The sequence below is a fragment of the Chroicocephalus ridibundus genome, chromosome 5 (genome assembly GCF_963924245.1).
Source record: "Chroicocephalus ridibundus chromosome 5, bChrRid1.1, whole genome shotgun sequence".
NCBI lineage: Eukaryota > Metazoa > Chordata > Aves > Charadriiformes > Laridae > Chroicocephalus > Chroicocephalus ridibundus.
This window is the reverse complement of record NC_086288.1, coordinates 82,041,955-82,112,330: the sequence shown is the minus strand read 5'-3', so window position 1 is coordinate 82,112,330 and position 70,376 is coordinate 82,041,955. Positions and strand designations below refer to the sequence as shown.

General features: G+C 42.4%; 3 protein-coding genes across 10 annotated transcripts in view; 2 read left to right on the top strand and 1 right to left on the bottom strand.

Moving 5' to 3' along the window:
- LOC134515837 (uncharacterized) overlaps positions 1-3,768 on the top strand; it is a 7,368-nt gene extending 3,600 nt beyond the window's left edge. Inside the window, exons 2-4 of the mRNA XM_063335288.1 lie at positions 788-1,010; positions 1,993-2,106; positions 3,093-3,768. Of these exons, the coding sequence (XP_063191358.1) occupies positions 788-1,010; positions 1,993-2,106; positions 3,093-3,308 (553 nt within the window). The 3' untranslated portion in view covers positions 3,309-3,768. The remainder of the gene's footprint in view (positions 1-787; positions 1,011-1,992; positions 2,107-3,092) is intronic.
- An 18,141-nt stretch (positions 3,769-21,909) lies between these two features.
- On the bottom strand, positions 21,910-39,646 carry FBXO8 (F-box protein 8). 4 transcript variants are annotated; one of them, XM_063335475.1, is made up of 6 exons: positions 39,467-39,646; positions 34,550-34,889; positions 32,299-32,425; positions 24,974-25,092; positions 23,190-23,386; positions 21,910-22,415 (listed from the first exon to the last, which is right to left on the bottom strand). In XM_063335475.1, exons 2-6 carry the CDS (start codon positions 34,876-34,878, stop codon positions 22,228-22,230), a joined length of 960 nt encoding a protein of 319 aa, XP_063191545.1. In that variant the 5' UTR covers positions 34,879-34,889; positions 39,467-39,646; the 3' UTR covers positions 21,910-22,227. The 4 variants fall into 4 exon arrangements, with proteins under 4 accessions (XP_063191545.1, XP_063191543.1, XP_063191546.1 ...); XM_063335473.1 differs by having other exon boundaries at positions 34,550-34,886; XM_063335476.1 differs by lacking the exon at positions 39,467-39,646 and adding an exon at positions 39,044-39,413.
- A 39-nt stretch (positions 39,647-39,685) lies between these two features.
- On the top strand, positions 39,686-54,697 carry CEP44 (centrosomal protein 44). Of its 5 annotated transcripts, XM_063335468.1 has the most exons (12): positions 39,704-39,789; positions 40,362-40,459; positions 43,286-43,433; positions 44,035-44,182; positions 45,152-45,298; positions 46,221-46,328; positions 47,767-47,898; positions 48,281-48,490; positions 51,263-51,332; positions 53,344-53,468; positions 53,730-53,767; positions 54,537-54,697. In XM_063335468.1, the coding sequence occupies exons 3-12, from the start codon at positions 43,345-43,347 to the stop codon at positions 54,592-54,594; spliced, it is 1,125 nt and encodes a 374-aa protein (XP_063191538.1). In that variant the 5' UTR covers positions 39,704-39,789; positions 40,362-40,459; positions 43,286-43,344; the 3' UTR covers positions 54,595-54,697. The 5 variants fall into 5 exon arrangements, with proteins under 5 accessions (XP_063191541.1, XP_063191537.1, XP_063191542.1 ...); XM_063335471.1 differs by lacking the exon at positions 40,362-40,459 and having other exon boundaries at positions 39,686-39,789; positions 47,770-47,898; XM_063335467.1 differs by lacking the exon at positions 40,362-40,459 and having other exon boundaries at positions 39,687-39,789.
- Positions 54,698-70,376: the final 15,679 nt, after the last annotated feature.

The following is a 70,376-nucleotide window of genomic DNA, read 5'->3' as shown; positions in this document are numbered from 1 at the left end:
AATAATTATGCTGTCTTTGAAAGACCAGGCAATTTAAAAGTAGATTATCCAATGAGGCCGAAGTAGTAGTTGTCAAATTTTCAGGAAGTAATTAAACAAGCAGAGGGTCTCCCTTTTTTACTGCCCGTTTCTGGGTTACGTAGGGATTATGAAGAGAGACAAGAAAAATGACAGAGCCGGCGAAGCAGCACATCAAACTCCCCTGGAAGAAAACTCTTTTTTTTTTTTTTTTTATTCTTCATTCTTTATTCTTTAAGGTAGGTAACGCTGCGCGGGACTTTTGGGGCAGGTATCCGAGGAAACGTGCCCTTTGGAAAAGCAGCGGACAGCATGGAGGGCTTTGGGGTTTTTTTAAACGCCTGTCAATGAAATCTGTGTCGCCTTAAAAGACCAGTTCCCTGTTTAGGGTTTTGGCTTTTTCTTTTCTTTCTTTTATTTTTTTACTTCTTTTTGCTTCTTTTTTCCTGCCTTTTTTTTTTTTTTTTGCCTCTTCTGTTACTTCGTTTTCTTTTTTACTTATTTTTTTCTTTTTCCTTTTTCCTTTTTTTTTCTTTTTCCTTTTTCCTTTTTCTTTTTTCTTCTTCATTTTTCCTTATTTTTTCTTCTTTTTTCATTTTTCTTTATTTCTTCTCTTCTTTTTTCCTTCTTTTTCCCTTCTTTTGTTTTTTCTTGTTTTTTTCTCTTCTTTTTCTTCTTCTTTTCTTGTTTCTTTTTTCTCTTCTTTTTTTTTTGCTGCCTTTTTCTTTTTTGCTCTTTTTTTTTTCTCTCTTCCTTTTTTCTTTCCCAGGGCTTTTGTTTCGACCTCGGCTCATCTGGTCGGCTGCCATCTGGTGCTCTGCCTTCTCTCTCCCAAAGTAGGACCACGACAGTTTCTCCAGCCACTGTGGTGCTGCCGAACCTTCACCCAGCTCCTCACCGCTCCCTCCGCCCTCCTCCGGTGGAAGGAACCCCCAGGAATTTTCGATCCATGGAATAGCCGCCTCTGGGTCTCTCGGCAAGATGCTTTTCGGGTAAGGAGCGTCTCTCCGCTCGGGTCTTGGTGGGGCTGAGCCACGCGTGTGCCTGCGGGAGCCGGGCCGTGGGGTGGGATCCTGCGCCCACGTTCCCTGTGGGGGTGCAGCTCCAGGATCCCAAAGCACCCGCCGGCCAGCGGGGCCCCGGGGGGCAGGGCCGGGTCTTTAACCCCACCTATTTCCACTCGCCTCGCCTGGGGATGGACAAAACCACTCTGTTTTTTATGATTCATAAGCCAAATTACTCCACGGAGAGGCCAGGTAACTCTGTGGCTTCTACTCCGTATCTCAAATTTATTTTAAATACAGAAATTGTGGTTTCTCCTAAAGTTTTAAATTTTTATTCGTGCCTTCCCAGTTTTCAGAGGCACCGAGTCTCTCTCTCTCCCAGTCCCTGGGTCTCTGGCGACGACCGCAGGACCGTGCGTGGTCCTTCTGGGAGAAACCCAGTTGCAGTTGATGAGGGACTCAATCCAGCAGTGACCAGAAGATGTCTTTCGGATGAGGCACCTCGGGGAATTCCTGCAGAGAAATTGATACTTTCTCAGTCCCGGGTGGGCTCAGGGTTGAGTTGTGATTATTCAGAGTCAAATTTCAAGGTACACAGGAAACTTCAGAATCAAAAAAATACCCAGTTATGGAACTGAAGTAACACGGACCCAAATTGAAAGCAGAATCAAGCATCCGAGACCGGAACTGTGATTCATAAATCCTAAAACTTTTGTGCTTAGTCCATAGTTGTGGCTTTTAGTTTTTGTCCCCACAGACAGGTTTCAGTTGCCATAAACAAGTCACACAAAATTTAGTGGTTTTGTGAATTCTTATGTTACCCTCCTAGGAATCGCCCCGGAGTATCTGGGTAGTGAGCGTTGCACCAAATCAAGAGGGTTTCTGCCTTCGGGAAGATGAGGAAAAGGCTGATTTATCTGCGGCAGGTGTCCCGGAGCATCCCTAACGATACTCCCGTATCTCATCGCAGGGAAAGTCCGGCAGCTCTCTCCTCTCCTCGCTGCCACGCCACGGGGGAACTCTGGTGGCGAGGGACAAACAGACGGGTCAAGGTACCCCAGGAAAAAGAATGGCCAAGCTCAGGGTAGGTGGAATGTTTGGATACTTCGAACCGTGGCTGCGTTTCGGGGTGTCTGAGAGGGCAGAGAGCCCTGGACAGCAAGTCTGGCGCGGGGCCGGGCTTTGGCACCCAGACCCTGCTTTGGGAGGGGGGCTGGATCTCCTATCAGTCATTGTTAAGCGAAACAGAGCCGAAACCTGAGCCTCTCTGGGATATGGATTAATTTTAACGGTGTTCCCGACTTTGTAACAACGAAATATCTCATTTTTGGCGGTAGGGCAGTACTCAACGCTGCTTTTTCAAAAAAAAAATATCCCGCAACGTACACGCAAAAAGAAACCGAGCGCTTCAAAGCGTGGCCCCGTTTCAGCGGTGCCCTGTGTTGTCCCAATGCCGCCTCCCCCTCTGAGGGCTGTCCCTAAATCCGTGCGCACTGAGCCCATCGCCGGTGGCGGGGGGGAACCGAATAGAGCTCAGCAGCCAACTGCGCGGCTTTTAGGGGCGTTACCCCTTTCCCTGCTGTTCTCCGGAGGCGCACAGTCACTGTCGCAAAGCGGCGGTTCGCAAGACGGCCAAATTAATAAGCGTTGAATAAGAAGACGTGCTCCTTCCAGCCAGGGCTCCGGAGGCGTTTGGTGGGATCGTTGGCTTAGGCGAAGGGAGACTCGCGGCTGGTCTGGTGGGAGGTGTCTCTGCCCAGGGCAGGGGTTTGGAAGTGGGTGGCCTTTAAGGTCCCTTCCAACCCAAACCATTCTGTGATTCTGGCCGTCTGACTGCGCAGACCAGCTCCCATCCCCGCGCCGTCCTCCCAGCTCAGCGTGGGCTACCCCCAGGACGGTCCTTCAGCAGCTCATGCTCTCCTTTGGGTAAGAGCTCACCACCCAGCTCACGCCAAGGCCCACAGAATGTGTTTCCGAAGCATGTAAAAGCAGGAATGTCGGAATTCAATACGTGAAAATGGCTTTCATCCTTATTCTAAAATTTCCACCCCCTTTTTCTGCATATTCCAGCCGAGCAGACGCAAGAGGAGGAACCACAACGGTCCCACCCCAGGAGGTGAGGGAGCAGATCCCATCAGAAATGCCTCGGTAAAGGGCGATGGGCAGCAAAACACACTCCTGCCCTGCCAGAGCCTCGGGGAACCCCCCGGCGGGCCCAGATGTGCCCGTGCCCCGCTCCCAGCAGCAGCAGCCGGGGCCACCCGGGGGGAAGGAAGGTCCCTCTGACCGGACTCTTGGAAAAACAGAAGGCAACCTACGGATTTTGGAGAGCCAGACCAACACGGTAATCGCCTACACGTAGTGGGGGTCGGTCTCTTCTCCCAAGGAACAGGCGATGGGACAAGAGGAAACGGCCTCCAGTTGCGCCAGGGGAGGTTTAGGATGGATATTAGGAAAAAATTTACACGGAAAGGGCTGTCAAGCATTGGAAGAGGCTGCCCAGGGCAGTGGTTGAGGCACCACCCCTGGAGGTATTTAAGAGACGGGTAGACATAGCGCTTAGAGATATGGTTTAGTGATGGTTTTTGTCAGTGTTGGGTTGATGGTTGGACTCGATGATCTGCAAGGTCCCTTCCAACCTGGGCGATTCCATGATTCCATGATTCTATGAGGCATGACATTTCTCCTGTGAGCAAACTGCTGGCCCTGCCCGTTGCCCCAGGAGCTCCTTCTCCCCCCCGGCAGCCAGTGCACTAGGGCCAGCGGGGAACTTCCCATTCCGATGGCAGAGCCGGAAAAGGCTCCCTCCGCCTGCTTTGTCAGCCTCTCCTAGGACAGGCTCCCCCAGGATTCCTCCCTGAGCCGTCGGGATTTACAGCTGTTCGCCGTACCCGGTCCCTGCCCCGAACCGCAGGACCTGGGCTCGCGATTGATGCTGCTGAGGATGGAGCAGCAGCACCGGGATCCCGCCGGAGGCAGGGGGGCACCCACGACGTCTCCCGGGGCAAAATTCCGTTTCAGCGAGTCCGTGGCTGCCTGCACAGCAAGGAATCCCAGAGCGGTGCCGTAAGCAAACCTCCGTTCACTCACTGCACCAGAAGTGAACCTGTAAATGAAACGTGAACTTAATCCTTTCCTGTGGCACCTCTTGGGGCAAAATTCCCTTTTCCTGGGTCCATAGCTGCCGGAGCAGCAAACAATCCACTTGTTAAAAAATGGGAAATACACTTCCAGCCCGTGCCTACCAGGAATGGGGAATGGGGCTGGCAGAACAGACAGGTGTGGTAACTATTTTTAAATGGTGTCTTGCATTAGATTCTATCCAATACCATTTCCACGGGTAAACCTCAGAAGTGACCTTGGAAATGAAACGCACGCTTTCCTTTTAAAAACGGGAATTTGAGAACTTGAGTAAGAAGATTTTTATTTTTTTTTCTTTTTCGAAGCAATCACCTTAAACGCTTTCACTTGCACACCTCGCGAACGGTCGCATCTTTTTATAAAAATAAATTAGCTTCACACTTCTTTCCGACGAGCTTCGTATTTCCACACGAAAACCGCGTTCCCAAAACACGGTTCCCGGCAGTGGGGAAACGGAGAGGGGTGGGAAACGACGCCAGCGGGCGACGCTTACAGCCATTTTTCTTACCGCTCTGCGCAGCCCCGGCGGCGCTGGGCCGGAGGGAGGCGAGGGGGCATCGCTCTTCGGACACGGCGCCGTCTAATTAGGAGCGCGCAAACGACGCTGGGCAGTGGCGGTGACGTTAAACAGAGCCTCGGCGGCCTCTCCGGTCCTGGAAAACCCAGCCGTGCACCTGCATGCCAAGAATATTATACACCAGTTATAAGGATGCTTCTGACCGCGTCCACGATATACAGATGTTCACAGGGGAGGTATCAGAAAAATCACTAATATTTGCTAGAAATACACACACGTGCACGTTTAAGTCAGTTTTAGGACAGGTCTGTTAACAGCCCGATTTTTTACTTACCGAAACAACTGAATGGGACTGATTTCACCGCCCGCGGAGCCACCAGCCTGGGGGTTTGGGGGGGGGAGGCTGCTGTAACCCCTGTCCAGTTGCCAACTGGTTTGGGACTGGTGGGGAAAAGCTCCCCGTGGTGGCCGGGAGAGGGGAGCTTGGGCGGCCGCGTTGGAGAGAAGAAATGTTCGCGAGTTGTTCCGCGCGTGGTAGCAACACCGAAACCTGCAAACGGCAGCTCGGCGGCGGAGAGCGCTGGGAGAATACCATCGGCCGTTAAACCGGAGCTGTTAATTGCAGCTGTTACTCGTTACTGGGGGCGCGGGAGGGATGGCGGGAAGGGAAAGGAGGTGATTCGCGTTTGACTCTCAATGTGACCGACCGAACGCCCGCGGGGGCCCAGGGCGCCCCGTCGAGCGAGAGCCTGGTTCCGCGAATCAGCGCCAACCGCTCGATGGTGCCAGTGGAAGGGTTGGGTCGTGCGCGTCGTCCTCTGCGTCTGGGCAATTACTCGGGGGGGGGGATTATAAGGACAGGGAGAAAAAACGCGTGGGCGCAGGCGAGAGACACCAAACAGCCCTTTCCTGCGAGCCATTTTCAGCCCTTTGTCGCAGCGGCTCAGAATTCGGCAGCGGCGGAGTTTGCCCCAAATCGGGAAGAATTCTGGAGCCCCGTTTGACCCTTTGGCTTTTACGCAGAGAAACACGAGTGGGGACACGCTCGCCAAAGCCCCCAGTTTAAACCCAAACACACACACACACACACACACACACACACCCCCACCCCCCCCGCCGTGAGAGCGGGTCTGGCTGCCCCCGCTGCCGCCCATGGGAAAAATAAAAAACCAAAAACAAAAAGAAAAAAAGAAAGAAAAAAAAAACCAAAAAGAAAAAAAACCCTGATGCTTCCTTTCGTCAGCTTTTCACGGCAGGTTTCCCACCACCGAAGCCAGATCCGCCCCCCCCCCGCAGCCCTCCCCGCCCCCCCGCCACTCGGTTCCTCCGAATATTCCTGGTTTTCGCGTTCCGGGGGGGGCCGGGCTGGAGCCCCCGGGGCGGCAGATCCCCTCATCGCCCCCCCCCCCCCGGGGGCAGGGACACCCCCCCCCGGCCCGTCTGTGCCCGTATCTGTGGCTCTCTGCCCTTCCCCCCCCCGCGGATCCACCGTCTGCAGCCCCGGGCTTGGGCTGGGTTTCTGGGGGGGTTTGGGTTTCTTGGGGTGGGGTTGGTTTTTTTTTTTTTCTTTTCTTCTTTTTTTATTTTTAGTTGGTTTGGGGGTTCTTTTACTTTTTTTTTTTTTGGTTGTTTTTTTGGTTGCTTGTTTTTTGGTTTTGTGTTTGTTTTGTTTAGGGTTTTTTTGTGGTTGGTTGTTTTTTGGGTTTTCTTGGTTTTGTATTAGGGATTTTTTTTTAGTTGGATGGGTTTCGGTTTGTTCTTTTTTTCCTTTTTTTTTTTTTAAGTTGCTTTTTGGTTGGACTTTTTTGGTTTGGGGGTTTTTTAGTTTGAGCGGTTTTTGTTGCTTGTGGTTTTTTTCCTTTTTTTTAGTTGTTTTTTGGTTCTGTTTTTGTTTGTTTGTTTGTTTTGGGCTTTTTTGTTGATTGCTTTTTGTTCTGTGGGGTTTTTTTGGTTTTGGAGATTTTTTATTGGTTGCTTTTTGTTGTGTGGGGTTTTTTTTGTTTTGGAGATATTTTTTTCAGTTGGTTGGTTTTTGTTATTTGGGTTTTTTTGTGTTTTTTTTTTTTTGGTTGTTTTTTGTTTGGGTTTTGGTTTGGGTTTTTTTTGTTTTGGAGTTTTTTTGTTTGGGAGGTTTTATTTGGTTGGTTGTTTTTTGGGGTTTTTTTGGTTGGTTGGTTGGGGGATTTTTTTTTTACTTGATTGTTTTTTGGTTTGTGTTTTTTTTCCTTTGGGTTTTTTTGTTTGGGTTTTTTTTTGTGTTTTTTTTTTGTTTTGGGGTTTTTTTGGTTGGTTGCTTTTTGGGTTTTGGTGGGTTTTTTTCCTTTTTTTTTTTTTGTTTGGGAGGTTTTATTTGGTTGGTTGTTTTTTGGGGTTTTTTTGTTAGTTGGTTGGGGGATTTTTTTTTTTTTAGTTGATTGTTTTTTGGTTTGTGGTTCTTTTCCTTTGGGTTTTTTTGTTTGTGTTTTTTTGTTTGGTTTTTTTTTTGTTTTGTTTTGGGGTTTTTTTGGTTGGTTGCTTTTGCGGTTTTGGTGGGTTTTTTCCTTTTTTTTTTTTTGTTTGGGTTTTGCTTTTTTGGATTTTTGGTTTTGGTGCTGTTTTTTTAATATATATATTTGTTTTTATTATTTTTTTTTTCCCTGCTCCCGACGCAGTTAGTTATTTGCATTTCTCTCCTCGCCGGTGCCCGGCAGGAGCCGCGCCCCCCCCGCGCCCCCGGCCGCAGCCGCGGGGTTTAAGGACCCTTCGGGGCAGAGGAGGGTCCGACCCCCCCTCGGCGGGGCCGGGGCTGGGCCCGGGCACCCCCACTTGGGTGGGCGGCTTCTCGCCGGCACGGCGTGGGGGGAGACAGGCCACCCCCTCGGCACCCTCCGGGGTCCCGCTGGAGGAGGAGGGTGTCCCCTAAGGGGTGACGCGGGGAGGACGCTCGGCACCGGCGGGTCCCCCCGGGGGCTGTCGCGCAGGTGGCGGGGGGGACACGGGGAGGGCCCCGGGGAGCCTCTGCCGGTCCCTGGCGACGGCGTGACGGCGCGGTGACAGCGACAGCCCCGCGGGGAGCCCGCCCCGCCGGCAGGAGAGCGGCGGCACCAGAGGTACAGCCGGTCTGGGCAGTGTCGGGGGGGTCGGGGGGGCTGGTTTGGGGGGGGGTTGTTTGTTTGAGGGGTTTGGGGGGGTTTCCTTCTCTTTTCCCCTCCTCGCGGCGTTTTCTGAAGGGCAGGGACCTGCCGGGGGCGGCTCTGGCACCCCCGGGGAGCGCCGCTGTCCCCCGGCAGCTCCTGGCCGTCTGTCCGTCCGTTCCCCGGCAGCTCCTGTCTGTCTGTCCGTCCTTCCCCGGCAGCTCCTGTCTGTCTGTCTGTCGGTTCCTACCCCGCAGCTCTCCGTCCGTCCGTCCGTCCGTCCGTCCGTCCCACGGCGGCAGACGAACTCCCCCCCCACACCCCCCCCCCTCCGCGCAGCTCCGCGGCCCCGGAGCGCTTTTACCGTCCGTAAAGATCCAAAAGGGCGCGGACGGCGGATCCGGAACCCAGGCGGGCAAAAAGCCGTCGCAAAAAAAAAAAAAAAGCCCGTTTTCCCTGGTTTTACCGGCAATGGGACAGCGGCCCCTCCCGCGGGTGGCATGAGCGACCCCCGCGGACACCGGGAGCTGCGCGGGACAACGAGTGGTTGCTAAAGGCGCAAACGAGTGCCGGGATTTAGGCTGGGATTTGCCGGGATAAACGTTTCGGTGAGCAGGGAAGCAGGGCAGTGACTTTTTGTGAGAGGAAAGAAAAAACGTTTGAAGTCAGTGACTTCTCTCGCAGCCGAAAACTAACTCCTGACGCGAAGGGTTTTCCCTCCGCGTTGCATCGAAGGAACTTCCACCGCTGGAGTTTCACCCTGAGACATCCACCGTTCCCGAAGTACCAGCGCCCCGCAGGGCCCGTCTGCGGCTGCAGAAGAACCTTTCAAACCGAAGCGCAGCGTTGCCTGCGCGCAGAGCGGAGCAGACACCTTATTTTTGTCGGGATTTTCCCGTCTGCATGGGGGGGGAGGGGGGGGCGGGAAAGGTTTTTCCCCCCTGCGGATCCTGAACGTCTTCCTACAAGGTTTCCTTTTTTGATCCGCCCGTTGCCAAACGCTTCATTAGCAGAAGGCGTTACGCGCTCTGGCGCGGTGCCTCCCCGTCTCCGGCGGCGGTTCCTCCTCCTGCCCCGCCAGCGCCGGAGCCGCGGGGGGGAAACTGGGGTTTATTTCGGTGTTCCCGGGCTGTGCCGGGCGGGTTGTGTCGCCGTCTCTGCCCATGTGAAACGAACAGGCTGGTTCCAGGGACTTTGCCGGCAGCCTCCCGCTCTGCCCTGCCTGCCCTCCTCTGCCTGCCCTGCCTGCCCTGCCTGCCCTCCTCTGCCTGCCCTCCTCTGCCTGCCCTGCCTGCCCTCCTCTGCCTGCCCTCCTCTGCCTGCCCTGCCTGCCCTCCTCTGCCTGCCCTCCCCTGCCTGCCCTCCTCTGCCAGCCCCTCTCTCCTCTGCCAGCCCTGCCTGCCCTGCCTGCCCTCCTCTGCCTGCCCTCCTCTGCCTGCCCTGCCAGCCCTGCCTGCCCTCCCCTGCCTGCCCTGCCAGCTCTCCTCTGCCAGCCCCTCTCTCCTCTGCCAGCCCTGCCTGCTCTCCTCTGGCAGCCCTGCCTGTTTGCTCTTCTCTGCCTGCCCTGTTCTGCCTGCTCTCTGCCTGCTCTGCCCTGCCTGCCCTGCTCTTGCCTGCACTCCTCTGCCTGCCCTGCCTGCTCCTCTCTCCTCTGCCTGCCCTGCCTGCCCTGCCAGTACTGCTCTGCTCAGCTCTGCCTGCTCTCCTCTGCCTGCCCTGCCTGCTCTCCTCTGCCTGCCCTGCCTGCCCCCCTCCGCCCCCCGCGGCGGGGCCAGCGTGGGGTGAAGGAGCGCAGGTTGCGCTGGCTCCGGGCCGGCGGCCGCCTTCTGTCGCGGAGCCGCCACCGTGCGGATTTCACCGCGGGGGCTGGGTATCGATGTATAGTTAATGTCCGCGTCACCTAAAAAAAAAAAAAAAAAAAAAACAAAAAACAAAAGAGAGAAAGAGAGAGAAGGAAGGAAGGAAGGAAGGAAGGAAGGAAGGAAGGAAGGAAGGAAGGAAGGAAGGAAGGAAGGAAGGAAGGAAGGAAGGAAGGAAGGAAGGAAGGAAGGAAGGAAGGAAGGAAGGAAGGAAGGAAGGAAGGAAGGAAGGAAGGAAGGAAGGAAGGAAGGAAGGAAGGAAGGAAGGAAAGGAAAGAAAAGAACGCGGAGGTGCTCGCGACTAATTAACCTCTGAATTTTTACCTTTTTTCTAAGCTCTTAATTTTATCCGTGCAAAGGAAACCAGGAGAGACTGAGGTACGGATTCATAAAGATCCATAAATGACGGCGTAGCTGTAGCGTGTGCATGTATAGATATATGGAGACATATTTCTATATATACACACACACCAAAATGTTTTGTCACTTGTTCAGAGCACTTTCCTTGAAAAAGAAAAGAGACAGAAGAAATGCTCATCCCTTTATCAGATTTAAACCCGTCTGCTATTTTTAAATATTTAAATCCTTTCGGCAGGATTATGGCTTCATTCCAAATGATGAAATAAAGGGGTTTTGCTTGTCACAGGAAAAACCAAACAAAATAAAACAAAACAACGCAAACAAACCCACAGAACACTTTCTCCACCTTCTCACCTCCGAAATAGCAACAAAACCCCAGAGCACCCGAGCCTTTAGGTTTTTTTTTTTATTTTGCTCTCATTGTTCGACGCTGAGACTTAACAAACCATTACGGGTCGGAAAACACACTGGAAAACAGTCGCGTTCCGGCAAAGGTCTGGCCAGCGTTAATCTAGTGTCTGGAAAACAACTGACAGTTGCGGGGGTTCCCCCCCCCCCCCCCCCGCCTTTCCCTTTTCTTCCTTTCCTTTAAAAATAAACCCTTCAAAAAGCCCCCACAACCCCCGTCCCCGTTACTCCGGGGAGCGTCCCCTCGCCCTTCCCGCTTGGAACCAGCACGAAATTGAAAGCTCATTAAATTATTTTCATTCATTAATCGCTTTAATCCCCCTTACACTGGGAGCAAATGATGATAATGGGACCCCCGGGGGGTGGGGGGGGGTCGGGGCAGGGGGACCCCCATCCCCTGGGAGCCCGGCCGGGCTCGGCGTTGTTCCTTGTGGCCACCGCGGCCCCGGGACTCGCCCGGGAGCCCGCAGGGACGGAGCCAACGGGGCGCTTTGGGTTTTCTTGGGGTGTTTCCACATCTGCACAAATTCGGGACCTGCCGGGTTTTATAAACACCTTTCGGGGGCGATCAATCAATCACACTGGCGAGCAGCAGCCCAGCGGCACAGGCATAAATACAGACATATAAATATACACATATTTATATACATATATACATATAAACCCTGTCAACTTTGTCATATTTACACTTCTTTTCTTTCTTTCTTTCTTTCTTTCTTTCTTTCTTTCTTTCTTTCTTTCTTTCTTTCTTTCTTTCTTTCTTTCTTTCTTTCTTTCTTTCTTTCTTTCTTTCTTTCTTTCTTTCTTTCTTTCTTTCTTTCTTTCTTTCTTTCTTTCTTTCTTTCTTTCTTTCTTTCTTTCTTTCTTTCTTCCTATAAGCCTTTCTAAAAGCAACTGTACCTAGAAAGATCCCCACAAAGTCAGGAAATCCCAGGGAAAAAGTAGGAGGTTTTGTTAGGAAGACGCATTACGTTGCATGTTTTAATACCAGCAAGGGAAATGTTAAAAAAGAGAAAGAAAAAAAGTGTCTAAGCAAGTTGAAAACTTAAAAAAAAAAATAAAAATGCTATTATGCTTACAGTCAGGGGCACGCTTTCAAGAATGCACGGCTGAAAAACCTGAAACCTGCTCATTTTAAAATACAGTGCAAGAGAGAGATCTGGAAAAGACATGAGTTTCCCAGATTTTTCTAGTCAGCAGAGTCTTCTTTATGTTGCAGTCATTTCTAGTCTTACTTTAATTTGAAACATATTTGTAGCCAGGGATAGGTCCTTGCAAATGCACTGTATTTTTTTTTTTTTTTATGATGTTTTGATGCTGAGAGCTCTGCACAGCAGGGAGCTTGTGCCCCTCTCTGACACCAGCCTTTTGCTGGCGGGAGGACGCGTGTGAACCAGAGGAGCCGCAGAGAGAATAACGACGAGTCAAGGTAGGAGAAAACCCAGTTTCAGGAGAAAAAATCCAGTTTCGAGACTGGGAAGAGACGGGCAGCTTCTGAGGTGGTGGAAATCCGGAGTCTCCCTGAAGCAGAGAAGAGGCTGGTGGTGCGGGAAGGGTGGGGGGTGTTCGAATGTCGCCGCGACCCGGCACTGGGACCCTTCTTCTGGGCTCCAAGGAAAGCACTGGGCTGCTCTGGCTGGGGGGGGGGAGGATGCTCAGCGAGGGGGGAGGGTGGTCAGAGAGGTGAGAGGATGGTCAGAGAGGTGGGAGGATGCTCAGCAAGGTGAGGAGAATGCCCAGGGAGGGAGAAGATGCTCAGTGAGGGGGGAGGATGCTCAAAGGCGGGGAGGATGGTCAGAGATGGGGGGAGGATGCTCAGCGAGGGGGAAGGATGCTCGGGGCGGGAGGGGGGGTGGGGGCAGGATGCTCAGCAAGGAGGGGGGTGGCTGGTCAGAGGAGGGGAGAATGTTCAAAGGAGAGGGGGATGCTCAGAGAGGGGGGAGAATGCGCAGCGAGGGGGGAAAAGATGCCTGGCGCGGGGGGAGGATGCTCAGAGGCGGGGGGAGGATGCTTAAAGGCGGGGGGGGGATGCTCAGAGAGGGGGAGGATGCTCGACGAGGGGGAGGATGCTCGACGAGGGGGGGGATGCTCAGAGAGGGGGGGGATGCTCGACGAGGGGGAGGATGCTCGACGAGGGGGGGGATGCTCAGAGAGGGGGGGGATGCTCGACGAGGGGGAGGATGCTCGACGAGGGGGGGATGCTCAGAGAAGGGGAGGATGCTCGACGAGGGGGGGGGGATGCTCAGAGAGGGGGAGGATGCTCAGAGGCGGGGGGAAGGATGCTCAGAGAGGGGGAGGATGCTCGACGAGGGGGGGGATGCTCAGAGAGGGGGAGGATGCTCGACGAGGGGGGGGATGCTCAGAGAGGGGGGGATGCTCAGAGAGGGGGAGGATGCTCAGAGAGGGGGAGGATGCTCGACGAGGGGGGGGGATGCTCAGAGAGGGGGAGGATGCTCGGAGCAGGGGGGAAGGATGCTCAGGGAAGACCTCGTGGCTGCGCTGCCCCTCCGGAGCCGTTACCAAGCGTATTCTCCTTTTGGTGCAATTCCCGCGTTTGTTGCGCCAGTTTTCCTATCAGGAATAAACTTGGTATTAAACTGGCGCTCACCCCACGGTTGTCATCTGTCAAAGCGAACGACAGCAGGAGCCTGAGCCAAACCCTGCTCCCGGGGGGGGGCGGGGGTGGCTTTGGGGCCGCGCTGCCTGGGGCTGACAGACACAATTAGCGACGGCAGTTGGTGACAGACCCAATTAGCGAAGGCGGTTGGTTTCGTTGGCTTCTCAGGAACTTAAAAGCAGGCGTTTAAAGATGTTTATCGTCAGCAGAATAGGGACGGGGTTATTCGTCTGCTTACATCGCACTGTAAGGACTGGCGTTCAGAAGAGACCGCGTCACTTGCTCGCTTAAAGGTCATTTTAATTTTTATATAACGATTTACCCTTACCACCGTGTCGGGGAGAGCTCCATCACTCCCCGCTTTATTATTCTGAACCCGAAGTGTTACCGTCCCCGGAGACGCATCGCGGTGTCCTTTCGCAGAAACTCGCCTCGATCCACAGCGGGTAACGCTGACACAACGAGGGATAAAAGTATTAACTGTCAATTTCCAGTTAAAAGAGTGCATGAAAAAAAAAATCACAATAATTAAAATAGCAGGTAAAAATTCGGTAAATATTTTATAACTTTGATGTGGTATTTTTTTTAAGCACAGCGGCACCAATTCCAGTTCCAGCCTTCTGGGGCGGGTAGTTGTGAGTTTCTTCTGCTCTCGGATATCGATGGAGCAGTTTGGGCTCAGGTGAAGTTCACCATCTTTATTGGCCAAACCCCTTGGCAACCACAGGAATGGCATTTTAAAGTTACGGAAAAGCTGCGAGAGCTCATACATTTTTTTTTGTATTCTCAAAGATTCACAGTCTGTCTTTTTTTTTTTTTTTAATTTTTTTCCCCCAAGATAAATGATTGTGAAGAATGATAGAAGCAAGCTCTTTTTTTTTTTTTTTTTTGAAATGAAGAAAGTGAAAAAGGAGGAAAAGGGGGGGGAGAAGTACACAATACACAGAATACACAGACCTGACTTTAAAAACCCCACGCCGCCCCCCGGCCAACCTGGTCTTCTCCAGCCTTGGAGCAGAACTTCCAGTATTGATACGGCAGGTGACAAATCCCTCTGGAGCCGGAAGACGTTACTTCTGCAGGCAATGCCGCTGCCTCGCCAAAGGCTGCTGGCCACACGGGCTACCAGGGGGTGAAACCGAAAGGGCACTTGAGGAAATTCGGTTACAGATCACTAACACCAAGACACCTTTTCTTTCAGCCCAGTGCTCTGCCCTGCCCGTAGAGGCGGGACCCTGCGCTTCGTTGTACCCATCTCCTGTGCGCCAGGGGCATCGCACTTTGCTATTTCTCTTTTCTCCGAGGTTCGATGCTTTCTGCCGCAAGCGGCGCTCGGCTGGAGTGACTGCGCTACTTGCGGTAGGCACAAAGCCTCCGGAGAAACAACCCGCCTCCGTGTCTCTGCTTTTCCGGGAGCAGGTTGGCCAAAACCTGTTGGCCTCGAGAAGAGGGCAGTGTCGCAGGCGGTAACGCAGAGACATTTATCAGCTAAAACACAGCGCCGAGGCCACGGCTCTGTCAGAGGGGGAAGGCATTAAAGAGATTTCTAAGCTTTTACTCCCTCCAAACCGCAGCGACAGCCTGGCTCTGCTCCGGGAGTCACCCCCGTGCCGCTGAGAGCGGTGGGGCCAAGTTTTTGCTGGCGTGAGTCTTGTTGGGTGCGTTGTACGGATAACGCAGCCCAGCCTCCCCGGAGTTATTTCCTATCCTGTGTAAAATCCTCCTGAAAGTGGCTGAAGATCATTAATCAACATTCACGGAATTAATTTGAGGACGGTTTTGGAACAATTATGAGATTGAAGCTACTGACACAAAGCCGTAGGACTGGCCACGGGGGCTCCCGTTTCTCTTCCTTTTGTGCAATTGAACAACTGTGCTTCAAAACCACGGGCTGTCCCTGAGAGCACACCTTAACTGCCCATCCCTGTCGCTCCTGTTACCTACTTCTGTTATTTCCTCTAAGGGAAACTGCAAGTCTCACCTCCTCAAAACTCCTGTCCCGACCCGCACGACAATTAACGCAGTTTTAGTTCTAACAAAACCTTTAATGGAAAGTCTTAACAAAGAAAAGGCCTCCCTTTGGCTTCCCCCCGCCTTTGCTAATTCGGGTCTTCAGACCTAGACCATACATCTTGATTTATGTTTAACAATTTAACTTAATATTACTGAGTATTACTCGTTTAAAAGAATTCTCAATACGTTTCAGGGTCTTTATTATTTCAAATAAAATCTACTTTATATAGGAAGTTGGCACGATGTCACTCTAGGTACTATTTAAGTCTTCAAATGAGGCCTTTAAGTGCTGTGATTTCCAGTGTATGTTATGCAGCACGATGCACGCTGGGAACACTTAATGTCAAGAAAAGGGAATAATAAATTAATACATTTATTTTGAAAAACCTGAAAAAAAAAGAAGAATGAAAGCTGATTACTAACCATGTGACTTCTATATTTCATTACATATCTAAACCTTATATATAAGGAAAAAGATTCAAGCGCCTGTTGCCGCATTCTTACTGTGATAGATGAACATTTTGCGGCTGCTGTAACTTTACTGCCAAGCCAGGGAAAAAACCCACCCAAACCCAAAGCCACCTTCTGCTGGCACAAGTCAGAAGGGGCTCTCACAGTCTCGACGGCTGCAACAGCAACAAGGACAATTACTGACATGCATTCCCAGCCGGAGCACAGAAATACCTTACGCCGAATGTGCATTTAACGTGAGGCTCCTGCTCGTCTCCCACACAGACGTGCTTCTCGAGCGCTTCTAAGCAGTGCCCTGCCTTCCTTGCTTGTTTTTGTCACGCAGGGGCTTGACGCTGCAGAAGGCGAGAAGCCCATTTAAGAAGTTCTCCAGTGACAGAAATATATCTCAATTGCGGTACGCGTAATTATGACCTTTAGTCTGAATTCCGGACGGGAAGACAGGGAAACTGCAGTTGTGACGGTACTTTTCCCACCACATAAGAAATAGCTCCTGCCAAGAACACCTGTGCCATCACGCCCCGCCAGGAGCTTAGGGGAGACCTTGTCACTACGTGCCCATTTCAAGGGTGGCTACAAAGAGGATGGAGACTCCCTTTTTGCATGGAGTCACACGGAAAGGACAAGGGGTGATGGGTTCAAGTTACTCCTAGGGAGATTCCAACTGGACACAAGAGCCATTGGAATAATCTCCCCAGGGAAGTGGTGGGTTCCCCATCGTTGGACGATTTCAAGGCTCAGCTGGGCAGGGTGCTGGTCCATCTCGGCTAGACCGTGTTTGTGACAAGAAAGGTTGGACCGGACGATGTGTCCCTGCCCACGCGGGAGGTGGAACGAGATGATCTTTAAGATCCCTTCCAACCCAAAGCATTCTGCGATTCGGTGATCCTTGAGGTCCCTTCCAACCTGGGATTCTGTCATTCTGTGCTAAGGAGGATGTTCTGCCTGGTGTAGCAGGGCAGTACTAAGCCTTTTTCACCATCTACATCTCTGTGAAGCCTTGTAGGATTTTTAAATCCTTTTTAGTGGCTAGAACTGATGCCTAACGGTGTGTTTTCTTGGGAGGGGAAGGCTGCTTTTGAAATGAAAGCCTTCTTTTCAGTTTGTGTGCATTTCATGTGTAAAGAGAACACAATGCTCCAGCTGTAGCCCAAGAGAACAAATTTCCACAAGGAAAGCGAAAAAGGCAAATCATTAATATTTTTCAATATCATAGAATCCTACAATGGTTTGGGCTGGAAGGGACCTTCAAAGTCCCCCCAGTGCCACCCACTGCCCTGGGCAGGGACACCTCCCACCAGCCCAGGTTGCTCCAAGCCCCGTCCAACCTGGCCTTGAACCCCTCCAGGGATGGGGCAGCCACAGCTTCTCTGGGCACCCTGGGCCAGGGGCTCACCGCCCTCACAGCCAAGAATTTCTGCCTCACATCTCATCTCAGTCTCCCCTCTGTCAGTGGAAAACCCTTCCCCCTCGTCCCACGGCTCCCCTCCCTGCTCCAGAGTCCCTCCCCAGCTTTCCTGGAGCCCCTTGAGGGACTGGAAGGTCTCCGCGGAGCCTTCTCTTCTCCAGGCTGAACCCCCCCAGCTCTCTCAGCCTGTCCTCCCAGCAGAGGGGCTCCAGCCCTCCCAGCATCTCTGGGGCCTCCTCTGGCCCCGCTCCAACAGCTCCACGTGACATTTTGAAAGAATTGCCCATTTTCCGATGTTACGGTTACACAGGAACAGGACTGCAAGCGTGGCCGCGTTTGGCCATTGGCACACGTGTCCCTGTCCCCAGTCCCACCGAGCAATACAGCCAAAACCCAGACGGGTGGCAGAGATGCTCTTTCTCTAGAAAAACTTACCCGAACCAGCTTTGACAGTTTTTTTTTTTTTTTCCCCATTTTAAAGAATTTCTGGTGTCCACGGACGATAGGATTTTCCACGAGGTTCCTAGTACAGGCTGTGCCTGCTCTGAAAACTGCAGCTGCCGCTGGTACCCACTGTCAAAGCAACCATTGAAATAACAAATGAGCTTCACTTCCTCAGAATGTGTAAATGTCCCGACTTCGAGTTAAGCTGTCAGCAGCTGAAAGACAATACCACTGACATGTACCTGGCACTAGTTACTCGGGTTTATTTTTTCCTGGAAAGCTGTTTTGGGCGACAGAGCGGCGTCCGGGTTTCCCAGGTTGTTGTGCTGACAAACTGCAGTGGCGGGGAAGGCAGGGAGCCTGACAAAATCTCATTAATCATTTTAAATTAAATCCAACATTCCTCTCCACCGCTGCCAAGAAGAAAGCTAACTTTTACAAACGAATACGCTCTCCGAAATGAGCTGGTACCCTGAGCACGTTGCTTTCGAGATAAATACGCTTGATTTCTGTCACGCGTGCAGTAAGTACTATTTTTCAGCTTAAAAAATAATGCGTTTGTTGGATTGCTAGAAATGTGAAAAGCCCCTTTTGCTTTGCTCTGCTCTGTAACAGCAGCTCTGAAAACGTGCACCTCTTCGGCCTTCCAATGAATTGCAGCTTTTTGCTTTGAATTTTAAAACAAATACAGACAGTTCATTTCTAACGGAAGAAAATTTCACAGAGGGACTGAAATTGTTCCGGGTTAATATTTTCTCATCCATCTCTTCTCCGAGTTTGCTCCTACGAATAAGAAAGGAAAACCGCAAATTTCCTAACATCTCCGGCAGCAAAAGCGGCGAAATGCCGAGGGAGCAGCGGGATCTCTTCAAAGCCTGTTCTCTGTAGACGTCCATTTCTGTACCTAATCCCAACTCGCCCGTTTTGATTTAATTACACCCATCGTATGGCGAGTCTTAACTTCTAACATCCGATAAATAATACCAGAAGATCACATAAAATTTCGTCTTGCTAAAATCACTGTCATAAGTAGATTATAAAAGTTTGTATACTATTTCTCTTTGAGGCAAAATGAAACCGTACCGTGCCTACGGGAGACACAGGAAATCCTTTAAGTCTGTCCTTTGTCCATTTGAACAGTGGTAGATTTTACAACGGCAGAGAACAAGTCATCAGCCCTAATGTTTATTAGTTTTGATGCCTCCGTGAAATATGTGAAAAGAAAAAAAAAAAAAAATCCCAACCCAATATAAGGCAACTAAATTTGACTTTTCTAAACACTTAATATTGTTATTTTGACATTTTAGCATGATCAAGTAGGTAGACCTCAGTTTTGCTTGGGCACTTAAAATAATTTAATACTTGTTTTCTAAAACCCGAACTATAAAAAGTATCGGATTGCACAACGACGCCCTTACACAGAGAACAAAAACTGGTACGGCTTCAAAACAGAGCAACTCCTGTTGGGAGAGTTGTTTACGCAAAGAACATTAAGGAACTGCACTACACTGAAGAGGAAGCAGCAACATTTATTTGCCCAGCTAGACAGTTTATTTTCCTAAATCTGTATTTTTAAACTGTTTATAATTTTTCTTTTTTCCACTGGGGGGGGTGGGAGGGAAACGATGACGAGAACGAATTGATTTTTTTTTTCCTGAATGAGAATTTCTTGCCCGTTTGAAAAATTGACAACCGTGTCTCTAACTTACAATTGTCTGGGTTTGTGTGTGTTGGAGCGGCTTTGATTTATTTGGAAAAGCCAACGCTGCACAAATCTGTTGTTTAGAGTCTGAATGGAAAGTATTCAAGGCAGAAATAGAGCTTTGAGAAAACAAAGAATATCGGACACCGACTGTAACTAAGCCACACGAATACGTAACATACACCACATTCCTCAAATAAACACAATGAGTCTCCGAACTGACACAGCCCCACGCGGGCTGGATGACGTGACGCTGTGTATGGACACGGGTACCGCCGTTACCCCCCGGTGACCAAAGAGCAGTTGACTTTGTCACATCTGTGTATACAAAAGTCAGTGACATTTCCGAAATGGCCATTTGGAACCAGCTTTAGTGTCTTTTAGGACCAGAATAAGGCTTGGGATCCTCTGTCCAAGACTTCCCAGGTGCCTGGTCAAGCCGCTATTTCCACACCACGCCCATGAGGGCCCTTGGTGACACTCGGGTCAATGAACTAGCTACCGCGATTGTCTTCTAAAACATACGTGGAGAGTGCATTGAAGAAGCCACTGCCCAAAACTTCGTTTTTAGAGGACTTTTGGAGGACGACTAGGAGAATTCAAACTTTATCCTTCTCGCTTTGTAAGAGTATTGTTACACCTGCTTAAAACCTGTTTTGTTTTTTTTTTTTTTTTTTAAAATGGAAAATTGCCTAAATTAATGTAAAGTCTAGATTCTTAAAATACAAAAAAAAAATGAATTGCTACTTCAAGAGAAAAAAGGCCAGAAGAAGTGTCTATTGGCCTTTTTTTGTTTCTCGGTTACATCCATGGGAACTCACCCTTGGCGTGCCGCGTTTGCTGCCGAGTCGGTAACACAACGTTGGGCATCATCCAACGCTCTGCAGAACCCTGGGCGAGGATCAGAGGCTGCCGTCTGCACGTGAGTTTGGGTTGGGTTGGGTTTGTTCTCTTCCCCTGGACTTGCATCTTACCGAAACCTTAACTGTATCACCCTGTTTCTAATTTATTGTCTTGGCTGTTACACCGGCCTTGAAGCTTTCTAAACTTTGTGATGTACTCATCTATTCCACAGAAACCACGTTGTGCCTGCCCGGAGGCTTTGTTCTGCATCTGTTTGAGGATGGGAACCGAGGGCAACTGGAAATGAAGAGAAACGCAGATTAACAACCCGTGCTTCCCGATCAGTGCAAAATCACGACCAGTATCCCTGATGTCCCCGCAAATACCAGTTAGAAGAGAATCAGGCCTCGCTCTGTGTTTGTGGTTTGTGAAGAAAACATTTCCTGATAAGATTAGGAGTAATTTCAAAATGCACTGGATTCTCCTATTTAAGTGTATACATTCTGAGGGGCATTTTCTAGAAAGCGATATCCTGCAGTCTTCCCGAAAAATCACTTTAAGGAGCACAGAGACACTCAGCCTTACTGTTAGTTTTACAATTTATGTTAAAATGTGTTCCAATTTGTAGTTTTTTTTTTTTTTAGGACCAGATACCCGCACCTTAACCAAAGCTCCCCAGCGTGCCATACGCTCTTTAGCCGTGTTTGGGATTAAGTGACCGCTGCGGAACGCGTCCTTGGGCTTTCTGAAATGTAAGAAATGACAGAGGGCGAAACGGTGAGAAGTCACCCTGGGAGAGGGCAGCGATAGCGCAAAACCTGTCTGGAAGATTCCTGGCTTTGGCTGTGGCTGCTACACAAATACAAAGGGCATTTACACTTGATTAAAGGTAATAAAGGTAATTAAAAGCAATAAAAAAAATACAACTTTTTCTAGGTGCATTTTTGCACGTAGACCAGAGCTACAATGTACTAAACAGCTGAAGTAGCAGCAGTAGCTAAATTTTTTTTCTCCCTGTCCTTTATGTAGCCCTTACGTGGACTGTCATTGCCATCGCTTTTCTATCTAAGATACATGTAACCCCCCCTCGGTGCCAAACAGAAAGCAGCAGCGCGGGCAAAGCACGTGCCTATGAGGGGTATGACCTGCATTCAATTCCTGGCTCTGCCATAAGCTTCCTACTTAAAAAAAAAATCAGATTAATCTGTAAAACAGAGCTAAGAATATCTTCCTGCCTCATCTCATGGTGTGTTAGAGAAAAAGGATAAATCTCCTCGTCACCGTGATGAATCCACACGATAGCAATAGCTGAATATTATGTAAACAAACATCACGAGGAACAGCTCCGATTTCAACGACACGATATGTCAGTTTAAGAAAAGCACTGCTCTATGAGTAACGCGAAAACCAGGCGAAGGCTCGCTCAACTCCTCCACACGCACAGCAGTTGCACCACTAACATTCTACCGCTTCAGAAAACAAAAGGCACAACCTGACCGCAACCATTTTTGTCCTCTTGTCCCCAGTAACCCGTGGCTGCAACATCGCTTCGCGCTCTCCACACGAGCTGCACCATTTCCTTAGGCTGTCCCTATGCGACATCGGGGTTCATCTAAAATAGAGGCTGTAATCTTCTTTACAGTTGAGTGAACAGCAGGTTGGCAATATGCTAATATAAGTTAGTCAATATAGTATTAATTATCAGCTTAGATATTTTCCAAGTGTTTTGTCACCTCCCAGAATGAACTTTATTGCAGTATTCAGACCAATGTTTCTCTAAATTACACACCTGAGGTAGTCAGCATTCTAAAAAAAAAAAAATAATGCAAAAGAAAGACTTACAACACTATTTTAAGAGATAAAAGGAGAAATTTTAGTTAAAATATTTTACAATAAAATAATTATGATTATAAATCTCTTTAGTTAAATATATACACATTACACGGTATTCTAAAAAGAATGAACTTATTAAAGTTTCAAGCGGGTCTAACGCACAGATTCACCACTTTGTCAGCTTAGACTGCAATGTCAGTTTAACATTCGTAAATGGCCGTGTCAGACTAATGGCATTGTTTTGTGCAAAACTAAAAAAATTATGAAAAACAAATCTCCAAATCCTTCCATTCCCACAGTAAATAGATAGAAAAGGTAGTTTACACATACACACACTTACACACACAAACTCTGATTGCATACAGAGGTTAGAATGACCAGCACTAAAATAACCCCCATCTCTACAAAATAATTAATTTCTTGAATTGATGTAGTTTTTGAAAATTACAAATTTTAAGTGCTAGCAAATTGTGCTTTTAGGCAGCCACGTGGCCGATAAGGTAGATGTTGTCGTAAAGGTGCCCTACAAAATCTTCACTAATATTCTGTGCAGCTCGTCGTGTATTTCGGATGAATTCCCTCTTTGACATTTTGTTCTTCACGTGAGGGCTTGTGAGATCAATGGAAAGGAGAATCAAAGAGTAACACAGTACGTAAACTGCATCTAGACAGGAGAGAATAAATAAAATTAAAAAAAAATTAAAAAGGAAACCGTGATCATTATTGTTCCCTGTCCAAGAACCTTTATGGTCTTCATCATCTGGGTTTATAATTTCATATATATATATATACACACACACACATATATAACAACTCAAAAGGGTATCCCAGTGAAATAAAATTTAATACTGCAACTTTCCAAGTAATAATGTCAGCACATTGCCAAATGAGTATTTACAAATCTCTTCATATTTCGATGTTATCCCAAAGTCACCCAGGGCTTTATGCGCATCATTTAAACAGATTTTAGAAGTTCTTGTAAACTAAGGCCAACGTCCTGCTGTGGCTTATCTTTAAGTATGTAAGCAGTCCCACTGCCGAAACCCGGCTCCCCCTCAATTAGAACTGCTCGTTAACTTGAGGGAGGCCCAACATCCCCTCTCTTTTCTGCAGGACTGTCCACAGGGTAAAACGTTAAGTGCCCAAGTCTTTGCAAGAGGGAACTTAGAGACACTACAGAGCTTAAGCACCGACAAAAGCGAAGGAAAGACAACACGAAAATAAACCCCGCTTATCAGCTAGGTCTAAGAAAAGAATCTGTATGTTACTTTTAGGTTTTTTTCAACCCGAGTGGGATGGTGCCTGGATCCTGAACCCTCCCAAGCCACGGCTGTTCTTTCAGAAATACGTGTTTAGGTGCTGATTTTAAAACGACCATGAACAGCAGCATCATCCAGAAAGAAACAATCCACTAAATCAAAGCTCTTTTTTTGCTTACCAGGGCTAAGGCCGAGCTCTCTCATCAGATCAGGGTTACACGCGCAGAATCGGTGGGAGAACTTTGTAATGAGAGTCTCCAGGTACTCCCCACGCTCCTCGGGAGCGTGAATGTGTCTGAAGAACTCTCGCAGTGCATTTGGCAAGAACTGGTTTCGGAAGTTGTGCAGCGTCACAAGGTCATCCAAAACATCTCGCCTGGTAGAATATAAAATCCCACACCGTTAGAGAAGTTTCTTTTAACCTTTTAAATATGAAAACGTAGGTTTTAAAAATAAAAAGGAAAGCTTTAGAATAGCTTATGAGCTTTGTTTTTGCTGCAAGACAAATAATGACTAATGGCACAAAGGTAATAGAAACACACGTTCTTCAGACACAATAGTAGCCAAAAACTATAAAAATATACATTAATCAGAATTCTAAGTTTCTTTATGTGTCTATTCAATTATAGTCTACACAGAAGCTTCGCTTCCTTTAAACTGCCTGACAAAGCCATTAAAAAGGACAGTAAAGGGAACAGATTCACGTGTGCCACACATTTTGGTGCCTAAGTAGAAGCTGTTACAGAAGCATCTTGTTAAGACCAGGCTCAGAAAAACGCTTTAAAGTCTAAGTCCCTCAGGGTGCGATGCTCTGCCACCAAACGCAGAAACATCTAAGGGATTCAGACTAGTCTACACGAACAGATGTGCAAGAGACATCTGAAGGACATTTGGAAGCAAATGTGAAGTGAACCAAAGAATGTTCTCGTGTGTTTACTCCTTCTATTAAACATTGCAGTACTAAAAGGGGAGTTTCAACATTTAGAACCCTCGTTTTTATTTTTTTAGTGCCTGATTACACTGTTTATGAAGGGAAGACAAATGGCAGTAGGGGTTGCTACTATTAACTTGTAATCTCATGCGTTAAATGGTTTTGTAATTTTTTCTATTGCCAAAAAAAAATGATAATCTGAAGTTCTACAGCCCAGGGCTGTCAGTGGTGATAGCACTACGGAACGACTCCTTTTATTCCTTTAGTGGTACAGGAGGATGGGATGCAGGAGAGGATTCCTGCTAGCAGCGCTGCTGTCCCTCTGCTCTTCCTATTTAGGTCGTTATTACTCTCCTCCTCTCTCAACTTGGCTTGACCGTGTTGGTGCTCCTCTCTCCTGACACTGCTCTACCCCAACCTGAAGGTATCCTGGAGGGCGAGAGAAAGCGTTGTGGAGGCAGAAGAGGATGCTCGAGCAGGGAGAAGGCTCCCTGCTGCAGCTCGTGCCATCTCCCATAGGATGCTCTACTGCACCCTAGGAGGTGGCTGCGACCTCCATTTGAGAAAGATCAACCAAGTGATGATTAGATGATTCAACATTAGTTAAAACGCTACAATCACTTGGTAAAGCGATAATTGCTTTTTCTGATTAACACCCATACAAGATAGGAAAAAAAAAGAAGCAGCAAAATATCTATGAAATCTGAATAACATATAGCACAAAGATTATCCCGAGCACTGTAACTTCACTGTAACTTCAAACCAATTTATGCCCAGAACAGCAAAAATGCAGAAAAAGCACAGATGTGAGACTGACTAGTTATAGGTGGTATTTTCAGGGGTTCTCATAAAGGGTGATAGTCACATAAATACTTGAACTGAGTACGTGCTCAGATTCAGCAGCAGCATTACTTAGTTGCATTTTCTTGCATTTTTACCTCTTCAAAATTACATCAATACAAGCAAAGTATTGTTGAACGGTGCTGTACATTGAAAACGAAGAGGAAATGTCTCAAGAGAAATTCAAATTACCTTTCATCAAGGTAGATTCTCAGCTTCTTCCAATTTAGCGTTCTTGTGCAAAAGATGAACTTCGCTATTTCTTTCGGCGAATCGTCTAGTATGCCCTTGGACATAAAGTAGTTGACTCCCTGAGATAAAATACACGTACGTATAAATATGTTTAATCTTCATGTGTTTAGGAACAAGTATCGTACTTGGCAACGTAGGAACATAATCCTACTAAATTAGTTGGTTTGTTTTTCAGAATAATTCCTCTTCCTCAAAACCACATTTCAACATGCACAATACACTCTAAAAGTATAAATCAAATGCAAAGAAACAGCTTATTGTTATGGTTGAGATTTTACATATACTCATAGGAGGAAATTTAAAATTATGAACCCCATCACAAGCATGATGGTTCTTTAATAATTTCTTTACAGTGTAGGCTAGTATTTTGGTTTTCATACTTTATAATAGTCTTTAAAATGCTGCGGGGACCATAACTTTCAATTTCGTAACTTTTGTAATTAAGAAAATCTTAGCCATAATGTGTTTAGTCTTTAATATCTTCCATTAAAACACTAATGCTCTCACATGGATACGATGTATCACATTCAAATAGATGCATTAAATGCATTTGTTTAAATGTGTAATAATGCAAATAAACACAAGCACGCTGATTTCAAAGCAGAGGTAAATATCAACATATATAAATATGCATACACATAAATAAAAACACTGTGTCTAACACACAAAAAAAAGTTTAAAAAGATAGGACAATTGTGTGTATTTTATATTCCTATTACAATTTCAAGAATTTTCCACACTTTGCCAAGCACAGATTTCTTACAGAATACAGAAGCCAAATTTCATTTTAAAATATTTCAGTGATATTCTGGATTCTTTCTGTTCACTGAAGCATCCCAAAGCATAAAACTATTTTCCTTGTGACCTCAGAAATCAAACCCAAGCTAATGGATTTTAAAAAAGTTCACGTTTTTCAACAACAAAAATCTAAACCTGAGAATAACTAAGCAACTAGTTTCAACTCAATCTGTCGGGGGCTGGGAGTGGCTCTGAGCTCTCGTTCCAGAGAAGTGTCAAAATACTTAAGTCCAGTAGCTCTTGGCTACACCATAACGTCCAAATACTGCAAAACGTGTAGGACAGTGCACTTCTGCATAGGATAATGTACCGAGGCCACAACCTAAATCACCTTTAAAATACTTCTGAAACAGTTTTTCATTAATCTCCTGCTACCAGACTTCACAATATTCTGCAAGTCTGCCCTTTGAGTTTACGTTACCTCTATAAAGATGTAGGGGCCACCTGTCATTCAGTGCATAAACTAACTTCCCAGTGCTCTTCAGTTTTGCTTAAAAAAGAAATAAAGGACTGAGTGCAGGTTCGGAGAGTGGTTTTATGAAGTGGATTGGTAAAGCAAAGTCTCCGTTAACACCCAGCAAAAAAAAATTAGAATATATGCTTACGATATCCATAACACGAGTGAAATGCCAACAAACATCTGTAACGTTATCTAGCTGGTTTTACCAGTCCATAATTTTTGCTTATATATTTATAGAAAATAGCAGTTAATCAGCATTTATTTTTTTGTTAAATTAATGTTTTATAAAACAAATAAAGTTACAAAGGTTTTATACAGGTAAGACAAAAAAAAAACCCCAACCCCCTGGCAATTTTAGGTCCTGTTTTTAAGAAGACTCTTTATTTAGGACCTTAATGAAACATGTATTGCACTATAAGCTGGCATTTAATTCCAAATTAGATCATATTTAAGTTTGTTCATAATATAGACGGACAACACAAGGTTAAGTACTTTATTGAATTAGAGCTAAACAGGAAACTAAAAACGGGAGACCAACATCAACTGCCCATTAATTCCTCAAGTATTCTGGCACCTGATAGAAGACCAGCAGCAGAGCCTCTCCTTTGCATATATCCTGACTTAATGAGATTTCTGCACTTGCTTCAGTGATTAGTATCTGCTTAAGGTAATACAAACTGACGCCTGGTGAGAAGTCTACATAGCATTCCTGCTGCAATTATGTAACAACACACCCAAAACCCACCTGGCAGGCCATAGATGCGGCAGCCTGAAAATAACCTTTTTTTGAGACAGACAATGGGCTGGTTTCTCTCTGACAGTAAATGCCGCAACTTCTTTCATGCGCTTGATTTCAACTCAAGGTAGGATCTTCACCTGACAGCCTACCAAGCCTTTGCAAAGCATTTTTATTCCCTGTCTCTAATTCCCTTTCTCTCTCCCCGCCCCCACGCCTAATGCTTGACAACCTCTTTCTCTGTGACTGCAGCCTCGTTACTCATTTTCCCCATCTTCTTCACAAATAAACAGGATATAAATAAAATATACTTCAGCACATGCCACCATTTTTAGTGGCTTTTTATTTCCCCCTAAGCAACCACAAATACTTTGCAGCAATAGAAACCTGATTTCTCTGTAAAATTCTTAAATTTTGGCTCACAGCAAATCAAATTTATTTATGGCATGTCATCGAATCTGCTTTTTCTAACACGGTAAACACTGCCTTGAATTCCTCTCGGAACCTGCACTTCAAATAAATCCCTTTTGGTAGCTGAAACGGTCGCCTGTGGCAGGTATACTAACTGCAATAAGTACTCCTACACGCTACTGAAGTCTAGGCTGAGATTATTTATCGGTCGTCTGGTGGTTCTCTTAGGAAAGATTTGTCTGAAGGCAGATCTTACCACTGAATTTCAGACAGCTCCGGATAAAATCTTAATGTATGAAAGTGTTGGTGTAAATTATATATGCAAATAACAATCATAACTATAGACTAATTATAACAACAAAAGCCACTCGTCGTATTTCAACATGCTATTTTTGACAAGTGTTCCTTTCTTCCCAGTCACAGGACGCTTGTTTTACCAACCTATTCTGTTACAGCCCTGACACTCCTCGCTCCATTTCCACCTGTTCCCAAGAGCTTTTCCATTCATTTAATCCACACGGGAGAGCCAAAACCGTAAAATTTTCTTTTTTAGTATTGGTTTCATTTCTGCATTGATTTCTTTCCCTTCTAAGAGTACTTTCAGAGCTTTTCAGTACCACAGTCAATATTAAACCTTTTGTAGTTGCCTCTGACATCTGTTTAGATATGCGTACAAATCAAACCCCACATATTCCAAGTTAATGGCACAGACATTTTAGAATCAGTATTTTTCTACATATATACGTGATTTCTCTTCTTAATATTTAAACGGAATTGTTTGCAAAGTCAGAGTTGGGAGACAATTAAGATTTTTACCTAATGCGCATTTAAAAGAAATGCAGGAAAATAAATGACAAATACACTTGTCAATAAAGACAAATTTCACTTAATATTTGCAATTTCGAATTTCACATAAATGGTTGTACACACACTCTATTTATTTACCTTAATAGTGTTAAAAGGTGACTAAGGAAATCACTAGTAGCATATTAACATTTTTAGGCGATTCATAATTCTACGAGTTACATGCTTTTACATTTTGGTAGGATTACATAGGTATCAACACAAAATGCTCATTTTTTTTCTAGCCTGTATTGTATTAAAAAAAGACCATTTTGATCATCAACCAAATTAAACCACTCTTAAACAAAAGCTGATGAAATACAGGAATTCAAGTTTAAATACTAGCTCAGTTATTGAGATAAATTCTTTGGGGGCAGCGACTGTCATTTTATTCTGTACATACAGTATCCGGCATAGTAGGGCCTCAATTTCTAATTGGGGCTTTTAGGTAACACTAACATTATCAGTAAATAATAATTAGACATGTATGGTACTACTATTCCCATTTTTCGAGGGAAATGCAGTATGTTAATATATTTCATGGTGCATCTTCTGGAACAAAATGAGCACTACTGATGTTTTTTCTAATTTTTTTCTAATATTTCTAACAGAAGTTTTTAAGATTCTTTTCCTAAGTTATTAATCAAGTCATTTGGTGACAAATGTGGACACGATACAAAACACATTTCAAACAGTGTCTCTTTCACTGTATGTCTTTAAGATACATTCTCAGTGATACACGCTTACGATGGCAGAAATCACAAGTAGAACATAGAAATATTTTCATGTTGCTTAGAATCCATAACTAATAATTTACAAGATTAAAGTTTTCTGGCTTTAATAGTGTTTTCAAAAGGTTTCAGCTGTCTGGTCCATTCCAACATTTTAGATAGATCACACAAAAGAACTTCCCTCTACAACATACACATACTTTTAATATCCTTAGGACAGATAAATCAATGCATCTCAAAATTGTCTTGCTTAGTATATCACTTTGAAATAGTTTGCTTAGAAATACACAGCATGGTAAATATTCCATCCTCTAAAGAGTATCTATAATTACAAGTCAGGTAAGGTAGCTTTATGCAAGTGGTTAACAATTAATTTATAATCAAGAGAAGGTCAGAAAACTGACCTCCCTGGCCAAAAGTATGGGCAGTTGGTAACGAATGAGACAATCAGAAGAGCGGAAAGTGCTTAGTATAAGCACTGTCTTACTGTACTTTATTGTTATTATGCTATGTAAAGGAAATCCTGACCTTTTTAAACTCTCAGAATTTCAGTCCAGTCCAGATTCCAATAGATCCATAAAAATAAATGCTATTAAACAGAATCAGTCAGAATCATTACCATAGGAATAAAACAACAGTTAGATCACTTTTCCTAACCAAAGGATTCTGTTTTTCACCTTAAGTTCCAATTTTAACTACATAGCATAGCTCCATGTAATAAACTTGACAAAATATTTTGTAGGAGTTAGAAACAGCATACAAAACAGTGGGAAATAACTTCTGGTTGCTTACAAATTCTGAGTCATAAGCGTATGAGATATGAAATGAGCACTGCAGGAGAAACGCTTCACATACACCATACGCTCTTTAGAATAAAATACAGCAGAGACCACGTAGGCAGATTAAACAACATAATATTCATATTCAAGTGTTAACACTAACACTAAATCACCCCCTTTCCCCAAAGGAACAAAAACGAAGTTCCAAAATCTTGGCTACAATGGTGCTGCCATAGGAAAAAAACAAAACAAACAAAAAAAGTAATGAGAAACCAAACATGCAGTGGCGTATTTTTTTTCTCAGATTACGTGTAATGTGATTAGGCACATCCTTTCAGCAGAATGTGAGCCCCTGCTATGAATTAGGCAAGCTCATGCACACAACCAATACATGAAGTTACGGCAGATATCACAACACCATGCACACAACAATGGCTAACCAGAGAATCCTACCACAAAGTGTGTAGATGCTCTTCCCTACCCCGTGAGCCACCGCTAGCTCTGGAGCTGTTGCTGTGGAGCCTGGTTACCCATTTTCATGACATGGGACGTGTCCTTTGGAGAATCTTGCTCCTGTGGCTGTAAGTATTCCTATTTTTACAGTAATTTGATCAGGTCTGTTATCAAATGTAAAGCAGAGTTTGGCAGGAAATTCGAGACGCAATTTGTAATAGTGGAATGTCATATCATAAATTCCAGTCACAGTGTCCTTATAAGAATAATTCTGCCAATATCACAGTGGTAAACAAGAAAAGCAATAGTATTTGTGAATTCTCCTGGAACTCAGGCCCTGAGTGATTCCTGCCAGGCTATGGTGCTCCACAGGGAGAGAGGAACAGAAGCCCTTAGGAGATACCCTGAGGTTCTCGTCTCTCACTAGGCCTGAAGCAGACGGTTTGTACTACTATTGTACAATATAACCATGATGAACCCAGAAGAAGTAAGTGTCGCACAATAAATTTAATATCTAATTTAGGTATACTGTAAAGTAGCTCTAATTTGCAGATCTTAAGTTCCTTTAAAAATAACAAAACTTTTATTCAGTGCCTTTTGTGATGGCTCCAAATGCTTTAAACCTACCAAGACTACTTTAAATTACGTTGGAATATAACAACATATTATTAACTAAGACAGTAAGTGAAGAACTACATTAAAACAAATTGGAAGACAAAGAAAAATCTGGGTGGACAAAGCTATTACCAATTAAAACCTAATATATTCTTGAAAACACATTTAAGTTACCTAAGTATTGTGTGTCATTTGAAAAGCTTTACATTTATTACTAAATTCACTAAAATCCTGCTGAAAATCCATGCTAATCACTCCAGAGGCAAGGTGCTGATGTTTCAGCACCGCATATCACAGTTCAAGTCAGAGCTCTACCAGAGAAATTACAAAATACTGTAATTTGTGACTAACAAAAGAAGTGGGTTTCTTTATCAAGCAGAATATGAGATAAAGCAAGAATTTAAACAAAAATCACATTATTGTAATGATTCACAAGACTGCTTTATTTATTTCACCCGTGGCCACGAGTTCATGTTTTCTGTATATCAGCAGAGTGAACTGTCGGCTCCTAGAACTGTATCTTTTCATGTCTCTCAATCCTTTTCCTACTTCGGATTTATTCAATTACCACTTCCTTGTGTATGTATAAATAACTCAGGAAGTTAATGCTACTTTTCGTTCAGTACCGTGTACCGTCTTTTGCTAGGAAACATGGAGCAGGAGGCTGGTTTTGTACACAAAAGACTCTCTCTTGGGCATTAACTGCATATCTCCCAGGCAAAAGCTGTCTACTCTCAAACTCTCTTCTTCTTTGAAAGGTGACAGAATGAAAGCAGAAACTGACTTTCCAGTTAGTTAAAATAATTAATAAATGGAAACCTTTTAGTTTGACATGGGGTATTTTTTGAAAATAAATATTTGTTGTTATATAGTATGAAGATGGATTATGCATAAAAACCATCCACAGAAACCAAATCATACTGATCATTAGGACAGTTCAGCAGTACATCTTTTTCATAATATTTCAAGATTTGCTCCTTGAGAGTGGACATATTTAAAAATCCCTTACAAGAAACCATAATTGTCATAGAATTAATTGGTGTTATTTTATACCTCATCCTGCTTTAACTGAAGTGGGATCAAACTCATACTCTGCAGAAGCATTTTAGCATTTTAATTTATGTGAGCGTATTATTGTCCTTTTTAAATTCACCATTGTCTCTTTGGTTAGGATCTCTGCCTCGTTCCTAAGTCAATACGTGGTTACGAATTTCTGGCATCCATAGGTCAGACCGCTGTACAAAGCAATTAAGAGGCAAGCCATGTAAATGATGTGCACAGGTACCATATGCAAAAAAAGATCAGGATAGGGCTGTAACTGGGTATTAACCATTCCTACAGTAAAACAAACACCTATTAAAACTTGGCTTTTAATATGGCTATAATTATAAAACGACAATCACAATTATTTTAACTGTTTATAACAACAGTTCACTTACCTCATCAGGGTTGGCATTAAAGGTGAGACTGCCCTCATCTAGCTGCATATACAATTTTCTAAAAGAAAATCCTAGAGGTGGATTCTTATTGTATATAGAACAGTGACCCCAAGTGGATTTGCACAACCTATGAAAACAGAATTAGTCTCTTATCAAAATTCTTTTCTGCATTTCATGTATTTTACATAAGCAAAATGCAATCAACAGTGTAAAGCCAAATACTCAAACTACAGGAAAAGTTAGATCCAGGTTGCTCGTAACACTTAGTTTATAAGCGTTTTGCATGTGCATTGCTAAAGTCTTCATTTATATGATTATCGTTTTCTTCTCATGCGGGTTTTGATGTATTTGAGTGCAATCTCGAAATATATCCCAGTAGGTGGCATTGTAACGACATCCACACAGCTGAGACCTCTGGCACTCCTGGCATCTGAACACTGGGTAACTGGGACAAGTTGTTCTCCTGCAGCAGTACGACAGGATAAAAAATTGTGTTTTTCTTGTGCCCCAGCAGTGCAGCGAGTGGGACACCACAACGGCACAAATGATGCCGTTAACTCACTGTTTTCCCTGTCTGTCCTCTTCCACCTGACTGTCCATTTTCCAGTCTTCACCAGTCGTAATTATTTGATCCAGCCCCATCCCTCTGTATCTCCCATCACTTCTCAGTTTCTTTCCCTTCTATCCCACCCTGATTCCCTATCTCAGTTCCATCAGTCTCCTTGATGACACCATCTGAAATTCCCTTGACCTTGCTCTTTCTAAGCACTCCGATTGTTACCTAGATTCCTTATAGAACTGGTAGCTCTGCTTCAACACATCTGTGTTGAAAATAATTAGGCCCAACGCTTAGGACCCAGCAGGCAGCCACTGAAGACATGGGAGAGACGTGGGTCCTACCCGGACTGAGTTCAGAACTGCAGCCACAGGACCTGCCAATGCCTAAACTCAAACACATCGGATACGTGTGGAATACTGAGAACTAAGATGTCTACAGAGATTATGCAATTTGGGATTTTTATTAATTTGCTAAATCAGGACACATTTTCACTATAAAAGTGTATACTTTGAACTGACTATTTGGGAAGATCTCACTGAAAATGACTGAGCTATTTCCCAAGATGAACTCTGAGGAAAATATGTTATTTTTTTCCCCCTGTATGTTAAGAATATATACTGAAAACAAGTAAGAAGCTCTAGTATTCAAGCTTTGGCCGAGGGAATTTATTTGTATTTACTGTGGTTTTTATACCCAGAACTGAGTACATTACAACGCATACTCAACTGCCAAGCTATCCGATATACATCAACTTAGCAGGATCTTCACTAGAATTCCTGTGTCCTGCCAAGGCAACCGTGCCCAACAGCAGAACAATTGTGACTAAGAAGTTACAACTGCACTATGCTATTGCTGAGTTCACGAAGCATAACAGGAAGGGAAGCTGCTTAATTCAAATGCAGAGAGGCAAAGAAATAGATGAGGAAGGAAGAGACGTAGAGCACAATGAAAGCAAAAGAAACAGGACCTGTACAACCACCCAACTATTACAGCAATACTGCTCGCTGTCTGCTAAGTTAAGGGGTAAAGAATATGTTGTGAAAGAAGATACAAGTTCCGCTGGTCGTCTACTCTAAAAATAAGTATGATTTCATGAGTCTTTCCTAATGCGGTAAAACACCAATTACCAAAGAAAATTACTGCCTGGACAAACTAAATCTGTATATGTTATATATAAATGTGTTTCCACTTGACACATTTGAGGAGCTGACCTTTTCCCCTTCCATCACCATCTTCGAAAAACAATACACTTAATTTGCTCTGAGACAAATACAGCAGATGAGTTCTCATCCCTTTCTGCCTGGAGCTTCAGCTGAACAGGTTTGCTTGCTCAAGCCAGATATTCATTTGAAGTTCAGAGAAGTAATAATACAAACATTTGAGATGTGCTTTGAGCTAATACAAAAGTGAAAACAAGTCCTTGGGTTTTTTCCCCATGATATATCAAACAGGTGTGTATTTACACACATACACACTCGTACCAAGCACACTTGTGTATGTAGTAATCTCAACTAATATCTGACAGTAATTAGAAATCCAGAATAACACATTTTTAACTATATTCATGTCAAATCCCATTTAACTTAGGAAACCTTTGCTAAGGTTATAATGACAAAAAACACATGTTGAGAGAACTTTAAAATCTAATAATTATTTTTACTATGTCCAGGTGATACTTTTTTTTTTGCTTACCCTTGCCAGAGAAGCTCATCATTAGCAAGATCCTGCCAGACGCACGAAGCTAGACAGAGATCAGTTGCATTCAGGTATGACAAAATGGTAAAACTAAGCTCTGGTGGCAGCATTTCCAGGTTAATGAATCCTTCTTGTTCTTTAGATTTTCTTGTCTTCAACAGGTGGTAGATGTCGATGCCTCCTTGGGCTTGTTTGCGATGGCTTGTACTGGGAACGTTGTTAGTAGCTATCCTCCTACCATGTTCTCTGGTCAGGTAGCCTTGTCCGTCGTATCCTTGGTGTTGTAGTTGCTGGTTCCTAGCAACTCTCCAGAGTCCCTGACCCATCTGCGAGCCTGCTGGACATAAAATCCAAATTAACTGTTGACAGCTACTTATAAATACTTGTAAGACACGCTGGAAAAAGAAAATTGTAGGACTGACTTGAATAGAAAAAAAAGTGAGTTTTATCAAAGTTACGCTGATGATGTAATCTGTTTCTAATGGAGCAACTGAATAAGTACTGGAAACAAAACCCATAAAAAAAATCTTGAAGTTTTTTTCAAAAATTTCTATGCAAAATTAACAACACTCTGCAAGCAGTACGAAATGTATCTATGTCCTATGCAAGTTAAGAAGCCTTAACCATCAGAACATTTGGAATTATTATCTTCAGTCTTTAATATAAATAACTTATCTGGAGTCAGTTAAGCACTGTAACATGTAAGGAGAAATGAAAATGTCCTAAGTAGTGGGCAGCACACAAAATTAGGCTGTGACTGACATTAAGACATAGCTTAGTGACTTCAATGATAATGCCTTAAGGATTCAGTTTCTTGTTTCTGAACACCCAAAATATCTTGTCAAGCTTTCCTGCACAGCAGCATAAAAGCTTCATGACAAGGCTTCTGTATCTTACTTATCACTGTGCTTGTTATTTTTTGTCAAACTTTGCTGCAGATAGTAATAAAAGAACATATCCTGAACGTTAGACAGTTATCAAGAATTCTGAATGCCACAACTCAAATTTCAGGAACTGCCTGTATTTACCAAGGGGGAAAATCAAAGTACAATAAATCATATTAATTCAGTATAGGAATGTCATCTTAAACCCATCACAGGTAGTGTATATATGGTGATCTATCTTATTTTTCAACCTTTGCTGTGATGACAGACCACTAAAGTGATCATACTTGGAATCTGCAGGTTTGCAATGCTGACTTCAAGAAAGAAACCCTTACGGCCTGGTCTGATAGGATTTCACATGTATTTGAAATTATTTATATTCTGTTAGCACAGGGAATTAAAAATGGGCTTTAAAACTGTTAAAGGTTAGACATGAATGGAAATTGTTCTACATAAGCAGAAAGAAGCAAGCCATGGATGCAATGAGTGATTATAGGACAAAAATGTTGAAATTACAGAAATTACAGGGGAAAAAAAAAAAAAGCATAATCGAGGTGGTAGTAGACCAAAGCCAGGTTCAGGTGGCTGCTGAAGCAGTTATCTGCATAAGCGTCCATTCAGGGGACGTTCAGGAATTAATTTCTAGATAAGGCCACAGTTGAGCAGAAACTGTAGTCATATGCATTATATTCAATTTATCTATATACAAGATTTTACATAGATTCATCATTATTTTTATTCTCATTTCTTGTACAGTTATATATTTGGCTTAATTTTTTTTATCATACGGAGGCAGGTTAAACAATGATCAACTGCTGTAATTATCAGTTTTTTAAAAAAAAGCTTACTGAGTCACGCCATAAATAGGATATACAATTGGCTGCAGGAATGTATGCATAAAGAAGGTATTCTCATTTTCTTGAGACCAGCATAAAATTTTTAAAAGTCCTTAGGACTACCGGTAAAGTTGCTTCACAAGAGAAAGTTATACCACATCTAAAAAGTGGCAAGACAAGGATGAGCAATTAGATGAAACAGGTAATTCATGCTGGCATTTGCAAGTAATTTATGAAACTTCTGGATGTAGATAAAGCGTATTTCTTCACAAGATGAAGAACTCTGCCTTTATTTTTCATCATCTAGCTAGATGTAAGTAAGAGGTAGCAACTTTTTTTAAAGAGATATTCCCACAGCTGCAGTTGCTCAGTGCCACCTTTTTTTTTTTAGCACCAAGCTAAAAACGAGTTTGTGTGTGTAGGCAGTAACAGCCACAGGCTGGAAGGAGGAGAGGAGACTGTCCTAAAGGATGAAAAAAGCAGATAAGGAATATTCCTGAGCAAATACAACATTTCAAAAGGGGCTTTATCACTGCACTGGAGGATTTGATTAAGATAAAGTTCCCATTTTGCCAGGCACTGTATGCAAGCTTGTTAATTACTGAAGTACAGTACTTAGTAAACTGATATCTCCAAATATATTGAGAGGCTTCAACCAATTCTTGACCTTACCCCTGTGGGTAAACTGAACGCTGCCAACAAAGCATTACACTTTCAAATATGGAGATGCCAAATTTAGAGGCTGCGTTCACTCTCAGAAGATATCAGATGATCCTGAATGACGTAATAATAATGATCTCTCAATTCAACTATGTAAGAAAATCTAAGGTTTTGAAAGATGTAAATTTATACATACACTTGTAACTCAAACAGAATTTGCACACTTTCTCAGTAAAAATGAAAATAAAATCTGCCTGAAAATACAGCATTGACTCTAAACAAAATGACAAAATAGCTAAACAGCAAAATACTAGTTTCAGGGACAGAGAGAACCAGGAGTAAAACCAGCTTGTAATTCCTCATCATTATTTCGAGTCCTTAATCACTAAAACAATAGAAATCAGCAACAAAAAATATGACAACGTTGCAGTATTAAACCTGACATTTTACAAAAGATGAAATGAGAGAACCTATTCTACGTAAACTGTGTATGTCAAGTAGAGAGAAACGGAAGTTCTGTTAAATGTAGAAATCTCTTTGTTGAAGTAACTTTTTGTAAGATAAATTAAGGAATTAATTTTGCTAGCATTTTTGCCATCTTTTCTGACATTAGTTTATATCATTATAACAGAGCCACATTTCTATACACATTTGTTAACTCACAAGTGTTAAAAAACTTCTGAAAATACTAATTATCTGGGCACAGTTTAAACAAAAGAGAAAAAAAAAGGAGTAACAGGAAATTCAAGGCTCTGAAGATCATTAGGAATCATATTGTGACAAGTTTCATCATCATAATACACCAGAAAGACTAGAGAGAAAGACCAGCAGCATTATCAGATACAGTTCATAGAAAGGCTGTGCCTAGTGAATTATCAAGTGAATTTTATGCTATCAGATAAGCATCTGGCAATTTTATAATAGCTTTCAAACCTCTTTCAAAGCCAGATTATCTTTCTGTTCCATATGCATTACTCGTAAAGAATTCTGTAGTGGTTGCAGAGGACCAAGTTTTGCTACTTAGGGCTACTTAGCCCTAAATCAAATATGCAAATTTTAGTTGCTAGTTTAATATCTTTATTGTAATATTCAGCTAGAAGTTCCTGTTCACAAAATACATTCCATTGAGGAATACTGAGCTAAGAAGAATATCAACAGTTTTCGTTGGCGCTCAAGGGGTTTTTCTAGCCATGCAAAAGCTAATTGCGATACATCACCAACAACATAATCACTTCTAAATTATTTAGCACTAGAAAGTTGCTCCAAGAGAGAAAAAAATACTATATCATTCAAGAAACCAGCCTGCTCATAATGTATTCACATACTTATACAGATGATGGCACTGGAGAAATCATTTCAAAAGTCTTTTTGAAGATAAAAAATGATAAAAAAAATATATAGTCCCAACTGGAAAATTTTCCAATTGACAGAAATCCACAAGCTTTAATATGTGTCTAGCAATTCAGCAGCTCATATGTCATGTGTTAAATCACATCTTATTTTCCCCCATCACGCAATTACTTATAGCTTTGTAGCAATCCATGATGAATGCTTTGAGAACTCACTCATAAAACAAGATGAGTAAACTCATTGTTATTATAAAGCCCTTTAAGTAATGGTGTCCAGCATTTATTTTTTTAAATTATTTTGAACATACATTTTCAATTTCCAAATTCAATAGGCCACTCAAATGTATGTTTCCAAACTTCCAATCACATAACTTCATCTAATAATTGGAACCTCTTGATAGTTTGGCTGTAATAACTATCACAGTAGAAATAACATCAAGCCTACTTATAAATTGCTGATTTTCTCTAGCTCTGTCAGATATCTGTCAAGAGTCTCATTTCAATTTTAAGCATGTCTTCTTCATGTTACGTTGTTACTGCATAATACGTTATTGTCAGAGCACGATAGGATCCTAAAAGCTAAATGTAAGACAGATTTTTACACTGAAAGAGGGGAGATTTAGATTAGATCTGAGGAAGAAATTCTCTGCTGTGAGGGTGGTGAGCCCCTGGCTCTGTGTTAAACGCAACACAACACACACCCTCGATGGAAACACTTCAGGCAGCCGAGCCCTACGCCCGCTGCTGTGCGACCACAAGTACCTCAAGAGGAAAACATCCCTTCCTTCGATCTTATCGCGCCTGAACGCCCATTCATGGCAGCTGCACGGGCGCCCGAGGCCTGCCGCTCCCCCTCACACTGCTCCAGGCAACCCCGCCGACGGTTCCAGCGGCACAGCTCCGACCCCCCTCCGGAGCTAAGGGGACGCCACCTCACCGAGCCCCGCTTCTCCCCGCCGCAGGCAGCCGAGCCGTGCCGTGCCGTGCCGAACCGAGCCGCGCCGGGGCCGGGGCCGGGGCCGGGCCGCCCTCCCTCAGCGCCCACTGGCGGGCCTGACCCGCGGGCACCGCCCCCCGCGCGCCATTGGTCATCCCGCAACGGCCCCGGCTCCTGATTGGCTGCGCCGCCCGTCCGTCCGTCCGTCCGTCCGCGCCCGCCTGAGGGGCCCCGGCGGCGGCCCGTACCTGTGCGAGCTGGGGGTCCCGACCGCCGCCGCGACGAGCCCGGCCTGGGTCAGTGCGTGTGGGCCTCACCGGGCGGGACGGGGCTGGGCAGCCCCCGGCGGCGGGGAGAGGCGGCGGGAGCCAGGGAGGCCCCTCCGGCGCGCAGGGAGGCCGCCGCCCCGTCTCCTGCCTGGCAGGTGTGACGTATGCTGTTGTTGCTGGAAGTGACGTCACGCGGAGGGGGGCCGGCGCGGGAAGCGGAAGAGGCCGTTGGCTGCGGCGGCGGCAGATTCGGTCTGAGCCCGGGAGCGGCGGCGGGCGCCTGAGGAGGCGGGGGTGTACGGGTGAGCCGCCGGGGCTCTCTCCTTCCCCGTCTACCCCCTCAGGGCCCGGCGGTTTGTGTCCCTTCCCTTCAGGAGCTGGGAGTTTGTCCCCCTCCCTCAGGGCCCACCCGACTCCTCAGGGGCCGGCAGTCTATGCCCCCCATCAAGGGCTGTGAGTTTGTCCACCCCCTCAGGGCCTGGCGGTGCCCAAGGCTCCCTTCTCCCTCAGGGCCCGGTGGTCTGCCCGTTCCCCCCCCTTCTCCCTCAGGGCCCGGCGGTCTGCCCGTTCCCCCCACCCCCTTCTCCCTCAGGGCCCGGCGGTCTGCCCGTTCCCCCGCCTTGCTTCCCTCAGGGCCCGGCGGTCTGCCCGTTCCCCCGCCTTGCTTCCCTCAGGGCCCGGCGGTCTGTTTGTCTCCCCGCCTTGCTCCCCTCAGGGCCCGGCGGTCTGCCCGTTCCCCCGCCTTGCTCCCCTCAGGGCCCGGCGGTCTGCCCGTTCCCCCGCCTTGCTCCCCTCAGGGCCCGGCGGTCTGTTTGTCTCCCCGCCTTCCCCCTCAGGGCCCGGCGGCCTCTCCATCCCCCCACTTCTCCCTCAGGGCCCGGCGGTCTGTCCGTCCCCCTCTGTGCCGTTGAGCCCCGGGGTCAAGCGGGGGAGGCCTGCTCTCCATTTGGTCATGAGATACCGAGATACTTGGTAACTGGCATGCTTTTTTTTTGGTTTGGTTTTTTTTTTTTTTCATTAGTTCTTTGAATACCATATGCAATTTTGAGATTTGTTCTTTAAACCATTTGCAGCTCTGGGTTATTATCTCTTAAACCTTTGTTGTACCTGACTTTATTCTGGGTAGCCGGTGTTCTGTAACTGCTCTGTCATGAATTCACGCAGGCAAAAATTTTGTGCCACTTTTAGAGTGTTTACCTTCCCAAGATGTTAAAGTATTTTCTACAAACTTAACTCTGTTATTTTTATGATCTCTTAAGCTATCTCCTTTCAGATTTAGATATTAAGAAAAAATGTTTTACTGTGAGGGCAGTGAGGCCCTGGCCCAGGGTGCCCAGAGAAGCTGTGGCTGCCCCATCCCTGGAGGGGTTCAAGGCCAGGTTGGACGGGGCTTGGAGCAACCTGGGCTGGTGGGAGGTGTCCCTGCCCAGGGCAGGGGGTGGCACCGGGTGGCCTTTAAGGCCCCTTCCCACCCAAACCATTCTATGATTCAGTTTGTAGTGAGGGTAGTTGCCAGTTTTTGCATCCAGAGGTCTGATATAGAAAGGATTATTGATACTTTTGGGAAATGGCCTATAGGATTAGATGAATTCCTGTGAGAGTGTCCTCTATGAATATTTGCATTGCAGATTAGAGCTTCAGTTTTATGTCAGACTCTTTGAAACTAGTCTTGAGATCTGGTTAAATTGGCAAAACTGTAGGGTGGATCATTTCATAAGGTAATGCAGGAAGAATAAAAAATAATGCAGGAAGAAAAAAAATTGAAGCTTGCTGATTTAAACACTATAGAGACAGAAGGAAAAAAATGCACAAACCCAGACTATTTTGAGTGCAAGCTTTAACTGTAACTTTGTTTTTTTTACTGTATGTGAAGTGTGTGGTCAAGAAGTTCCTTTCAAAAAGACTCATTGCTTTAACGATTAGGATCAAATAGCAAAGCTGCAAATTGGAGTACCCATCAGAGTTGATTTCTGACAAGGCTAGACATAATCTCTTTGGAGCATTTGGTTTTGGTTTTTTTTTCTGAATCTCATGTCTCAGCAAGAGAAATGACATGAAATTCTGTATTTTGAGTGTCTCTTCATGTATAGGCTTTCAGGCAATACCTCTTCACTGCTTGGACTGGTAGACTTCAACATATTTGTTTTCTGGCAAGAAAAGAAATTCAGTGAAGACAGTGGCAGGCAATTATCTCCCAGGTTATAGCAGAAAATTCAACAGCAAATGTCTGTTTTAAGGCTTTATAGCTGAAATCATTACTTTTACTGCAGTTTTTAGGGGAAATACTGTAGAGGATTAAGCCAGTCACAAGCAAATCTCAAGGGTGTGAGGAAGGAGAACTCTTTGTGAGAAGTGTCAACTTTCTGTACTTCCATACTTCTTTTTTTTTCCTTGTTTATTCTACAAACCATTTGAAAAACACTGAATTTGGCAGTTTGCTAATGGACTTTCTCAAGTTCTCTCAGTCTGTCCAGAGTGCTAAGGTGCAGGCCGCTTGTTTTCAGTTGTGACTTAAGAGCTGGACTGTCATCCAGTCTGTGCTTTTAAAAACTTGTGTTGGAGAAGAACTAATAGTGGTTGCTTATAAACAAACAGGTGCAAGATACAGTAAATAGTACTCTTAGGCTATCTCTAAATATAGATGTATTTTGAAGCAATGGAGTGAGAGACAGGGTTCTTTAAGATTATTATTAATACTGATATTTGAAGGTACTGTTTCAGATCTGTCTTTTTACTATCTACCAGCCAGGGGGAGTTGCCAGTATTTTTAGATCTCTTAGGACAATTTCTTTTTTGTTTTGTTTTCCCCAGTCTCCTCTTCCTCCATTTAAGAATTTACTAACCAGTTCTTATTTATCCCATTGATAGATCTGAAAACCAATTTGATGATTTCATGGTTTGCTGATTCTCTTTTGTTGTCTCTTTTTTTTTTTTTTTCCCCTCCCCTCCCCTCCCCTCCCCTCCCCTCCCCTCCCCTCCCCTCCCCTCCCCTCCCCTCCCCTCCCCTCCCCTCCCCTCCCCTCCCCTCCCCTCCCCTCCCCTCCCCTCCCCTCCCCTCCCCTCCCCTCCCCTCCCCTCCCCTCCCCTCCCCTCCCCTTTGTTAGTTTGCACCGAGTCCTTAGATGAGTCTCTTTCTTCTGTGAATCAAAGCCCACAAGAAATTAAAAGTGGGTTCTCAACTTGTATATTACAGCGTAGAAGTTAAACAGGATCTTTTTGGTTATCATCCAAATAAATTTGCACCTATTTTGAAGTATCTACACAGTCCGTTACCCCCTCCCCCCTGAACAATTTTAAATGTATTTAATGGATCATCTGAATAGATAAGTATCGTCTGTGATGAGTTGCTAGTCCTGCCTTCTGATGTTTACACACCCAAACATTGCTGTTTTGGTCACTGAGCTTGGGGCCAACTGAAGAAAAGAGTAAGAGGCATTCTAAACTGAAAAACGCAATAGGTTTTCACTGCTTGTGGAGCTTCTGCTCCTTTGAAACAACAAAGAAACTTGTTTTCACTCAGTTTTAGTGGATTTAGTCAGCCCTAAATTCTTAATAAGCTTTCAGATATCTTTAAATATAAAGATCTTAGATAGTTGATTGGATTGAGGATTACTACTTGATCCCGTTTAGAATGAATGAGAATGATGACTGATATTAATTAGTATCGAGCCCTAGCTCTGTGCTGAATGGTAACACTTTGGAAATAGTAATGTCTAGAAAAGAGGAGCAAAACCATTTGAATTTCAGTGATAATTCTTTTGCATTTTGTAATTTTTGTGTATATCTTTTTTTTTAAAGCAGGAGAATGTACTGTATTACACATTTCATAATCTGAAAGAAGAATAGCATGTGGAACAATGGCAACAGGAGACCTAAAAGGAAGTTTAAGAAAAATAGAACAAGGACTTCGCTTGTTAAATTATCCAAGAGATGTGGATTATACAGTGTAAGCGGCAGCGTGAATAAATGTATGCTAATACATGATGACAGCAAGAAGTGTAAACAAGATATGTATAAATATGAGCCTTGCAGCCAGTGCTGAGTAAGCAGAGCATATGTCTGGGGAAGCTGGGGTTTGATACGTGTGAACGGGAAGATAAAAAGATGCAGTTTTGCTGTGCTGAGCAGTCCTTAGAGTAATCCTGAAGCGTATCATTATCTTGCTCTGTTTTCTTCTGCTGTTTTTCTCTTTTCTTTGATTAATCTCTCTTACAATTTCTTTGTAAGTGCCACCAAAATTTTCTTCAGGACACCTCATCCTGTAAAGATTAAGAAAAAATAGTATCGAGTCTTGAGATGGAAATGCTGGTAGGCTTTAGACCTGACAATGTTATAATTATAGGAGGGTCACAAAAATGTTGTTTTGAGCATTTTACAGAAAACAGTAAAGGCTGCTGAATGAGATATGCCTGGAAAAAAACTTGAAGGAGATACTTGCATATAACACCCTGCGATATTAAAACACCTTTCAAGTTAAATGTTTGAATTCATGTAATGAAAGGCTTTTGTTATCTTCTGCTGTGTAAAATACTTTTGTTTCTCAATAGGTTAGTAAAGGGTGATCCAGCTGCGTTTTTACCGATCATCAGCTATTCTTTTACATCTTTTTCAACTTATATTGCGGAACTTTTGGTGAAGTGTGATGTGGAACTCACAGCAAAGAGCGACTTGCGTTTTATTGAAGCTATTTATAAGGTATCTCCCTTCATGCTCTTTGCAGAGGAGACGGAGTTTTGAGGATGGCCTCAAAAGAGTGAAACATCTAGTATGAGTATTACTAGAAAGGGAAAACTTTTGGCAGTGAATGTGGTTCGTAATTGTGATAGGATTTAAGATGAGTAGTAAGTCACCGTGTGGCAACTCTTTATTTAGATTTTCATGAAAATAAGGGTGGATGTTGTTAGCCAAATCTCAGTTTTGACACGCTTGCAGAAACACATTGTTTTCTGTTAGTTTTGAACAATACCGAAATATTATATTACACTTCTATAGATGTGACCTTAGAAGAAATAACCAGAAAAAAAATCACAGCAAACCTCAATAATTGTAGTGAAAGTACAGTTAAGAAATAGAGCTATTTTAAAATACCACACCATATTAATATATAAAGTATAATATTTAACAGTTTATAAACTGGAATCAAATTCTTAACTGAATGAAAAGAATTTTGAACTATTATTAAAAATATCCATAAGCACATTTTTATAAAAGGTGACTTGCTTTTTTAACACATACTGTTTTATTTAGACTCATTTTCCACCCGAGGAGGACAGAGACTCCTTTACAAAGAGGCTCAGTGGGAGCCTTGCTTAGCCCTCTGACGCATTTGCTGAGATGAATACATCTTCTTATTGTGCGTTCGCTTTGGAAACTTCTTAACTTTTTAAATATTAATGTCTACAGTCATTTATTTTATGAATCTTAAGACTGTGAGTTAAACTTTAGAAGAGTGATGTGAATGAAATGTTTCTGGAAGAGGAACGTTGAAAGTCTAGTCGGAAGAAACAGCTGAGAATATATAAATAACCAAATGAGAAAAGGTTTAACTGCTGAAGTGCAGAATGAAAGAAAAGACTGTAGAAAATTAAGAACGTGAGCATGCCATTTCTACAACAAATTGCGTGGTGATTTTTGAAAGTGAAGCAAACTCTTACCTTGTTGCAGGTTCTTCGAGATCAATTTCAATATAAACCAATTTTAACAAAACAGCAGTTTCTTCAGTTTGGCTTTGCGGAAAGAAAAATGCAGATTGTTTGTGACATCATCAACTGTGTGGTGAAAAAACATAAGGAATTAAGTAACTCGAATAAGGTACTGATTAAGTAGTAACTTTGTTATGAGATAAGTGTCTTCTGACATTCCTGGTGCTGCAGGTGAAGGCTGATGACCCGTTTATTTGAAGGTGTGGTGTTGCTGATAGTCAAAATGGGGGGAAAATGAGTGTAAAGTTCCATTGCAAGCTTGAGCGCTATCAGGTATACAAAAGACGGGAAGCTGCCAATGCTTTGTAGTATAAACAAAAATATATTAGAATGAAAATAAATCTAATACATAGTATCTTTTCTTTTACACTTCTTAACGTAGTGAATGTTTGTGTAACTCAGTAAACTCTTCAGATAGATTTAAAAACAAAGCAAAACCGTCTGATACGTTGAAGTTCTGGTAAAGTTTAATTAAAATGTGACACTTGTATTCGTGTTTCAGTGGTATATATCTCAAATCTGATTATTTTCATTAATCATATTTGTCTTCATTGTTAAGGCATTACTTTTCATCAGTGTATGCTGTGTATCAGTGTATGCTTTATTAAAGGGATTTTTCAGTCTTCATATTTTACAGGATTTTGTTTGAGTTTATAACAGTCTTCAGGACTTCTGTATATTTAATTTGTTGCTTCGGGGGGCATAATCACATTTTTTCATATTTGTTTGTCTTTAAACTCTGGTGCAAGTTGCCTTTTCTCTTTATGACTAGCTTTGATGTAGCTTTGCTTAGGTATTAATGAGTGTATGAATATGTCATTCACTTCCTGTTTTCTCTGTAAATTTGTGTCATACCTAAATATTTTTAGACGTTATTACGCTGCAGAGGTTTACATGTGTTTGTGTGTGCCATGCAATATTCCTGCCTGTTACTGATTGCAGAAAATGGGATGTGTCATCCCATTCCCCCTCCCCTGAAAATATTCCTGTGGTAGAAGCGTAATATATAATATTTTCTCTTTACTTTGAAGGTTAAATCCCAAACAAGGAAAAAACTCAAATCTTTTACATGTGAAGTATGGTCAAATTGTGATAATGTCCTTACTCTTCCTAATGGCAGTGCTCTGAATTCCAAACAGGTATGAAAATAGTTTTTAAGTTGTATGTCTAAAGGTTAATCTTGTTTGTACCAAGTCAGGCTCTTTCTGGAATATCTGCTTTTGTTTAGGTTTTAATGTTTGATCAGACCAGTTTTGTTCTGTTGTTTGCTTAATTTTTTTTCCTCTCAAAGTGTGGTTGACCAAAATAGTAGCTAAAATACAGAAGATATTGCTTTTCTCTTATGCTGAGTAGTTGATCTCAAAGTCTTGCTGGGAATGATCTAGTACCGTTGTTTGCCATTTGAATTATATCAAATGAAGGGACAGCGAGGAAAGTGAAGATTCAACTGGAAAAAGAATATATATCCTGTTTGGAGATTGATGTGTTTGGCCTAACATTGCAGTGTTTTCAACATAGCTTTCAAAACACTCTCTACTTTTTTGTCTGAATCTGTTCAGCAAAGATTTCTTAATGTAACATTCCTCTTGGCTTCAGTTTTGCAAAAGTAACACTTGATTTTATGCGTTATGCTACTCTTGGCCTGTGGAAGAGACAGCTTTCCTAATATTTTCTGCTAAAAGGACGCAAAGTAAAATTGCACAAAACTTTTGGGACTGTGACTGCCCATTAAATGTCAGTGATTTCTGTTTAGAAGGAAAATACTGAAGGAAAACTTCACAAAGAAAATATGTGGAATGACTTCTCTGGCACTTCTGGTTGCTGAATGGTAGAACTGAAGGGGGGTATATGCGAGTGTATTAAGAATTCTGTAGAAGTGGAAAGTTTGAGCTTCACTAAAGCATCTAGGAATCTGTAAGTGTAAAGATGCTGCACAAAACTGGTAATTGTGGCTTCTTAATCATTAGGTAATTTATTTTTGTTTGTGGCGGCCAGTGATCACAGGACTTGATCCACCTGGAAAGAAAGGAAAAATTTGTCTCTTATTTTGTTCTCTCTAAGGGAAGCATTCAAAGGAAATGAAATGTGTAGTTAGTAGGGCTTTTGTGCCAACAATTGTCAAGGAGAAGAGAGAGTTCTTATTTTCCGGGTTAAACTCTTTTTTTCCCCCTGAATGTTTGAGTGGTGGTTTTGGTGTTGGAACTGTCCGTACGCATGTTAATACATACAGTGAGATTCATACCTCCTAATTCATGCTTAGAAATCTAACAAGCCTTACAATAGAGAGGACATTAATGCCTTCATTACTCTTTATGGAAGGGAACCAGGGTACATGTGATAAAGTCAGTGCATGTTTGTTTTATGGTTTCATGTCTACATGATTTATTTTTTTTTTTTAAATTAAGCTGCCTGCTGTTGCTTTCTGTGTTTTGCAACTAGTTGGGATAAGATTGTCAGATTTGAATAAATAAATACTAAAATGGTAGGTCTTTTCTGTCAGTTACTTGGCTGATGAATTGAAATGTTCTTGTAATGAGTAACATCAGTGGTTTTGTTTTTCCTTAACGTACTCAAAAGAAGCCTCTAGTAGAACGGCACTCAGGAAATGAAGTTGGTGATGACCTTCATCCACTACCCCTTCCAGCACAGGGAGGGAGAGAAGAAGAATTGCACCTAGATCATGATGTTGTGGAAGTGAAATGTGAACAAGTAAGAACTTTTATTTTAAGATGCCATCTGCATGTGCTCTTATCTTCTCTTAGAGGAGTTTTCTAAAGGCATAAAGGTTTTAACAAGATAGCTGGATGCTCCTTAAGTATAACTAATAGATATATAATAAATGTATTGGAAGAGTTGAAAAAAGTCAGTTAAATTGTACTGTCCTTTCAAGAGCCAGTTCTCTCAACACTTTCTTTTAAAAACCGAGTTCCACAAATTGGCATATTATGGCAATTCTGAAAGTAAAACAATTTTCTAATGTAGCAGAATGTGGTTACTGAACTTGAGGAAGATTCCACTTAATTTCATTGATCAAATGGTAAATTATATCTGTTTGAAAGTAGAGGACAGGTGTTCTTATCCATATTTTCAGGTCGCAGAAGATAATTCTCAGATTGAGTTCCTAAAGAGTCAGCTTGCTGATTGCCAGGAAAAGCTTCATAAGCTGGATTGGATGGAAGATAAACTTCAGGGTTTAGAAGAGAAGCTGAAGGGAAAGGTGATCATAGATGAGAAGGACTGGAATAACTTGTTGAGTCGGGTTTTGCTTCTTGAAACGCAACTGTTGTTGCAATCCAAAAAGGTATGTTAACTTCGGGCTTTCTTCTATACCAAAAACTGCCCAGACACAATTTTCTCAGCCTGTTTCTGCTGTTCCTGCCTCCTGATGTGTGCTTTGTCGCTATTTTAAAGGCATGATCTGAGTGGAAGAGCTGTTTAAGGAGTTGGTGGCATTTTTTTTTCTTAACTGTTAAGTTTTGTTGTTTTCCTCATGCTCTCTGAAGCAAAGCTCTCCATTGGAAATCATTTCCTTGCAGAAACAGCAGGTTTAGCTAAGCCTATTTTCATTAGTAATGACTGTGTGTGTTGTTACTTCCTAGTGAACTTGTAGGAGGAAGCTTTTGAAGACTCTTAATTACGCTGTCTTTGAAAACTTAATGTTTCTGTAGTTGAGAGTTTCATCATGCAAGTGACACATTTAAAGGTTTCCTTATTCTGGTCTGCATTATTCTGAATTTCTGAATTACTGGCCTGCAAGTGTTGTTGCTGTCGATACAGTTGAATTTTTTTAATTCTCCAGACTCTAATCAGATACAGATACTCCCTTTGGAAGATTAAGTCTTCATTCTATATAACTAACATTGACAAAAATAGAATCATAGATGGCAGGCTTGATAGAAAATACAAGGTTAATGGAAAAGTGAATTTCTATATTAGTCCTATTCTTAGTTTGTGGCTCTTTGAAATTTCTACCCTAACTGATGGTCTTTCTCCTTTTTGCACCCCCCTCCCTGCTTTCCTATTTCTTGTCTGCGATGTTCGTTGCACTTTTAAATGCGTGAAAGTCCTACAGTTGTGATATGGCTACATTTGGCATATTTGTCAGAGCAAATCAAGTATTTTGTTGCGTTAAGACTCTATTATTTTTCATGCTGTTGAAAAGTCCTTGTATGCACACTATATAGTTTCATATATGTACATGTGTCAGTATTTTGAGATGCAGTGAACCATCGCATCAACTTTGTGATCACACGCTTAATTTCAAAGACACTTGCATATGTATCTCGTGTACCCTTCAGATACTTTCAGATGCTTTCTAGAAGTCGACAGCCCTTGTGGAAAACAGTTAATCCATGTTGTGTTTTTCTCTGTAGTTGTAAAAATGTTGAATTTACTTGTAACCGGGAGCTCTGTGTGTGGTGCTGGCCCTGTAAATTTGAAAATGTCGTCAATACTTATATGCAAGACGCGTGGTTTTTTTTCCCTGTGTACCCTGAAAGCATGCTGGGTGTGCGAAGTCTTGCCATGGAGAAGGGTTCAGACTGAGCACTAGGTTATTTCTAAAGGCTGGAGCTCAAATTATAAGGTTTGACATTCTCAAGCTTGTATTTTAGACCAAGCTTGTTCTTTTACTCCTGTAAATTTGGCTTATTATTACTTCAGTAACATGTTTATTGGAGTTGTTCAAAGGTTTGGAATAGCATTTGGAAAATACTTAACGTTAATATCACTCAAAAATTTCCAGTAAGATATTTCTGTACTGCATGTTACTGAAAGAAGTCATCTGCAGAAACAAGTTTAAATGTAGTTTGTGTGTGGCATTGTTGCTTGTCTTTTTTCAAAGCAAAATAAGCTGTTTTTTATATTAAAATAAAAAAAAGTCTTCAAAACCCTAACTTTTTTGCAATAGGCATTTGAAAACTGCCAAGAAATAATCCTTTGGGCCAGAGAATTGCTGCTTCTTTGTTTCATGAAATTCCATCCAAGTCGTGCTTCCCCAGATAGAGAAGCAATTCAGAATTACTCCTTTCTTCTTCCTCTTGCGTTTTTCAGGGAAGCTTTGGCCTCTGGCCAGCGTAGCGGGAACACTCTCAGATCTGTCTTGCACCGTTGCCAAAGCAGCAGCAGCTGTGCGTTTAGCTCTGGGAAAGTCTGAAAGCTACCAAATCCATTTCAGTGAAAGGAACTGAGCAGAAGTAGTCAGTGCAGATATCTATATTTTTAATTTTTTTTTAAAAGACTTATCCATTATTACATTTTTTTCTAGCTTATTCCCACACAATACCTTCTGTTTCTCCCTCGTTCACGTACTTGGCATAATATTCCCATTAGCTGGTATGGTTACTCTAGTACATAAAGTGATATACGTTACCAAAGGCTGAGACTTCAAATTGTAATGATGACTCATTGGTGAAAAAAGTCTGGATTTTTTTATTTTGAAATTAGAAAATGGCAGTCAAAAACATTTATTGTTAGTATGACGTTAGTTTTATCTCATTCCTTATGATTAACCTTTCCTAAGCTAGATTGAGTTAAACTGAGAACCTTTCTTAAAAGAGCCCGCTCTCATGTAGGACCCCAGGAAACTAGCTTAAAATAGACTCTTGACTTCTACGTGTTTAAGTGGAATGAATTTCAGTTCATCCATAGGCTAACTTATTAGGACCGAGGAGGTACGTTTCTGAATATCAGCCAGAAGTAGAAAGTACGCTTATTTTGTGAAGGTTAATGGCAGCCAATGTCAAGATGTAATTGTTAGCACAGGCCAAGAACAGTCTGATTGCTCATTCTGCTCACACCCAGGTTAGATAGATATTTGGACCCAAGTTTTGACCTGTTTATGAACAGCAATATTGATACTAAAAAGGCCCCCATAAGATAAACTAGTTTTTTAATGCAGTAGCTGTATGGAAATTTTGGATTCTTGTAGTCCTGTAAAGACATTCGTGCAGTGCCACCATACCTGGATGGTGTAGCAAATGCATACATAATTAGTACTTAAATATACTTTTGTTCAATCAAAAGATGATTTAAACAGGTTGTATGTCTAAAGTGCAGTAAATTTGCATTTCAGAGAGACTTACCTCCAGAGTTCAGCAATATAAGTCAAGAATGTACTTGTAGTAGGATTCCAGTTTCTCCTGGTGAGTATTAGTGATTTTCTTTTTATTTACATTGTATACTAAACATTTCTTGCTGACTTTGACTAAAATAGTGGGTTTTAAATAGGCAATTGCAATTTTAGTGACCTCTGAATTTAAATGCATGCTGCAAATTAGAAATTAACCTGCTAGTCATTTCGTGCTTGTATTTTATTTTTTAGAAGCTTTGTTTACTGAAATAAATAGTCTTTAAAGCATTAATGAAAATATATAGCAATAGTAATTAATAGTTACAAATAACTCTACTAAAAATCTCAAAGATGCAGATTTAATTAAAGTGCTGTAGTTAAAGCTCTAAAAACCAGTACTGCTATCTGCGCTTCAGGGCAGTTACCATGATGTTTTAAAAATAAGCTATTCAACAGCACAGCAGGACTTACGTTTGCTACCATACGGTTGTTATAATCAAAACAGTGTCACGTCTATGATGACATTTGTTACTTCTGTAATGTTGCTTTTCAAATCAGTGCTGGACGTTCTCTGTAGCCTCATCGCTTTAGAGGCAGTTAGCAGCTATCCAACAAGCGTTTTTGCTAAACTTTCTTATTTTGAAGAGCAAGACAAAATCTCTTTCTTCCATTTCCAACTTAAGTTTGATAACGTACAAGAAGTAGATGGAACAGCCTTAAGCGGGAAAGAAATTAAAAACATTCCCCTGACCATATGTAATTCTTCTCTCTTGCTCGATGGTAGCTCTATAGCCCTTACCTTACATCGTTATCTTTATTAATTGGGCCCGTTTCCCTATGGCAGCCGTTATTCCTACCACCAGTAGTGAGGGGGATATTCTATTTCCCGTTCTCACTTATCAGATGTTTTTGTCCAGTGTTGGGCTGTTGCATTGAAATTAAAAGGGAGTGTCAGTAACCCAGTTTCCATGGAAATTAGGAAGGCAGTTTCTTGGTTATATCAAAGTTTGTTTTAATTTTGAAGTCCCAGAAATGGGCCCTTCTTTTTACAGACCTTAGAAAGCTTGCAACGTGTTTACTGCCTTTCCGAAGTTCAGTGGTGTGTTACTGATGCTTGAGGACCTCATAGTCAGCAAGCAGGCTGATGGCCTTTAAAAAAGAATTTCCATATTTTCAGACTTCTAGAATTTTTCTGATTTTATTATTGCTGCATTTCTAAAATATGATTCAGGAAATTTTAGGCATACAAATTGTGTGGCCAATCTTAATTCTTCTACCTGAGATGTGCGGTACTTGGGAATGCTTCGTTGTTCCTTTTGGTTGTAGTGCTCTTCAGGAATCGCAGCTGTACAGAGGAAACAAGTTTTAATTTTAATTGATTTTTAAATACAGAGTAATGTAGTTAAACATGTTCCAAAGGTACGATCCATAGATGGTGACCTCGCTAAGAATAAGGGTGTGGGAACACTTTTTCTCTCTAGATACTAACAGTACTATTTTAAACGTTCCCTGACAACAGTATTTTAAACTTGCAAACAATATCAAAGCCTTCCCAATGTAAAAGAAAAGTGTTTCCGCTGCGTGGATGCTAAACCTATCCCAAAGGAGAGCTAGGGAAACAGCAAGAGCTTGATATAAATTTTAAGCTAAGCAAGAAGGTGATTATTTTGTTTATATTTCTTCTGCTTGTAAGACAGTTTACTTAGCACAAATTAAAGATGTGTTTGAACAGGCAGTTTACAATAAAAATCATGTAAACTATTTGAAATGACTCTAAAATGTTTCACCCAGTAATTAGGCTTTCGTAAGTGTTGATTTTACTGTAATCAGGATAAAGGTAGCATTCCTAGTAATCTTCTTGGAATTTGTCTTGTGTGCGTTATACATAATATACTGCACTTACCTTGTTTTAAGAAAACGAGAAGCCTATTTTGGACCCTCACCGGTAGCTTTTCTTTTTCCCCTCTCTAAACAATGCGTTCTCTTCTGTTATTACATCCTGTAAATCAAGCTATGTGATAGCTGACCTTGGAATAAGGGAGCAAAAAGGCAAAGGTGAGGCAAACCCGAGTATTTCTCCACAGATCGGGAGAGGAAAGAGGAGATGCCAGAGATCCATCAGTCGGCTGGATGCAGTTCACTGTTATCCACAGACCCATCTCCCAAAGCCGCGACCATTAATTCTCGTGATCTGACAGGCATTTCAAAGGTAAGTAAAACTGGCAAATGCTTAGTCGGTTTCCTTTCTGAGGTCAAGAGAACAAGTAAGCATTAGTTGTAGTTGTATATACTACTAGTGAAAAACAAGGGAACTGTGCAAAACTACAGCTAGGTCTGTCTCATAAAAATCCTTTCGATATGTAAACAGTGCTTAAAGTCGCATTTTCTCTATGAATTTTTCAGGTTGAAAGTCCATCTGAAGAATGTTCGCTTTGAAGAGTTCACTAACTTTGTTACTTTTAAATTGCAGGAGACAACAAGACAAAGAATGGAAAGGATAAGTAAAATGTAAGTAATAGGAAAGAGCAGGAGGAATTCATTTCCCAGGAGGGAGTTGTACCGGACTAAGGCACAGAGAGAACGTACATATGTGTTCCAAACCTCAAAGGTCTCCGCATCAGGTGTGGCATTTCCTTATGACCCCACTGGATAATAAATCCACTTACAGTTCTGGATTTGTGGGATGAGTCACTGTTTTGGTTTCTAAAAAGCGATGGAAAGCATTCTTAATAGTATTAACTGGAGATTAAAGAGCGTTCAGAAGCTGGTTGACCAGGAATAGGAATATTATTTATCTTCTGATAGGAATTCCCTGGAACTTTTCTTCCTGAAAAAATAACTGCAGTAACTAACTTGTTTATTATTTAGGGAAAAGTAAAACCAGTTTCAGCCGAAGCATTGTGCTCACTGTATTAAGGTGTATTTGCTATTAGCCCTGAGATCTGTAATGACATTTTTTGGTAAAAATATTTTTGTTAGACTTGGAGAAATGCAACGCTGTGTAATGTTTCTTTGCCCGGCCTGAAAAAAGCTGTAGCCTTTTTTGTGATTTAATTTTATTGCGTGGGTTACTTCTTTCTTTGTGTAAACATAAAATTCATTGAGATGTGGTAGGCATTTAAATGCAAACCGATTGCAGAGGAGGGATGAGAAGAAATTTAAGGTTTCATGCTGCTTGATAGTATTGTGGCTTCATTAGAAAGTTAAAGGTGAGTCAGCTATTTTTTTTTTACTATATTTTAATAAGTGTGTGTGTGTAAACAAACTTTATTTTCAGAATTGAAGAAACCTCAGAATTGTTGAAAACATCAAGCAACACCTCCGAGAAGACCTGAAAGCGCAGGTCTGCAGACCTCTTTCCGTAGACTTATGGATATCGGAACTAATATGTATGTTTGTACAGCATTAAATTTTTAATATATCAAATTTGTAATGATCACCAGTGCTTTTATTCCTTTGAATAAATATTTTTTAATGAATCTGTGTATTAATTTCGTTCCCCCCCCCCTCAATTTTTGGTTTTAAAAAGTGTTCAAATAGCTTTCCCCCCTCACTTTGTGAAGTGAAGTCATTACAGCGGTGTATTTTTGTGTTGACATTTGTTAGCAGTGTGCTAAGTAATATGTTTTTTAAAGTGCAGGCTTGAGGACCGTGGTTTACATCCTGTTGGAAACATTCCAGCTGGGACTTGCGTATTAGACCCAAGAGGCTTTCTTACATACCGTCGTACCATCTGTACCCTTGAATAAGTCTTAATGAAAACTTAAATACGCAATTTCAAATGTGTATCTTTTTTGCTGTTGTTGTTTTTTTGAGTTTGTTTTTGTTTTTTTTAAATATAGATTTTCATGCTGAGCTGGCACGAAACATTATGGCTTCCATTAACACTGACAAAGTGAGGGTCAGTTTGATCCTAAACGCCAAAATGTGCAAGTAAGTCCGGAGCCTTTGAGTGCAGGAGATGTGCTGAGTGTTTTAGTGCTCTTACCCAACACGTTTTAAGACCAGCAGCACAGATGGAGACCATCCAGTACACAAAGATGCACAACATCTTTATGATTTGAAGCCGTATTAAAATTCCTCTTTAGAGACCCAAGTAGATGTCAGACTTCCATAACCATATAATCAAACCCAAGATGTGTGAGGTTTGATAAGATTTATTTGTTTATTGCTCTGGAAATTGGTAGCCTGTCCCAGCAAGGTTTCTTTGTGCTATCAATACTCGCTTCACTTTAAACGATTTTTTTGGGGTTTTAATATCACAAAACCAGTGGGTTTTTTTGGCAGAGTTTGCACATGAAGGCGAAAGCAGCTGTTTGACATTATGCTGTAAAAAGTGATTTATACGTTTTAACAGTAATTATGATATATTTTTTTCTATAGCCATACGGAATATAAACTGACTCTTATTTTACATACAAACAGAAGAACATACGGTGATCCATTAAGTTACATAAACGTTAGTTGAGGGGTTTTGGACTTTTGCAATAGAACTTACTTTGCCAGTTGTTTCAAAAATAAAAAATTGGACGGTTAGATGATGTGAACACACTTTGATCTTTAATTGAAAGTAGACCTTGCAAATCACTGTTCGTTATCCTAACAACCAAATTAAATGAGGTTTGCTTCTAAATGTTTGACCAATTCACCAGAAAATAGGACTACAGCACCATCTTGTGGGAATCTATATAAAGTAATCGCCAAAGGAGGGGAAAAAGTATATTCCTGTATAGTTAAAGTTACTGCTTTAAACCAGTAACGATCAAATATTTTGAAATAGTACTTCTCTTTAATTTTTCCTCTTTGCCTTGGAATCGAGGAGGCTTTTATGTGAGGTGAGATAATTATTCTGTGTGACATTTGACAATGTTTGTGGCGGGAGCCAGAGCAATGGGTCTGTTTGTTGATGTTATGACAAAGAGGAGGCGTGTGAGTCAATATAAATGAGTCGAGTTACAGGGATTTATCATTGAACGCATCTGATTGAGGCAGCAAGTGTTAGAAAAAGGTCTTTCTGTGAGTGTGTGATTTAATATCGTCTCTATTTTGTACTGCAAAATGGAAAATCCAGAGTTGTTCAGCTATTTTCTTCTTCCGGAGGCTTAAATGTGGCACTTGTCTCTGCAGGACAGGATTCAGGCTTTGTAATTAAAAGCTTTGTTCTTTTTTCAGGCCCAGGCAGTTGATCCGACTGAAGCCCAGGGGTGTTTCACTGCCGGCGCAGCAGAGCTGGTTTTCTAAAGGTCTTTCACATTTGCTTTCTTGTTTTTTAAATTAAATTTGGTTTTGGAAGATAGGGCCATCTTCTGGAAAAGAAAAAATCATAGCGCATTCAGACCCTCTTTATGTGTGAGTTATAACTTGTTTTTACTTAGTTCCGTCATTGGAAACGGTGCTGGTAAGGGTCTATGGCACAGCAAAACTTCAGCAGAGCCGGGAGATACGCGTCTCAAGACTGAAAATAGACGATTTTGAATAATTCCTGGTGCAGCGCTGCATCCAGCATCGTCACAGCAGGCAGAGCTGACATCCTACGCGTGCAAACAGTTGGATGGGTGGATCTTGCTGCGTGACAGGAAGCGTTAGATACCTTCCGAAACACAAATTAAATCCAGAGAATGTTCCTCACTATAGTTTCTATCAGGCCTAGCTCTAGCCAATGGCCGGGAAAAATTCCTGTTGCTCTAGGATTATAGATCATTCATTGAACTTCTTAAAGTTACTGAATTTAATGGTTAGTTTAAAAATATTTATTATTAATTTTATAGTTAAGAATTGTTCTGACAACTCCATTTCCTTAAATATCCATAGAATAATTCCACCTTCTAGAACTGGAAGTATTTATGCAGTGTGTGGGACGATGAAGCATAATTGCATTAAAGCAGAATGCTAAAACAAGCTTCTACAAAAATATACTTGTAATTCTTTTAGCAAGATTCCAAATCTGTTAAAACTTAGAGGATTCCCATTAAGTTTTTTTTTTTCTCTGCCGTATCTAAGGTCAGTATGCACTTTAAATTACCGAAATTAAAACATGCTATAGAAAACAGAAGGATTTTCTCTCCCCCCAGATCTTTCATACTGAAAAGCACTCTGATAAGCTCTTAGTTATATTTTCAGCTCGTGTATATGCTGCTACGTGCTGCGGAATGCTAGTGCTGAGTCATAAATGCTAAGAAAATGCTTGCAGTTATGACACTGGAATGTATATATATTTTTATGGTGGTATGTTTGATGTTTAAGATCTGGTCCTTGCAGATGCCTCGGGTCTGGCTGCACCTGAGTCCCGGACTGGATCGCTTCAGGCTTTGTGGCCAACTTGGAATTGTTTTGTGTCATCAGAAGGGTATTCAAAGCTCGACGCGTTAATTACGAAGCGTGTCCTGTGTCCTTACATGTCTTCCCAGTTTTCTTACACTTGTCCTTGGAGTTCTTCCGTGTGTTTCTGTCCCGGTTTAGTCTCGTGTCCCGTGCCAGGCTCAGTTCAGTTTCCAGTCCCACAGCAAACCTGGTACAGAAGAAACCTAGCCTGGAAATGTTTTGGTTTTTTGTTTGTTTTTTTTTTTTTTTAAGTTTTACTTTCTTTTAAATTTGCCTGATACAGAATACTTGTAGTCTTGAAATCAGTTCCAATAAAGAGGGCATGTCTCATGGAATTAATTAGCAGAATAATTAGCAGAACTCAAGACTGTGGGGAGGGAGGTTACTTGGTTTTCCTTCCCCATCAATCTAGCAGTGATTAGTAGAGCCACCTTGTTTAAATTCCAATATAAAAATAATTTTGTTGCTCTTATTTTCTGGCAATGTGATATATTTATTATAGAGCTTTGAAGAAATACTCCAATGTGAAAAATACTGTGTATAGATTAATTTTTTTAAATCTTCTTTTTAGCTTAAGCTGCTGGTAGCACGTAGCGTTGTGACTTCGGTTTAGCTGAACCCGATGCGAGTGGCTTCTCTCCCCGCGGAAGATCAAATAGGTGATAGCTTTTCAAATGAGCCATTCTTTACAACGCCGTAAGCCAGAGTGCGTGTTGAGCTGTGGGGATGGCTGTCTGCTGCCCAGATGGCTCCGCAGCAAATCTTACGTGTTGCTGAAGTTGCTGTTACAGCCTGCGATACAACCAGCCTAAAAGCCTATTGCTCATACGAAACCCACATTTTTTCTCATGGCTATTTTGTTCCTTTTTTTTTTTCTTCCCCCTTCCCTTGCTCATTGGCATTTTTGTTGGATTTATTATATCCATTTTTATTTCAAGGATATCCATTTTAAAATCAAGGATATGGATACACTGAAGTTTGAGACGTGAATTCTTGGCTTGTAAAGGTTAGTTTTTCTGGAGAAAGAGAAAAGATGATCAAAATGTATGAGAAGCTACTAATACGTGTGTAGTAGAGATGCTTAAAATTCCTTACTAATCATCAGTGAACCAGGGTTAAAACAGCTTTTCCTATCAGCTGCTTGTACTGACACTGGAAGTTAGCCATCATTTTGAGCAGCTGCAGTTGTAATATATTCCACCTTAAAATTATTTATTTGGCATTGCAGTTATCTTTCCAAAAACTTTATGCCACCTATAGTTCCTTTTCAGTTTCTTTCTTGGATCTTTTTTTAACTCTCCGTAGGGAAAACCAAAGTAGTTCACTTACAACCCTCAGACAGCAAAATACATTTCTTCGGTATTAAATCTGCAAAAATTGTTTATTGGTAGTACGTTGCTTCTGTGGTATCTGGGCAGATTTGTGTGCGATAGGGGCCTCTGTTGTGGTTTTTGGAGGGTAATGGGGGTGATGCAATCAGCACAAGGGTACTGGTTAAAGCACTCGTACCCTGAGCATTCCAAAGGGGGAAAAGAAGTGATACTAAAACTGATATTCCTTCACTTGAGCATCCTACAGCTTCTTTCATGGGACGTAGTACGCCTAGTCGCTTTTTTATTCAATACGACCTTATCGAAGAGAGAAAGATGTGGTTACAAACCTCATCCTCGTTAGACTCTATCCAGAGCAGATGCTTGATTTGGAAGTAGCGAGGGGTTTTTTTACTATCCGGGAGAAAACTGCTGTAATTCTGGGTTAACAAGAAGAAGCAGTAGCGTGGAGCACCGATGTTTTAACACAGCAACCTGTGTTGGGTTTCCCCTCCCCTTGACCTTTTCTAGTTATTGCAAAGGAAATGTCACATGCCATAAAGCAAAATAACTTTTGATGACAGGCTCCGGCATCAGCAGAAATATAACTTTGCCCATGTTAGGTTTATAATGATTAATTTTTAGCAAAGTGTTATCAAAGAATATTATGCCCCAGGGTATTTCAATCAAAGACACAATTCTATTTCTAAAACATACTGCAAGGTCTTCGTAAACTTTCCCGCTTGCACGTCCCTTCTCATCCTGCCTGGTGTGGCCGCACTTGATGGAGCGCCTGTTGAAATATGAAGTGGGATTAAGAGAGCTGCCGTTCGAGCGCCTTGAATATTTTCCTTGAATGCTGAGAAGAGTTTCCCAAAGCTGAAGTTTTTGGCAGCTTAAGGGATTTCCTCCCACTGCTGCTCGTTCCCCTCTGGCTGTGCTGTGAACTGCGGTTCGGAGCTGATGGGACGTGAGTATAAACCTCTGAAAATACATCCCGAAGGGTACTGGGTGTGTGTGGGGGGTGTTTTGGTTGTTTTCTTTTCCTTTTCCATCCACGTCATTTCTGATCCAGCTGAAGACACTGCACACAGGCACTGGTGTGCGAAGGTCCAGCCGGAGCGGCGTGCTGTGGTGTCACCGGGCAGCAGGAGAGAGAGTGGCGCAAGTTTGGGTTTTCCTGGTGAAGGACGTGCTCTCTGAGCTCCCGGTGGGCTGCGAGGGAAGACGGTCCTGTGCAGAGTCCCGTCGTACGTATTCGTGAAAAATTCTTCATTGCATCTTTCTTTAGTTTATGCTTGAATCGACTGAATGAAGGGGCAAATCTGTGTCTGAAAAAACATGGAAAACAGGATTAAAGGGAATCTGCATTTTTGGAATTGGGTCAGTTTTAAGTGTTAAAATAGCTCTGTTTATTAAATGTGCTTCTGATCTTTTTTTCTTCCCCCCCAGTCGTTTTTTGTGTATTTAGAACCATATTTTTTGTTGTGTTTTAAAAAAAATAAATAAATAATAAAAAATTCTCCCCTGCTACTATGTAAACTGACCATAAAGCATACAGGCAAATGCAAAACCAATCCTCGGGGAATATGTTTGGAAACCTTTGGTATTGCGTAATAAACGTGTATGCACATGTGAGGCACTTGAAATATTTTATGCAGGTGATCACGCTGTATTATAAAAATATGGGACAAATCCTCCTCTCAACCTTGGTTTAACTGTAAGGCGATAAGCCAGACAATATCAATGGAGTTCAAAGCGTTTCGTTGCTCTCGGTATAAATGAGTTTCAATATACGTGAAGACTCCAGTTATCATTAGCAGTGCACGTTCGTTTGTTCTGCGGCTGATCAAGCTGCAAGTGCTGTGCCTGTCCTATCGGACTCACTTAGGATCTGGGATTAAACAGAGTTTATCCCCGTATCGTTGCATCTGTCATTTAGAGTCGCTTCTTTGTCTGCTTTCTCCAACTGGAACGTGAAGCGATTCCCCTTGCTTTCCTCCTGGGAGCATGACGCGGTTCCCCTCAGTGTTTATGCCTATTTGAAGAATTACTTAGGGGAAAAAAAGCTAATGGAAAAAAATGTAGTCTGGTTTTAAGGGTTCTCTTAATTGAAACCATTCCATTGGAACCTATGGAAGGAACGAAAGGGTAAGTTCATGAACTTGCTTGAGCTTATGTATTAGTAGTAACTTAAGCTCCGGCTTCTTGTAGTTATAAAAGTAGTTGACAGCTGTGATAATTTCAGATAAAGTAGTTGTGCTTTTGTGTGAACTACAGAAAAATAGGTGCTGATATGGTGGGAGATTGCTAGCATGAATACTTTATCAAATTCCTTTTTAAGCTGTGGTATAACAATTTAAGGCCAATGACTTGGGTTTTCTGTAGATTTTGTCGTACATCCCTGTTGGAACATTTCTGTATTCTCTATATTACACGAAGGTGTACCAGCAAGCCATTTATTGCTCTAAGTATTTTGTGATTGAAGGTCATATTAAAAACTGTTAAAACTTCTAATTTGAAGCTGACTTTGGCTTGCATAATACCGCGTTGATGCACTGATCATAAATTGTCTTCAGTATAAAATAACCTCTTACCTCTCCGGAGGGAGGGGATACAATCGATACGTTATTTTAGCATGGAAAAAGAAAAGCAATTGTTCTAGTGGTTGGGAGGGCGCTGAAATAGATTAATGTCTTTAGTTATTTCATAGTTGGTTTCATGACTTTGGCCTGGAGTGAACGTATGTTGTTACGGGCATGGCTTATGACATACTTCTGGATTTTGATTTAGTGAGCTTTCTGGTGGTCTTGCCCATCGTCATGACCCATGAAGCACGTCTTGCTTAAGGAGAGAAGCGGTCTCGAGTAAAGAGCAAACTGAAGTCCTAGCAGGGATGTTTATGGCCTCAAAAAATGTATGCCCAGAACAGAGAGGTCTCTCCTGGTTGTTGGAATAACACCCACGTAGCAGGAGACACTTGTGGATGAGATAGGAATGGAACTACGAAGGAAGAGAAGACTCTGGATGAACCAAAAGCAGGTGTCAGCAGGATGTATTTAATTTAAATGATGCTTAAAAAGTTAGGTTCATAATGTAATGTGTCCGACAATCAAGCAACATGATACAAATACAAAGGGCGTGCATTTATTTAAAAGTATGCTGATATTGAGAACCATTTGAAGCTAAATTTGAAATTAAAACAGCTTAAAGGAGTGGAGAAAATACACTGTAGCGTGATGGTCATACTGAGAATGCAGTGGAATAGCTCTTTCCATGACCAATGCAAAATGATGATTACAACTTGATCTTCAAAGGTGATGTTCCACCCAGGAACCCCTCTAAAACTGGGAGAGTGGGGAGTAGTGGCGTGAAAATGAAGATGTTTGACGTAACTCTGTTTTGGACTAAGGGAAAACAAATGAGGCTGGATCCCTTTGGAGGGAGGTGCTTGGGCTTGGAATCTGAATTGGTGCTTCTTTTCAAAGCCTTTTTTTCTTGTTGTTCTGCTTCCGGGATTTAGGTAATCCCCTCTGCGTTCTCCATGTTTCCATCAGAACACATTCAGCTCTCCGTTAAAACAAAACTATCAGAATCTCCTGCTCTCGAACATAGCGAGGGAGGTCAGGGAGGGGCTTGTGTCCAGCGCAGGCGTGATTGGTGAGGTGTATTGAGGGGTTGGCGGGGGTGGAATGGGATTTTTGTTTCTCAAAAAATATATGGTCCAATGTTCGTTGTTAATGTTCCTTGTTTTTCCTCCTTTGCTGACACCCCTACTGGCAGCTATTCGGGGTGAGGTCCCCTCTGACTCTCAGATGGAGTGCGAAACATCTCCAGTATTTTACTTTCTCTGCTGCACGAAGTCCCTTTTTGCTTTCTAGCCTTGTTTGGGCATATTTCGGCTAATCGGACAGTCACCGTTGCAGAAGCTTGTTGGAGGGACATCACTCTTGGTAAGTCAAACTCAGCAGCCCTTTTCTTTCCCGTGAGGTTCTGCCCCGTGCACGGGTCTGTCTCTAATTGGGTTTATCTGCCGAGCTTGATATAAATACGATATTCATTGCGCGTCACCCTCAGCTTTCTGGGTGCTAGAAATCCTTTCACTGCTAAGGACTTCCACGTTAATAGCTCGCCTGCACAGCTTAATTTGCCTCTTCTGTGATTTATGAGGTGAGTGAATACTTTGGCACTTTGTCTCCTATTCGAGTGCCTCCTCAGAGAGGCTCTTCCCAACCTTCTTTAGGTCTGCTGCGGTGATTTTTGAGTGCTGTGACGTTTTCGGATATATCCGAGGTCAGACCTGGGATCACAGATATCACAGTCACCTTGAATACAATGAGAACTAAAGCATTGTTGGGTTTTCTGGTGTGGTGGGTTCTTTTAGGTGTTACTGGCCAGCTGGAGTTGTGTGTTCTGATATATGTCTGTATTTTTCTTTTCCTGTCTTAAGAAGACAGCCTTGACTACACGGCCGTGTAATAATAAACCATTGTAGTAGTAAGCGTAACAATTAATAAACACCGTCATTATTCCCAGCTCTGTAAAGCACACGAAACACTCTCCTTTGATCAGTGAATTAGTAACATTCAGTCACTTTCATTAATCTTTAAATACTTTCCAATGCTTTCTAAACTGTTTCATTTTGTAATGGGGTGAAAAAGGAGAAATAAACAGGTCGTTAAGGAAAACCAAGCGCTGGCACAGTAGGAAGCAGGCTGCCAAAATAGTGGTTAGTACGCAAAATGAATTCTTTTCAAGCCTGGGAAATAGAGCAAAAGGAGTTCCAGCCGTTTCTACTCCATCCTTATCTACTCTATAAGTCTCTTTCTGTGTTTTCTTGCAGGCTTTTAAAGTGCTGCGGGTTATTTCACGCCTACGGTCCCAGCAAAGAACAGTAATTCTACTGCAGGAAAGGATTCCATAGACCTTTAGTCAATGTGAGGATGGAATGTGACAGTCGGTGCCTTCAGTCTTGGAGGACAGTCAGCACCTTCAATCTTGTCCGAGTCACGGGCCTGTAAATGAGAGGAGGCAACTTAATTAGCCAGGTAATTTAAAGTTGCTTAGATATCAGAGAGGGTTTGGGGGCTTTAGGTGACGGACCTTTCAGCCCCGTGCTGACGCGCAGCAGCAGACTTCAGCACCTAGCCAACTTTAAAGAAAGCCGCCTCAGTTGAGTTGATCACTCGTTTAGCTCTTTCTTCATTTGCAGTGTTTTCTGCATCTCCCTCGCAGCGAGTCCCATCAGTATTTATTTCTGTTATGCTTAGGTATTTAATGTTGGGGGGGAATGATTGGAGGGTTTTCACTGCCCACCCGAGCGAGCTTTAATGCAGACGCTCCCACCCAGGTGTACTCAGCAGAGTAAGCTAGCTCAGCTCATCTTTCCTCTTTTCACTCTAAGTCCATTGAAATAAAACCTGCCTACCTTTCACTTTTTTCATAACAAAAGCTAACGAGTTTTTGCTAAGCTCAAATTTACCCGAACTCAAGGTTTCTATTTTAAAATAGGCTCAGTGCTTTCCTGTTAAAAACGTAAGTTGTGTTTGGAGTGATTTAACGAACAGTATCCTCTTCCATGTGAAGTAAGCCTACTATTCATGCAAAAATAATGCTTTTAAATCTGAACTCTAAGTCAGATAATTTATGAGAGGAACATCCTTTTTTTGTTGCTCCGGTGTTACTCATTGTACAAAATAAATAATTGACTCTTACCGCAAATAGAACCTCCAGCACGTTCATCTAAACAAAGCATGGAAATTATGATACGTGTTTTCTATTGCAATGTAGTTTATTGGCAAACGTAGACAGACATGTCTTCTGTAATATAAACAGTTTAGTCTTTAAGCTACATTTTTTCCCCCAAAAGACTGACATTTGCTGCTTTTCCCAGATAACAGTAGCCGACATTGTCTTATCAGGAAAAGGTTGGCTGCGGTTCTGTCCGTCACAGAGAAGATAAGAACAGCTTTGAATAATGGAGCGATGGTGCGAGTCTGCAGCAAGGCCTTTGTGTTTGGGGAAAGGTTAAAGACTAAAGAACTTCCCAATAAGCTGACAAAATCAGCCCTTTTTCCGCATAAAAATTCTCAAGTAGCTTAGAAGTATGAACTTCAGATAACCATGTTGAATTATACAGCTTATCATAACAAGCTTAAATTCCTGAACTTTAAAATTATAAAGCTGTCTGCAATATAGAGAGTATTCCCAAGTAATGGGGTTTTCTTTTTAAGAGAAATTAAATTTTATTTTCACTTTTTATTCTTCCTGTGGGCCCTTATTTGTACCTCTGAGCCTGCGTTGCAGATACAATCCCTATAATTTGTTTAGTTTTTTCTAACTTTTAAGAAGATGCTCAAGAGTATTTTCTTAACACCTCTATAGAAATCACTGTTTTGCATTTCACGCATCTCCCAATGCCTAGCTACTCCCTCGATAAGAGAGATGTTCCTGATGTCGACGATGAATACACAATTGCACGTAACGATGGATAGACCCAGTTAGTTCCAGCTCTCTTATTATCACTATTAGCAGCTATGTCACATAGTCCTTATCCTAAGTTCAGTAAACTATTTTTTTTAGCCAAAAAGGAGCTTTATTCCCCTTTGTCCTTCTTTCCTCTACTTCCCTCGTACCCGACCTGCTAATGTTTTCCTTCTTTACAACTGAAACTTTGCTTTTCTCTTTCAGAAATTGCTCCTTGTGTTTAACGTCTGGAACGCATGGCTGGGAGAGAAGAGAAGAACAACGCGCTCCTTGCTTCTGCTGTCAGTGCTAAAGCTGATTCTCCTTTCTAGTTTTATCTTCCGATTTCCGGTTGTTGAAAATTAACACAGAAAAAGATCAGCACTGCCTGCATTTTAGGACAAACAGAATTTACTCTGTGATTATTTGAAAGAAAAAGAATCCAAAAGCAAGAGCTTCAGGAAATGCCAGAAATGCTGTTTCCAGCCCCGTTATTCTAACACGGCTTTGAGGATACCTGTTACCCTGAGCCTCTGCGTTGTCTTCTTTGAATAACATCGCGCTTAAGCTGATCCGTTTGTCTCTCCTTCAGTAAGGAAGAAATTATTAATGGTATTTGTTACTGTATTAGGTGAATATGCGAGTATTTTGCTTGCCCATACTTTCCTTGATGCCTTGCGTTTCAGAAAGAGACAGCTACGAGAAACGGAGGGAGTAAGGAAATGGGATCAGTCAAACACCACAGCAAACGTGCTGCTCTTGTTACCTCGTCCTGCTGTATCCGTAAAGATTTGAGGCCACTTGGGATATTTCTCAGAAAAGCGAGACCAGTGTGGACCTTCTGCAGGCTCTTGCAGGATGTGAACCATGAGGGAGACGATGGTGTAGAAAAGGTAACGCTGGGAAACACCCCAGGGAAGCTGTAGTTGAGCATACTGGTAAAATTGGGACTATTTTTTTATAGATTGCATGACTGGAGAGAAACAATACAGATAAAACACACAGTCAGTAAACTTCAAGTATGAAAATAATGCTTGCAGAACATAAAGAGGTCAGCAGGAAACAAGCGCAAGTGTTTCCTGTGTTATTTGAAGAGGTGTTAGTCTGGGATTCCGTATAAATTGTATTCTAATCTTCCCTTTTCTATCATTTGAGACCTGAATTCTTCACAGCAAAATGTAATGTCTCTGAGATTTTCCAAAAGGCCTGTTTTGCCTCTTGGACGCATCTGTACATCCAATGTCTCGCGTTTGGACAGGGAGAATCAACTCAGAACCCATCACCGCAAAGTTAGAGTTGTCATGTGTTTTATTTAATGTTGGTCAGCATTGAACTTTGTCAGCAACTTTTTTCATTCAGGTAGTATTTATTTTTTTTTCGGTATTTCTCATCTTGACAACCTGAATATTACCAGCAAAATTGTCATATCACAAGATAATCGCCTCTTCCAGAACATTTATGAATAGGTTTGGATTTGATCCTTCCACTTTCTAGCAGTAATTGCTCAGTTAAATCTGTGAAAAGGATATTGTGCTTTAAATCTTGGTCCTAGCAGCCTTCCTGTAAGTTTACTTCAGCTTTTTGTTGTCTCTTACACTTTTTTCCTGCTAGTTTTTCAAGTTTTTACTTAACAGTGAGCCTATCGGTACGTTACCTGACCCTGAACAAAACGTCACTCCAGAAATTCCAGAGAATTGTCTGAAAGAAAAATTCCAAAAATCCAGGAATGTCTATTCTCTTCAGCACCTTTTCCAAATTACAGCTTTGTATATCCACATATTTCCATGTCTTTATCTGTTCCCTTGATTTATTCAGGCAAATCAGTTTTATCTTTTCACTTCTTTTTTACTGTTCTTGGCTCAAAAATTGGGGTTGTTTTTGCATGTTAGCTCGGTATGGGCTGTGATCCTTAATGGGGAATATTGGAAGCGTAGTATTAAGCAAAACCTCACCTAAATATCCCTCTAAAATGAAGAAGCTGAAGAAGGCTCTGCTTCTCCTTTTCAGTCCTTTGATGGCATTGCATATCTAATGTTTACATGATGTGAAGAAAATTAGACATTTGTCACGGAAAAGCGCAAAAAGACAATCTAGATAAACTTGATGGATTCTTAGGAATGCGCCTGCAGAAACTACAACTTTAAACCGAGTTCCCTTCAAAGGGAACTTCATTTCATACTGTCAGTGGTGGAACATAACTTATTGCTTGGTACTTAATAACAGCTTTAACTGAGGGGTAATGATTTTGCATTTAAACTCCCATTAAAAAGATAAACACCTTTAAACTGAGCACTCGGCTCACTTAACCATGGTGTCTGTTCAGTATGAAAGACTTTATGCATTTTTTCCTCTTTATTTAGGTTTCTGAGGCCCTCTGTCTGGTACTGAGCTTTAACAGCGTGTTGGCCGGAGACCTGAAGGCAACTCAGAAGCCTGATGAAATTGAGGAAGATTCAAAGCTACTTACTGACAGAGCTGGAATCGCGTCCGATGACCTGCGAGAAACAGGTACCACTGCAAATCCAAGGGAAGATTCCTGTCAGCAACGGCATTTCATTTCAGCCCTTCCTCGGAAAAGCAACCAAATCAAGTATTACTCAACCATCTGTCAACAGAGCCGTGAGGGTCTAACCCTCTGCTCGGCTGGAAGCCCCTAATGAAGCCCAGCTGGGCCAAACTGCCTCTGCTTGCGTGAGGCTTCAGCACTTCTTTGATGTATCGGTGGGTCACGTTTGTGACAATACCATTTTCCTAGAAATAACCTGTCCGACATAAATTATGCGGTCTGCTTAACTTTTCTTCGTCAGGCTACTTGGTTATTTGTCTTCAGATTCTTAAAATGCTCTGCGTCCAAACGTGTCGTGTGTCTGTTTCAAGCTGCTCGCGCTTGCTGTGCTGGTTTTTACTTGTACAGCAATTAAGTATTTCGTAATTTCTGGGATAGGCAGAAGCCTTCTGATCTGCTTTCCATATCCCCGTGCTGTAGCAAGCCAGCAGAACCCACTTTTCTAAAATGGTAAATATTCCTCTTTTTATCCGTAATCGGATAGATTATTATGGATTTATTATGGATGTTGTCTTCCTCTGCTTTACTTTATCATGTGCACTTGCTATTCCAGCCTCTTCTCAAAGCGCTGGGTTGGTTTCCTCTAGATTCACCTTCTTTTTAGGTACTCGGATGCTCCCAGAGGTTTTGCAATGCTCAGGGTGATCTAAAAATTGAGAGCTAAGAAGAACTAAGATTTCACGTTGCGTTTCCAAATAGCCTTTTCGCCTTCCTGCTTTTACCCTATTTTTAACAAAATCGTGTATAATCGTTGTCACCTCAGTAGTTTTACTGCTGCTGTTGACTGGAGAGGGGACAGTTCATTTCCTTGGAAAAAGCATAAGAAAGGCCATTAACAATAGTTCATAGTGCATGACAGCATCTTATAATTACTACTATTCTACTAATAATAACCAGAAGCCTTGTGTTGCCGTGGGGGGCGAAAAGCCCAAGTCCCACAGAACACAGGATCTTTGGCTCCTCATTGTTTTTTCTACTTTTAAGTGATGTTACTGTTAAGAAGCTTAAAAATAAATACCTAATAGCTAAAGCTATTGCTGAACCTGAAGGTTTTGTTACACGGCTGGTCATTTTGCCGTTCAAATTTGCCTTTTGTGGATTTCTTACATTGCAAAACCCCCGTGTTTTCTCTTTTGTAGCCTTCCTGAAAGGATCCCCGATTCCTTGTTTCAAACGCTCTCTAGAAACTGTTGAGAACAGTTTAAATTCTCAGGCGCTTTAAGAGTGAATCTCTCGTGGTATCACAAGGCAGGATGTTTTTTGGAACGTGAGTATATACAACCATAGTCCTTAATTTCTCAGCCTTGTAGTTAGAAATCCTGGCCAAGGTAGGGTCAAGATTAGCTGCCTTACGTAAGTGTCACCTTCCTGAAGAAGGTGTAGAAAATTTTTTTGGTTGTGTTTTTTTTTTTTTTGTTTTTGTTTTTTTGTAGGTGGAGAGTGGGTAGCTGGTGTGGAAAATCTTGTGTAACGCTGAGTAATACCTGACCACACCAGGGACCCTGTTTAATGTGTGTCCACTCCACGATGTTTCTTACCTCTTTAAGGCGAGTTGGCCATAGAAGGGCCATCTTCTGGGTGCTGAGGCCCTGATGGAGAAGCCACCCTGAGGATTGTTGACTGACTGGGTGGATAGATGACTATTATTTTATTTTATTTTATTTTTTTTAGTGCCTCCAACCCTAAATTCATTTCTTCCTATCTCCAGGTATTGTTTTAGGTTTCCCTTCTTAGCATGTGTGGTATGACTTCTGGTAACAAGCCCGACGTATGAGTTGTTTTGTTTTTTTTTTAACAAACTCTAAAAGTGTTTTAGAAACCTCTCTGGCTTTTACGCAGATTTTTGGCTTTACTGAAATTTTAATTACGTTTTCTGTGCGGCTTTTGTGCTTGAAAGCTGCACGAGATTTAAAATCCGTGTGAATTGTACTTGCGTGTGCTGAGGGGCCTTGCGGTGTTCTGCTATTGATGAAGTAGCTTGAACTATTCCAGCCCTCACTTTCACAGCAACCTCGTCTTATGCTGGCTTGTTAGTCAAAATTTGACAGCGTTTACTGACTGACTTCCTAATGACACACGAGCTACTGCAATTCTCCCTTATATTCAGAAAAGAAAACAGATCGTAGCTGTGATATGTCTGGCAAACTTCTTTTTTGATTGGTGGTTCCTGTAGACGGTGCAAAATAAGTTCAGTAGCATGTAAGTTTTGTCATCTTCCTCACACATGTCAATAAAGTTGTATTTTAAGCAACGGAAAAAATATCACTTTTCAACATAAAATATTTTTCTCACTGAAAACATATAAATTCTGTTAGCTGCTGAGGGGTTTGTAAATCCATTTCTGAATACAGAACAGACTGAAGACTCAAAATTGGCTACGATAAACATGTTCATGTAATTGTGTTACAATTTAAAAAAACCCCCAAAACTACAAAATCCCTTTTTCCTGTTTTTA

Excerpts from the sequence above, each read along its gene's own strand:
- FBXO8 (XM_063335475.1), bottom strand. The coding sequence starts at position 34,878 with ATGGGTCAGGGACTCTGGAGAGTTGCTAGGAACCAGCAACTACAACAC. Across the intron at positions 25,093-32,298 it reads TTAATGCCAACCCTGATGAG|GGAGTCAACTACTTTATGTC; the intron begins GTAAGTGAACTG and ends ATTTTATCTCAG. Across the intron at positions 22,416-23,189 it reads AGAGCTCGGCCTTAGCCCTG|ATGCAGTTTACGTACTGTGT; the intron begins GTAAGCAAAAAA and ends TCTCCTGTCTAG.
- CEP44 (XM_063335467.1), top strand. The coding sequence starts at position 43,345 with ATGGCAACAGGAGACCTAAAAGGAAGTTTAAGAAAAATAGAACAAGGA. Across the intron at positions 45,299-46,220 it reads AATTAAGTAACTCGAATAAG|GTTAAATCCCAAACAAGGAA; the intron begins GTACTGATTAAG and ends TTTACTTTGAAG. Across the intron at positions 53,768-54,536 it reads ATGGAAAGGATAAGTAAAAT|AATTGAAGAAACCTCAGAAT; the intron begins GTAAGTAATAGG and ends CTTTATTTTCAG.